Source organism: Nymphaea colorata, chromosome 11 (assembly GCF_008831285.2).
Source record: "Nymphaea colorata isolate Beijing-Zhang1983 chromosome 11, ASM883128v2, whole genome shotgun sequence".
NCBI classification, from domain to species: Eukaryota; Viridiplantae; Streptophyta; class Magnoliopsida; order Nymphaeales; family Nymphaeaceae; genus Nymphaea; species Nymphaea colorata.
The window spans coordinates 15,479,938-15,536,329 of record NC_045148.1 but is presented as its reverse complement, the minus strand read 5'-3'; the positions used below and the strand labels follow the sequence as shown (position 1 = coordinate 15,536,329).

Genomic DNA, 56,392 nt, shown 5'->3' with positions numbered 1-56,392 from the left:
GTGGTTACAGGGTGTGCATTCCATCCCCTAGACGGAATAGTGCAGGCGGCACCACAAGCCATGGCGCTCTTCGTGGTTCCGATGCACTTCGCTACGCACGAGTTGCTCTTCGTCTGCAAGGGTGTGCTGGCGGCGAACGCCCATGACTGCATCCATGGGAAGGTCTGGCCGGTCATGGGTGGCGGATACCACAAGATCCATCACACTAAGGGCCGCTACAACTATGGCGGCTATACCATCCTCATGGACTGGCTCTTTGGCACCCTTTACGATCCCGAACTGGAAGAGGAGAAGGTCTTCTGATCGTATCATCCCCACCAACATAAATATATATATATACATCCGTCTCATATATAATCTGCAACTAGAGTTGCTTGTTGGTTCTGTTATTGTAATGTGAGCTATGTGGTGTTTGTAAGGACGCAGGGACCTCGTCGGCGTTACTTGGAAGTGTTCACTACCCGTGTTGTGTTTCACATCTTTGGAACGTAAAAGATTGTAATATGAGTTATTTCATAACTCACAGTGGTCGATTAGTGTACTTGGTGTATTCTTGGTGTTTTCTAATAATTGAGCAGCTTATGAGTACTTGGTGTATTCTTGGTGTTTTCTAATAATTGAGCAGCTTATGAGCAAGCGGAATAAACTGAAATTTGTGCACAACCCTGCCACAGCGCAGGAACACGCGTTCCTATCAAACGGAGAACGAGCACTGCATGCTGATCAGCTCCGTGGGTCCATGGCTTCTCAAAAGTGCATTTTCATTTTCATTTTATTGATTATTTTATTTGATGCGAGTTGGAAAAACATAATTATAAGGACCGAGTAAAAATGGGAATGTGGCGGTACATGAGAGAAATTATGTTTGGTTTAATTGGAGAAAGGCTAGTGCAAGACCAAGAAGTAGATGGTCCAACTACTCAAATAGCAACTTAAGTTAATTATGTCCATAAGCATTCTGCAATGGGAAAGCTTGGAATAGCTTTTCCCAGAAAAAATGATGTTCTCTCTAGGCTACCTTTTCCTTTTTATTAACAATAGAGATGATTTTGAGTTAATTGGTGATACGAGTTGGGGTACTCTTCGACCTGAAATAATTTGCATGTTTAGAAAATGCCAGCATGTACACTTTCTATACACATGCACAGTATTAGTTTTCAATTTTTTTTCTTGTTTTTCTCTCACCCATTCTACCGCATTAAATAAATGACCTTAATTAATGGCTAGTGAATCTACATAGCTAGAGTCATGATTTACTCTCTCTCTCTCTCTTTCTCTCTCTCTCTCTCTCTCTCTCTATATATATATATATATATATATATATATATATATATATATATAAAAGAGAGAGCATGTCGTTCAAGTAGAGGTTTAGATGGTTTCGACAAGGGTTGATTAGTTTGGATGGTGGGCAGAGTCAGGGGGGCCTGGCCGCCCCTTCAAAAAAATAAATCATAAATTTTATATATAAAATTTTAAAAATTTCATTTATTCTATACATAAAAAATTTAAAAATTGATATTTCGGTCCCTATCAAAATTTTGAAACTATAATTCAGCCCTGCTCATAAAAGCTCCAACCCTAGATAGGATCCAGCAGTTACTCTAATCGAGCTAATCAGATTCTCCTTGATTATCTGAGTTGGACTCAAGATCGAGCTTGAACTTTTGAAAGTCACTAATTTGCATTATTTTACGTGGGTATGTAAGATCCCGCTTTGATGTACAATCAGGTAAGATTCTTATCAGATTTCAGACTTGGAATTGGATTGGGATACCTGAACAAAGCTACCAAATCTGAGTCTGATTATAGCTATTATTCTTTTTCCTTACCTTAATACATCCAACTAAACATATATATCAGGTTCGATCAGGTCGGTAGCTATTGAATCATACCGACCCATTTACATCCCTCGGTTCAGATCTGAATAGCTCCAACCAGGCATCTTTTCTGCTATAGTTCCCCCAAAACCTAACTGGTGTTTGCCTCAAATCTTTCTCCTCCTCCTCTCTCTCCCAAGGAGCGGCAATGCGAGCTCGCTTAATTACAGTAACAAGCCTCTACATCAAAGATTAAGTTAATTGATTCACAACTTCAACAATCCTGTCCTGCAAATCTCATGGTAAATGTTAACCTCAAAACCATGGTTGCAGATGCTCACTTAAATCGAGTTCATGTAACTCTAAACTGAACTCATTTACAAAACTTGAGTTCTCTGTTAAGTTCAGGCTTGACTATTGCCGAATGCTCTTACCAAGGTAAACGAGGAGAAGACTCGTCATTTCTTACTCGGCAATTCTGATGGTTTGAAAAGATGTCATCTGTTGAATTGGAATCCAGTTTGCACACCAACTAAAGAAGGTGCTAAACTAGTAAAGTTCAAATATTTGAAGACAAATTGCCTTTGGACCCTAAAATAGATAGATAGCTCAGCTCTTTTTTAGGGATGTCAATATATTTTGATTTGAATCAGATATCCGATCGAACTGATCTGAAATAATCGAATATGAAAAACATTTAATATCCAATTAAGAAATGAGATCAGATTTACATTTAAGAAAGGACATCTAATCGGATTTGTATATACATAAATATTCGATCGGTTTTAGATCACATTTATTTTCAGACAAATATCACATATATAATAACATTGCATTTTCAAAATTGGCAAAATTTGGTTCAAATTCAGATTCGGATATGAATATAAAAATCAAATTCAGACTGTAAAATCGAATTTTGGATTCAGATCCAAATATATGTATATACGAAAAGTAAATATGATTAACAGTATATCTAATTGGAATCTGACATCCCTACTCTCTTGGATGGCAGGCGATTAGCCAATTTCTTGTGTGGCGGCTTGGTAATGGTAAGTGTGAAAGGATGTGGGTGGACAATTTTCAGTTTGTCACGTCCTTAATAAATAAAGAGTTCTACCTTAGCGTTAATTTATCTTCTCCAGCCATATATCTTGTTCAATCTTCTTCCTCTCTTTACGATACTGTAGATAATCTTTATTGGGTAGAGCACCAGGTGCATTCATTATCCACAAAATGGATTTATATTGAGATCAGGAATGAAAGTCCCCTGATCCGAACTCTAGAAAATTGTGGAAGAAGAAATGAAAAATCCCCATGGCCAGTTGGTGTCTCCTTCTAGCGTTGAGGCGAAGGCTACCGACCGAGGACAGAATTCAAAGATTCGGCATATTCTTGGCAAATCGCTGTTGTTTATGGGGATGTCTGGAGGAGTCAAGTGTTCATCTCTTGATTGGGTGCAGGCTTTCAAAAGAAACACGCCAGTTCTTGGGGAAGAGATTTAACATTGAAGTTAAAGAGTGGAACTCTATTCAAGACCCATAAACCGGTGGGTTATATATGGAGGCAAAAATCCAAGACAAAATGAGTTACTGTTGAAAATCGACGTTGCCTATTTTATCTCCCACCCATTGATTTTTGACTTTGGAGGATGTTCTTCTTATGGATGCAAACACGGGACGTGTTCTATGATTTGATGTCGGGCTCAGGGTGGCCCAATGTTTGTGCCCACGACCCGGCCTTGTTCTTATATTTAGGGATGTACATGAACCAAGTCAAGCTCAAAATCGGCTAGCTTAAACTCAACTCGAGCTTGATTCGATTTGATAAGGTCAGCTCAAGGTGAACCCACATAGACGGTGTCGAGCTCGAGCTCATCACGTTTAAACTCGTTTGCTGTATTTTAGTACCGACTGAAATTCCACATGCAATTGCAGCACGATACTAAATGACAGGTTCTCAGTAAATGATAACCCAACATCTCGCAACACACATCGCATTGGCCAAGCGATGAGTCTAATCATGTCTGCGGGCGGTGGCGGTGATCGGGCGCGGTGGCGGTGATCGGGCGGTGGCCGTGATTGGATAAAGATTTGGAGACTGAGAGAGAGCACAAATGAAATATAGCGGACAAAAGTCCATCCATATCCATTAAGAAAGTGATTAGAGGCGACATTGGGTGGTGGGGTCCTACTCACTCCCCCTTGAATTAAGTTCCCCACCTTATGATCTACTGTTTTCCAAGTGAACAAACACTAATTCGGATAGGGACTTGTTGCAGTTAGTTCATCAAGGAGAGCTTCCAGAATCATCAAATGGATGCGGATGAGAGATACGATGTTCTTCAATGGAATGGGAGAGATGTTAAATCACGACATCTTGAAGTTTATCTTAAATATTTGTGGAATAATTTCTCCCACAGCCATATGCAAGATTTGGACTAGCAGCACATAAAGGCTCTTCATTTACCACTCTCAATGGTTAAAATATAACCTGGTTGGAGGTCCATGGCGGCTACATAACACACATGATGTTCCCATTTTGTTGATTAGGTGTGTCCGTCAACATATCTGAAAATTTGTGCTATTGGAAATATACGATCCTCTTTGTCAAGACCGTCCATCAATCAACATCCGTCACCCACCGTGACGCAGTTGATTATATATATATATATATATATATATATATATATATATATATATATATATATATATATATAACTTTTAATTGACATCTGATACATCAAAATAAACCCTTCATCTGGTGAAATCAACGGCTATATGTCTACATACATACATATTTTGATTTGAATCATATATCTGATCGAAAGAATCTGAAAAAATCGAATTTGAAAAAAAAAATAATATCCAGTTAAGAAATCAGATCAGATTTAGATTTAAAAAAGGACATCAATAAGATTTAGATTCGGATTTGGATATACATAAATATTCAATCGGATTTGGATCAAATGTATTTTCAAACAAATGTCATATATCTAATAACATTACATTTTCAGAATTGGCAAAATCTGGTTCAAAATCATTTTTCGTATTGTAAAATCGGATTACAGAATCAGGTCCAAATATACGAACAACAAATATGATTAACAGTATCTCTAATTCGAATATGATCAGCTGACATCCCTACTCCCTTGGGTTTGGGAAAGTTGTGTTTGGAAATGGAATGCAATTAGCCATTTCTTGTGTGGCGGCTTGGTAATGGTAAGTGTATAAGGATGTGGCTAGACAATTCTCAGTTTGTCACGTCCTTAATAAATAAACAGTTCAACCTTAGCCTTAATTTATCTTCGCCCGCCTTATCTCTTGTTCTATCTTCTTCCTCTCTTTCTGGTACTGAAGATAACCTCTATTGTGTAGAAAAGTAAAACCAGGTGCATTCTTTATCCACAAAAATGGATTTATTAATGAGGTTAGGAATAAAAGCCCCCTGATCCAAACTGTAGAAAAGTGTGGCAGAAGAAATGCACCATCGCCATGGCCAGTTGGTTGAGGAGAAGGCCACAGACCAAGGACACAACTCAAAGGTTCAGCATATTCTTGGGAAATCGCTGTTACTTATGCAGATGTCTGGAGGAGTGAAATGTTCATCTTTTCATTAGGTGCAGGCTTTCAAAACAAACACGCCAGTTCTTGGGGAAGAGATTTAACATTGAAGTCAAAGAGTGGAACTCTATTCAAGAATCAAGACCCATAAACTGGTGGTTTATATATCTTTTCTACTATAGTTCCTGCAATTTTCTAAACTTACTAATGTACGTGGCATCCATTGTTTCACATCTTTCTCCTACTCTCCCTCTCTCTCTCCCAAGGAGCAGCAAGCCAGCAATGCGCGAGCGAGCAAAAGGAGAGGCCCCTTCCTTAATAATTTGCCAACTATGCTTGCAACTCACACACCAAGTGCTAGTGGTGCCTTATCGTATTTAATAGAGCTGTGGAAAATGAGAGCCAAAGTCATCTACTTTTCCTGCCCCTCACAGTCCAAAGTCACATTTGTACTAGGGCTGATGCCCGTATTGCACTTCCGCTTGTACATCACTTGTCTTTCTATCGTCATAAGGGCGGTGATAGCAACCATGCCACTCGAACCAGTGATCAACAGTATAACCTATCATTCATTAATGCAAGCCAGCATTGTTGGTATGCCCCTTGGGGCCTAATCATGCCTCTAATCTTGATTGGCAGTATTCTTTAGATAGCATCAAATGTCTCTCAAATGAAAGGATTAGCATCTTTCTTTTCTTCAAGCCATAATCCATCTTAAAGAAAAAGTGGCGCCAAAGGGGGCAATGGAGTTGTTGAAATCACAAGTCCGTATAAGGAATCTTTCTTGGATTAGATCTTTAAATGTTTGACATGAATGTGGGATGTGTGCTTACACGACTTCTACATCTGCAGTGCCAAATTTCGACCATGGTAAGCAACTAAATTGCCATATCTTCCGCAAATGAGCTTTTTTTTTTTAGGAAAATGTTGAGAAATGATACTGTTATGTAGTTTTATTAACAAAAAAAGCCACACTAATTAACATCTTTAAAACTTTGTTGGCATTGACGAATTTCCCAAATAATAACATTATAGCAGGCGCTGTTTACCTGTTGCCTATAAGTTCGAATAAATATTATTGCGCCTATTCACCCTGCTAGAAAATGACAAATTACGTATCTTAGTTGTTGGGGGCCATGGACATGCTATTTGAGATTTGTACAAACAATCTTAATATGCAGCTTTGTGTTTAATAATTTGAAATACTTATAGAGCCCCATAAGGGGCATAACTTAGCTGGACGGGTGAAAGGTGCTGAACATGCATATCTTTATTTCAATTCTTTGTGGATGCAATGCCTCTGAAAATTAAATGGTAAATGATAAGGTGAAATGCCTAAATTGAACTTTAGTTTGTTGCCCACTAATCATGAATATATTTTACTATTCACTGTCAAAAAAAAAAAAGGCCTTCGTCATCTTATTTTCTATGAAGTCATATCCATCTTCAAGACGTGACTAAACCCTGTGTTCATTTTTTACATCACAGTCCTGTTCTTGTCTTGTCTTGATTGCCAAACATCAACTACGTTTAGCTAGCAAGTTTCCAAGAATAGATGGACATGACATGCTCGAGTCACATAGGCAGCTTCATGGTAGCGTGTGCCCAATGTATACTGGAGGTGCTAACGTAGCGTTTGAAGTTAGGGTTTTGTTTTAGGGGGACCTTCTCTCTCCCCTATTATTCATGGAAATGATTGAAATAATTTTTAGAAGATGGCAATTTGAGCCAATAAATGGTAGAGTGAAGATTCTTACATATATTTTTCAGTCGATTTCTTGCAACAATGCCTTCTTTGCCGACGACACGGTGTAATTTTTAGCAGCATGCAATTCCTTCTTCTTAATAAAAGATGGGGTGAAGGCGAGTAGGTGGTCAGTATCTATTTCAAACTTTTAAGAGGTGGGAACACTGATTTGTAAGCTAAAGCATATGGGAAGTCTAACCCCAACAATACTGAAAACAGGAGATGATGGAGGCAAGGGTGGGTGTTTCGGTCATCTTTTTTATTGGCAATGTTCTCGAGTCTTCCAATTATATATCTAAGCATCCCATTGTTTTGGGGTAACATGAATGTTAATCTTAGCCAAGATTTATGTAGGAAAGTGGTGAACCGGTTTGCTGATGGGAACTTTTGTGGGGAAACTATGTTTGGTGGAACTTGTGTTGCAGCATCTGGATGACTATTGGTTAGGAACAGTGGCAGTGCCAGAAATGTTTCACAAGCAAGGTTGAATTATAATTTCAAAATTTTGACACAAACGTAATATTGTTTTTCAAAATTTTTATATAGGATAATTTTTTTTTAATTTACATATACTTTTTTAACATTATTTTTTTTGAGGGGCGGCCAGGGCCCCTCAAACGAAAAATTAATTTTAAAACAATAGTTCGACATTACAACGAAAAAAATCTGCCGCTGAGGGTGACCAGTTGGAGTCTATTTATAATCACAAAGTTCTTGGATCCTTTGGGCCGACGGACAAATACAAGCGCCAACCAAATGGAATGACTGTATCTGGGTGACTGTATCTGGATCAAGAGGTGAAGTTTTTTTTCTTTTTTTTTTCTCTTCTTTGAAAATGTCCCAAGTACCCTCTTCGGTCGCACATTCCAGCAGCCAAAATATTATAAAGTTAAAACCAAGTTTTGGAATGACCAAATAACGAGGAGGCTATTATAAAAGTGTCGCCTTGTTTGAGAAGTGCTTGGATCATTTGATATTAAATATCAAAGTCATGTTACAAAAACAATTTTCTTCATTTACATTTTTGTGATTACAAGGAGGTCATTTTTCTAAATACAAAGGCACCGTAATTATTTGAGAATTTGAGCCATTAGCTTAACGAGTCAAGCTCGTGTTCATGAGTTGACTCGTTAAAATAATCAAGTTGAGTTCTAGCTCAACAAGTAACTATCCTCAATCCGGTTTGTCAAGCCTTAATCAAGTCGATATATTCAAATGAATATCAATTCTATTCAAACCTCAAACCTTAATCAAGTCGAGCTTGAGCTCCACAGATAACGATTAATATCAATTCAATTCAAACGAGTTTGTCGAGCTGTAATCCACAGATAACGATGGAAGAGGAGAAGGTCTTCTGATCGTATCATCCCCACCAATATATATACATATATATATATATATATCATCAGTCTCATATATAATCTGCAACTGCAAGTAGAGTTGCTTGTTGGATCTGTTATTGTAATGTGAGCTATGTGGTGTTTGTAAGAACGCATGGACCGCGTAGGCGTTACTTGGAAGTGTGCACTACCCGTATAGTGTTTCACATCTTTGAAACGTAGAAGATTGTAATACGAGTTATTTCATAACTCACAGTGGTCGACCATGGTCGATTAGTGTACTTGGTGTTTTCTAATAATTGAGTAGCGAATGAGCAAGTGGAGTAAAAACTGAAAACTGTGCACAACCCTGCCATATCGCAGAAACACGCGTCCCTACCAAACGGAGAACGAGCACTGCATTCTGATCTGCTCCGTGGTTCCATGCCTTTGCAAAAATGCATTTTCATTTTCAGTTTACTGATTACGAGTTGGAAAAACATAATGATAAGGACCGAGTAAAAATAGGAATGTGGCTGTACAGGACAGAAATATGTTCGGTTTTATTGGAGAAAGGCTAGTGTAAGTAAGACCAAGAAGTAGATGCCCCAACTACTCAAATAGCAACTTAAGTTAATTATGTCCACAAGCATTCTGCAATGGGTAAGCTTGGAATTGCTTTTCCCATAAAAAATGGTGTTCTCTCAACCCTACCTTTTCCTTTTTATTAACAATGGAGATGACTGAGTTGATTGGTGAGACGAGTTGGAGTACTCTTCGATCTGAAATAATTTGCATGTTTAGAAAATGCCCACATGTGCCTCACTAGTAATCTTGGAAATGCACTATTCACTAGGTACCGAAATCTACACTCTCTATACACATCCACAATATTAGTTTTTATTTTTTATTTTTGATGTTCTTCTCTGAACCATTCAACTGCATTAAATAAATGACCTTAATTAGATGACTGGTAAATCTAAATTGCTAGAGTCATCATTTTCTCTCTCTCTCTCTCTCTCTCTATATATATATATATATATATATATCATGTTGTTCAAGTAGAGGTTTAGATGTCTTCGACTCGGGTTAATTAGTTTGGATCAGGAGCAGAGACAGGGGGCCCTCGCCCCCCTTCAGAAAAAAAAAATCATAAATTTACATATAAAATTTTTATAATTTCATTTATTCTGAAGTTTGATATTTCGGCCCCTATCAAAATTTTGAAAGTATAACTGAACCCTGGTCATGAAAATTTTCTAGCTCTACCCCTAGCTAGGATCCACTAGTTACCCTGCTCATGAAAATTTTCTAGCTCCACCCCTAGTTAGGATCCACCAGTTACTCTAATCGATCTAATCAGATCCTCCTTGATTATCAGAGTTGGACTCAGGATCGAGCTTGAACTTTTGAAAGTCACGAATTTGCATGGGTATGTAAGATCCGGCTTTGATGTATAATCGGGTAAGATTGTTATCAGATTTCAGACTTGGAGTTGGATTGGGATACCAGAACAAAGCTGCCAAATCTGAGTCTGAATGTGGCTAGGATTCCTTTTCCTTTCGTCAAAAAATCCAACTACATATATATGAATATCTCCAACATCAGACTTGAATCTTACCGACCCATTTACATCCCTGGGTTCAGATCTGAATATCTCCAACCAGCCATCTTTTCTGCGATTGTTCCCGCAAAACCTAACTGGTGTTCGCCTCAAATCTTTCTCCTCCTCCCTCTCTCTCTCCCAAGATGGTGCAATGCGAGCTGGCGTAATTGCAGTAATGAGCCTCTACATCAAAGATTAAGTTAATTGATTCACAACTTCAACAATTCTGTCCTGCAAATCTCAAGGTAAATATTAACCTCAAAAACATGGTTTAACCAAGTAAGATGTTCACTTAATCGAGAAACCAAAAATATACTCTTCATAGAAATTATTGCATAAATGTGGGTTTCTTTTCGTCACTAATATCTGCAATTCATATTTTCAAGCTATTTTGTGGTAAAAATAACAGTTGATGTGATTTTTGTGAAAAAAACCCCAAAAAAATCAATATCAAATAATATTTTTTTTGTTTAATTCAGACTTCATGGCTTATAGAACCGAGTGGATTTTGATCAGCAGGTTTGTCATTTGGGTAACAGCTACTTTGTAAAGCTGGATTCTCATTGGTACTACTATTTGAACTACAAACAGTAACATGCAGAATATTTAAGTCAAAAAGTATATTCTAAAACCATTCAAATCACGAAAAAGCCCTACACTTTCTATCTTTGACGACACTTTTAAATATTAAAAGAGAAACTTATGTGTTTATTTTTCCATTGTTATTTTTCTGTGTTTTATTTTTCTGAGATTTTTCTTCGAATTTCCCAAGATTACAGCTCCGTCAATAAGTACCTCGCTACACAATATTTTTGGGAACTGTATTTGTCACAATTGGAATTGGGTCATGAGTCACACGTCTGCCACCAGATCCCTGCTAGTCAAACCAAGCACTGCAGAGATCTGCAAAATAGCTAGTCCGTCTACCTGGTCTGCTCAGCTCATGACTGATCAGTTGATCGAGCGAAAGTAGTTGAAATTTTATTACAAGGTGACAAGGCCTTGCCTTGGGATGAAGAAGCATCACAATATTCACCCGCAGACCAGTTCTGCCGATATTGGTCGGGCCGGTTTGATCAGTCGCCGTCAACTCAACCACAGAATTACTTCCAAAGGCAGCCCAGGCCAGGCTCGCCAGCTGACCCTTGCACCTTTTACTATGGTTAATTAATGATACCATAAGTTTGAAACTGACCCGCATCAATATTTTATTTGACCCCCTCAGTCTGATTCTGGGGTCTGCTGTTTTCGGGCTACGTGCATGGGCGCGCTTGTGTGTGTTTTTGTGCACAGGAACCCGCAAATATACATGCATCTGAATTTGTTTTATATGCTTTTGGCGTTATTTAGTTGGATATCAACTACGTCGGGTGGTATGAAGCAAATGTGAAGGCAGATACGATTATTTAGTGGGTTAAAGAAGAGAAGAAGTTTAGTGGATCTATGTGAGTTCATTCAAGTTCACGAGGTAGTGATCTTTTTGGGGGCGGAGTTAAGGTACGGGGCGGAGTTAAGGTACGGCCCACTTGAACTTTGATCCCCATCTCAAATTTTTTTAATTTATATATAAATTTTAGAAAGTTTTACTTGTTTTATATAAAAATTTTGAAAAATGATATTTTGGTTCTATTTAAAATTTAAAAACTTTAATTTGCTTCCCTTGGTAAAAAATTTCTAACTCCCCAGTTGATTCTCCTAAAGCTACTTTATATAATTGGACTAAGTACACCTAAATTCACTATAGATTTAAGGTTTTAAAGTAGGTTCATAAAGGAACCCCACTTATCTCTGTCCTGCTGGTGTGTTCTGAGACCATTCCAATACGACTGTCTGTCTATTTATGCGACGAACTGAAAACTCCACTCCTTTTGCACAGATGTATGGTTTTAACGATCGAAGGATGAATCCGTTGATTATTATTTCTGCTTTCGAATCCAAATCTTCTTTCACTTCAGTCCTTTAAACCGGTCCTCGTGGTTAATGATCTGGGCGAAACTAAGAGACCACTAGCAGAATTTATGAACCTGATAATAATGGACGCTACGTACATGAAAGAATTAGGCATGCATTACTGCATTCAGATCTGCAGATGGTCGAACCATAATCACCGTCTAACACGGTTGAAAAACGTCAAATTTCTCGAACCATATTCGGATCTCTACATGGGTTTAGTTACCATGGGAATTATATGAAATAAGTATATATATGTGTGTATATCAAAGCATCAGGAAGTAAACTGCCTTCAATTGGTGGAGCCCCGTGCAGCAGTACCACAATCTTCAACACGTTGATTTTCTCGATTATCTTGTGCGATCAAAACATCTGCAAAGAAAGATCCAGATATCTATCTGGAGACTTTTAGTTCTCAATTATATCAAAAACTGAGAACTTAATATAGAATATGCAAATATCTCTTTTCGATTCAAAAAACCCGAACAAAACTACTGAAATTTCACAATTTTTAATGAAGATTTTTAATCTGCATTGCTAATCCAAGTGAGCCGCTGTCAACAAACAATCCACCACCTAAAAAAGATCCGGAGTCTTACCTCCCATTCCCCCTTTCCCGTCCAATTCTCTTTACCTATGGGAGCCTGGGTTGCATGGGGTTGTGGACAGAGTTTGCCTTCAACTGGTCAGAACACTTCTACCTTTTGCCATTCAATGGAATAGCATCTACAAGAATCAAAACAAAAACATGTCATTTTCATGTCTCCCAGTCCAACCAGCTATACGATGGTTCTTGAGATGACCTCCACTATTACCTTCACTATCAATCGTCTTGCCTAAGTGGAGCCAGAAATTTAAACGCAATGCATACTAAAATGAAAAAAAAAGTTACATAATGATCATACATTGTTTTTTTTTCTTTACCACACAGACTTCACAATCGACAGGAGTTGACATTTGCATCTTACCGGATGATTCAAGTTTAACTAAAAAAACGAAAAACTAGCACTATTACACATATTCAACGTATTTTCGTAAGCAACAGGAATTGATCCTGGGCCATGTAGCTTCGCATTTAGTTCATGTTCACCTTCTAAGCATTGCATCGATTTCAGGCCACTTGCTTAAGATGAGGGAGTAGATTTACGCGGTTGGAATCAACAATTAAATAATTAATAGCATGTAAAAATTTTGTAGATCAGATTTCCCAGGCTTCTGACCAAATGAAAGAAAACATCAACAATTAAGATTCAACGTGTCTAAAAATCCTATCTACACATGGGTCTTTGACAATTTTTTTTTTCCCAAACACGGAGATTTGGGGAACATGGTCAGATCTGTGTGGTGAAATTGCTGAAAAAGGACAAATATTTTGTCGAAGAGGTTGAGGCTTATATATAGGAATTTTCTTATTGTTCAATTCCTAACAAATTTAACGAGGAAAAATGATATGGACAAACTAGCCTCGAAAAACCAACGGAGTTTAGATTGTTAGTAATGAAAATCTAATGAGGATCTGTCTTTCTTCTTCTTCTTCTTCTTCTTCTTTAATAATGAAAGTGGTTGCATCTAGCATATGAAAAGATTAACAGCAGGCATAATTTTATGAGCAGCCGCGACATTATAGGTTTGTCCTTCTTCACTATATTTGTAACATTCTTCAGCAAACTCATTTCTACTAGTTTTCATGACCAAATAAAAACTCACCGAGGAACCATGCATAACGCTAAATAAATCAGAGTTGTCCAATATACCAGTCACACTCGAGGCCATTTGGTAAGAAGAATATTTCACTCCTTGAAGACACGTTCCCGAAATATAACTTCTAAAACATCATGTTCTTATTCTAGAAAACATGATGTATTCAGTATGTCCAACATTTGATTTTTGGATTTTAAAAACAGCGTTCATAACAATTACATGCATGTTTCTTGACAAAAACACACGATTTCTGAAAGCTGTGTTATAGAAACATGTGTTCCAATAACAAAATCTTCTTCTAAAAGACACCCACTAAGATGTGAAATAGATGCGTGCACCAACATATTATGTTTGAAGAAAATTAAAATCATAAACTACAAGATATTCCTCGACATACCATAAGCCCTGATCCTCGAGACAAATGAGGATGATATTATGGGAAAATTCAGGGAACAAGATGATAAGAGTCTTGCTCATGGGTTTTCAACTTGACACCCATTTAGCAATACAGAGAAGCCAGAAATCATCAATTGCAATGCCATTTGAATATTGCTTCGAGGCATTCAACCACATATTGCATTTTTGCAGGTAAACGAAAATGAACAGATTTCTAGAAGGAGAATATCTTTGATAATGTAGGCAGGAATATCATACAAGGCTGCCATAATAAAGGTTCAAAATCAGAGGTTTCTGCGTCCGATTGAGCATCACTTTTGGCAGTTAGACATTGACAAATTCATAAGGCTACATGAACCTGCATCACTTTTGCCAGCACATATTTTGCTATCAGCATTACCGGATAGCTTGGTAGGAAGAAGTACATTGCTTCACTACAGAAAACTTTAGTTTGCTTTCCTTTTCGGAGAAAAATTCATCCGTGTTTGACCTGCAATGAAAAGAAGACCAAACCATTATCTGGAAAGAAGTCTACGATGGGTGGGAAAGAATTTTTTTCCCACCATTCTAAACTTAGGGGGTGTTTCATGAGGTCGAAATTGTAGAATTATAAAAAAAAATTCTCGTTTTTGATGAAATAAGGATTGGTGTTATCAAATAAAATTTTTTTATTCTGGCATTACAGATTCGTTCATTCTTGAATCAACTTTCGGAAAGGTGTTTCTACCCTGAGGAGTGGAATTATAATTTCAGAATTTTGGAACTTTTTCATCCCTCCTTTAGAGCATCATGAGCATCATTAGTTTTCAATTCTATCAATCATATGGTTTTAGTTCCTGTTTTATCAAATACATTATTTTCAATTTTGGAATGAAGATTTCAGACTATCAAACACTAAGAAAACTAAAGCTGAAATTTTCAGCTCAATTCCGATTTGAGGTGGAATTTTGCTTCTAAAACTTTAATTCTAGAATCAAAATTCAAGGTCATCAAACGCTAAGAAAAATACTATATTGACAAATTTGACTTAATTTGAAGCATTAGTAGTTGGGTAGGATAAATTTGTCAAAGAGCAACCGTTTATCTGTTGCCTACAAGTTATGAATAAGTTTTAATTCCCCTTCAACATTAACAGAAAATAACAGGAATAATATGTCAATTTGCCATACTTGTCAGAGCTTGTTGGTGTTATGTCAGTAGCAGCATATGTTGTTAACTAGGTTCTGCAATTGCACGTTGAAACCTTACAGATGTTCTGCTTGTAACAATTTATTGCTTCTTGAAAATATGTCTGCCCATATGAATATTCATGCAACGTCAGTCACATGAAAAAGTCCAATGTCATAACCTCAGCTAGGTTTCTTCTAATAAATACATAGTAGATTGTACGCTCGTTCTGCCAATAAAAAAGGTGAGCAACATTCCCAAAACAAATTTGTTTGCAGCAGCAGCTTTAATGAGCACTCAACATCCTTAAATTTTCAGGTGACGAAAGGGGTGCTTGAATTAGAATCATCCTTCGTGGATCTCTTATTGATGCAAACGCGGGACGTGTGCTCATGCGCCTTTTAAGGTGACCTGAAAATGGCCTGATTTGAAGTTAGGCTCAGGGTGGCCCAGGGTCTGTGACCCGGGTCTGTCCTTATCGTTTCAGATGTAAATGAACCTAAGTCAAGCTCGAAATCGGCCAGCTTAAACTCAACTCGAGCGAGCTTGACTCGGTTTGATAAGGTCAGCTCAAGGTGAACCCAGATAGACGGTGTCGAGCTCAAGCTTAACACGTTTAAACTCGTTTGATAAATCCAACTCATTTGCTGCATTTCAGTACCGACTGAAATTCCACATGCAATTGCAGCACGATACTATAAATGACAGGTTCTCAGTAAATGATAATCCAACCTCTCGCAACACACACATTGCATTGGCCAAGCGATGTGTCTAATCATGTCTGTTCGATGCAAAACATTGGGTGGTGGGGTCGTACCCTCTCCCCCTTGAATTAAGTTCCCCACCTTATGAACTACAGTTTTCCAAGTGAACAAATTCTTGCTAAACACTAATTCGGATAGGGACTTGCTGCGGTTCATCAAGGAAAGGTTCCAGAATCATCAAATGGATGCGGATGAGAGATGTGATGTTCTTCAATGGAAGGGGAGAGATGTTAAATCACGACACCTTGAAGTTTATCTTAAATAGTTTGTGGAATAATTTTTCCCACAGCCATATGGAAGATTTGGACTTGGAGGAATGAAGCAGTACATAAAGGCTCTTCTTCATTTACCATTCTCAATGGTTAAAATATAAACTGGTTGGAGGTTCATGGCTGCTACATAACACACATGATATTCGCATTTCAAATAAGCCGACCAACTTCATTATTGTACTAGTTTTTTGACATTTGTGACGTTAAAAGTTGTCCACTTGGCTATGGAATGCATTATTTTTTACTCTTGTGAAATCAAAAGTTCATATATATTTTTTTAATATCAACCTTCCTTACGATGGATGAAGGGGAAAACATCATCGAAGAAGACTTACAAAATGGCCACCACATTTTATTGCATTATTTCATAAAAAAGGTTAAAATCTCCCCACTTTTATCCTATGTCCGTTTTACGTATGTAAAATTACAAAGTTCACGTAACTGGAACTAAACTCATTTACAAACTTGAGTTCTCTATTAAGCTCAGGGTTGACCATTGCCGAATGCTCTTATTAAGGTAGATGAGGAGAATACTCGTCATTTTTTACTGGGCAATTGTGATGTGTTGAAAAGATGACATCTGTTGAATTGGAATACAGTTTGCACACCTTGTAAAGTTCAAATATTTGAAGACAAATAGTCTTTGGACCCCAAAATAGATAGATAGCTCAGCTCTTTTTTAAGGATGTCAATACATTTTGATCGAACGGATCTGAAAAAAATCGAATATGAAAAAAAAATTAACATCCAATTAAGAAATCAGATCAGATTTAGATTTAAGAAAGGACATCCAATCAGATTTGGATATACATCAATATTTGATTGGATTTGGATCAGATATATTTTCAGACAAATATAAAATATCTAATAACATTACATTTTCAAAATTGGCAAATTGTGGTTCAAATTCAGATGAGGATATGAATATAAAAATCAAATTCGGATTGCAAAGTCAGATTTTGGATTCAGATCCAAATACATGAACATCCAAAAAATGAATATGATTAAGGGTATATTGAATCGGAATATGATCAGCGGACATCCCTACTCTCTTATATTTGGAGAAGTTGTGTTTCTAGATGGCAGCCAATTAACCAATTTCCTGTGTGGCGGCTTGATAATGGTAAGTGTGAAAGGACGTGGGTGGACAATTTTCAGTTTGTCACGTCCTTAATAAATAAACAGTTCTACCTTTGCCTTTTTTTATCTTCTCCAGCTTGTTCTATCTTCCTCCTCTCTTTCTCATACTGAAGATAATTTCTGTTGGGTAGAAAAGTAAAACCAGGTGCATTCTTTATCCACAAAAGTGGATTTATTAATGAGATCAGGAATAAAAACCCCCTGATCCAAACTGTAGAAAAGTGTGGCAGAAGAAATGCACCATCGCCATGGCCAGTTGGTGTCTCTTTCTAGCGTTGAGGCGAAGGCTAAAGACCCAGGACATAATTCAAAGATTATGACATATTCTTGGCAAATCGCTGTTGTCCTTTTTTTACCGACGACATGGTGTACATTTTGTTGAATCTTAAGCAGCAGAATGGCGTCTGTGAAGTAGGTCCACCACCAGCAGCGTGTCAAATGCAGTAAGAGAGGAAGAAAGAAACAAGAGAGAAATTGATTTTGGGGGTTTGCTTCTGAGAGACCGACAGTTGATTTCTCAACATATTTGTTAGATGAATAAAGGCTTCCCCAAATCCCAGGTACTGTTATGGCATAAAGACTTATGGAAATAATTAAAACGAAAACTTTAATATTTGATTTATTTCCTGTTTTAATTTCATAACTGCAGAAAGGCCACTACCCAACACATTTTAACAGCACACAATTCCTTTTTCTTAATAAAGGATGGGATGAGGACAAGTAGGTGGTCAGTATCTATTTCAAATTTTTAAGATGTTAATTTCATGTAAAGAAAACATTATTTTTTGTGGAGGCAGCGAAGGACCGTTCGACAAAAATTAATTTTAGAACTATTAATTTTTTGTAGGGGCAGCGAGGGACCCTCCGACAAAAAATTAATTTTAAAACTATAGTTTCACCTTAAGAAAAATCTGCCGGTGAGGGTGACAAACCAGCTGCGCGGTTTAATTGTACTAAATGTAATCCATCTGTAGAGGGGACGGCCGCTTTATCGTACTAAATTTAATTGCACGGTGATCCGGATCAAGTGGTGAAGTTTTTTTCTTTTTCTTCTTTAAAAATGTCCCTTTCGGTCGAACATTCAAGCAGCCAAAATAATATAAAGTTAAAATCAAGTTTTCGAATGACCAAATAACGAGGAGGCTGTTATAAAAGTGTCGCCTTGTTTCAGAAATACTAGGATCATTTGATATTAAAGTCTTGTTACAAAACAATTTTCTTCATTTACATTTTTGTGATTACAAGGAGGTCATTTTCCTTAATACAATGGCATCTTAATTATTTGACAATTAAACACTTGCAGTGCCCCCGGACGTGTAACCTTTTCTGCCCCCATTATTTAGGGGTGAACAACTAGTCAAGCTAAGATTTGTTAAAGCTCGGCTCTTGAACGGGTTAAAACTGATTCATTTGCTTAACGAGTTGGGCTTGTCTTCGTGAGTCAACTCATTTAAATAATCAAGTTGAATTTTAGGTCAACAAGTAACTGCCGAGTCGAGCTCGAACCTTAATCGAGTTTGTCGAGCCTTAATCAAGTCGATATATTCAAACGAGTACCAATTCTACTTTAACGAGTTTGTCAAACTTTGATCGAGTTGAGATTGAGCTCAACACGTGACTATCAATATCAATTTTATGTCAACGAGTTTGTCAAGCCTTAATCGAGTCGAGCTCGAGATCAACACATGATTGCTTAGCTGAGCTAGAGCCGCTTCCGTCAAGCTATTATCGAGCTCGAAATTTCATTAGTTGAGCCGACCTTGAGCTGACTGAACTCGGGTAAACTCTCCCCTACCACTATTTATATAAAATGCAGCTTATGTATATCACCCTTATCACTATTTTTTCATATGCAATGATCAAAATGTCTTATTAAAATAAAAAAGAAATGTTTTTTATAAAGGTAAATAACGATTGAAGAAAAGCAAAAGTTTAAAATGTCCTCTTCTTTACGAAACATTTCAAAAATGCCCTCATCTCTTTTGTAGTATATAGTTGTTGCACACAATGGTGTGTAGGCAACTCAAAATCCCAGTACTTCTCATCCAAGAAGAAGGCGAGCTCTCCCCTGCCTTCTTCTTCTGGCTAGTAAATTGCCAACTCTTAACAGTTCTCGAGCACACAGAATGGGAGAGAAAGTGATGGAAGAGGCGTACCTGAGGCAGTTCGTGAGACTGACGGAGTCGTGGAACGATGTGGTTCTTGGTGACTACGCTTGGCGGGCAGCGTTGCCTCATTTTGCTCAGTCGTGGCTCCGAAACTTCATCACCGCCACCCTCTTGCTCCTCATTCCTAGCACCATCTGGTGCTTCTATATCTACCACCTAAAGCCACATGTCTACTTCCCTAATGGTCTCTCTCCCCTCCTATTTCTCTGCTTTTCGTTGTTTTGTTTTCTTCTTTTTTAGTTTTTCATATTTGTATTTTCGTAACTTCTTGTCACCAAATTTTATTTAATAATTTTTCATGTCAACATGCAATCTTGGGGTTTTTCTTTAGCAAATCGATTTGTCTTATGCGACAAAGACAAAGCAGCTCTTTTTATTTATTTATTTTAAAGGTGTTTAGAAGCACAAAATCAGGTCCATGCATCATGGAATCACTGACCCCTTCGTGTCCGAGAAGTTGTTTGTGCGTGACCTCCTTTCTTTGGTCTAAGGGAGATCTAGAAATCCAACAGTTGGTGTTTTCTTTGGAGGTTATGGCTTGTGGCATATTCGGATAATAAAGAATTATGCTTTCATTATAGAATAAACGTTCTACTTTTAAGCTTTAACTTTCAATCTCACAACAAACGTCACTTCCATCGTTAAGGGTTTTAGGGGCTTTGATTTTATCTTTAATTTTACTCATCATTTTTTTTGTTCAAATTTGTTGTACGTTTTACATGCATTGCTCTCCGATCCGTTTCACTGAAATGAAATTAGTTTTGATCTTGCACTTCCTTACTTCAAATTTTAAAGGGTGCTATTATGAAAACTAAGTGAACCTGTTGCCCTCCCTTTTTCTTCCTCCCATCCCTCTCTTTCTCTCTTTCACTCTTACTGGAGGGTTTTATCTTGATGGGATCGATGAGTAGTGTTGATTTAAAAATTATTTGTGTCCTTATGAGGCCAAGTGAGCCCATTCTTATCCCCCTCTTCTCCCTTCTCCTCTCCTCTCTCACTTGTTTCAAGAAACTTTTGAATTATGTAAAGTGCCAGAAAGAGCTTAGACTCTCTCCCTCCCTCTCTCCATAGTTTCCAGGCAAGTTTTCAATTGTGAAAACTTGCCAAAAACAGCTTAGACTCAAACTGCAACACGTTGGGACATCTGAAAACTAATATTTTCGACACCCTTCTAAACGAAGGACAGTGCCCTAGGTGGCTTTTAGTTGATATTATCATTACTTACATTCTGATCACTGCCTGCAACCAATATCATGCAGGTGGGATGCCAACAAAAAGGGTCATGTTTAAGCAAGTATGGGTGAGCATGAAGGCTCTGCCTCTCTTCACTCTGTTGCCAGCAGTTGGAGAGTACGTGATCGAGACGGGATGGACAAAGACCTTCGTGAGAATAGAAGAAGTTGGTTGGCCCATGCACATCCTCTACACGACTCTTTATCTGCTCATCGCCGAGTTTGGACTTTACTGGACACATAGAATAATGCATGACATACGGCCACTCTACAAGTCCTTTCATGCAACCCATCACGAATTTAACAAGGGCGATACAATTTCCCCCTTCGCAGGTACAGGTTGATGATTTTTGTTAGTGCTTTACACAAAAAATCTAGAAACTATTTTGAGCTTTTATATTGATTTTAAATTTAAATAACCTTTTAGATTTAGAGGAGTATAATTTAAGAACCATAACGTTACTGTCTTATGCATCTAACCAAAAAAATAAATTATACTTACTGCACACTTAAAAATGTGTTTCGTAAAACTGACTCATTTTTTTTTTGTAGCAAATGCATATGTTATTGTTCCCCAACATTACTATATTCTAAGAATATGCTCTTAAACAACATTCACAATTAAACCATATTTCATAGAAGAAGAAAACAGTTGCTTTTAGAACAAATGTTTCAAAAATCAAGATCCCCAAAAATAAGGGCGGAGCAAAAAATTTTTTATGAGGATGGCAGAATTAATGTTTCTAAATTTTGACTAAGACCGTTTTTCAAAATTTTTATATAAAACAAGTGAGGTTTTTTAAAATTTTAATGTAATTTTTTTTTTTAAATTGAGGTACGTCCATGGCCCATGCCGGCCTTACCCCGGCTCTCCCCATGCTGAGAAGGACTTGCTCTTAAAGATAGTGGCCAACATAAAAGTTGTAGCAGCTGACATGACGCCATATAAGACGATACACAATCAAACTACCACTAGTAACAACTATTTTTATCTTCATAAATATAATTTAGAAAAACCTTGATATTGGCTGATATACAAAGCGATAGATGAACACAAACGAGCGCACACAAGGTACAGAGCTTGCTTTCAATAAAAAGTTACATGAAATAACCCCTCAAACAGGTGTGCATTGCTTCGTGATGTTTATGATGTGAGAGTTGTGGTTACAGGGTATGCATTCGATCCCATAGACGGGATAGTGCAGGCATCACCACAAGCCCTGGCTCTCTTCGTGGTTCCGATGCATTTCCTTACGCACGAGTTGCTCTTCGTTTGCAAAGGTGTTCTAGCCGCCAACGCCCATGACTGCATCCATGGGAAGGTCTGGCCCGTCATGGGTGGCGGATACCACAAGATTCATCACACCAAGAGCCGCTACAACTATGGCGGCTACACCATCCTCATGGACTGGCTCTTTGGCACCCTATACGAACCCGAACAGGAAGAGGAGAAGGTCATCTGAGACCATATCATCGTCACCAATACGTATATATATCTATATCATCCGTCTCATATATAATCAATAAGTAGAGTTGCTTGTTGGGTCTGTTCTTGTAATGTATGCTATGTGGTGTTTGTAAGGACGCATGGACCGCGTCGGCGTTATTTGGAAGTGTGCACTACCCGCATAGTGTAGTGTTTCACATCTTTGAAACGTAGAAGATTGTAATATGAGTTATTTCCGAACTCGCAGTGGTCGACCATGGTCGATTAGTGTACTTGGTGTTTTCTAATAATTGAGTAGCGTATGAGCAAGTGGAATAAACAGAAAATTGTGCACAACCCTCCCTGTCAAACGAGAACGAGCACCGCATTCTGATCTGCTAAGATGCTCGCTTAAATCGAGTTCATGTAACTCCAACTGAACTCATTTACAAAACTTGAGTTCTCTATTAAGCTCAGGCTTGACTATTGCCGAATGCTCTTACCTGAGAAGACTCGTCAATTTTGTAGTGGGCAATTCTGATGGTTTCAAAAGATGTCATCGGTTGTAAGGCTGGGCCGCCGGGCCGGGTTTGGGCCAGGCCTGGGCCCGACAGCCAGGCCCCATAACCAAACCGGGCCGAGCCCGGGCGGGAAGGGCGGCCCAGCAGCGGCCATTGCCGAATGCTCTTATTAAGGTAGATGAGGAGAATACTTTTTTACTGGGCAATTGTGATGGTTTGGAAAGATGACATCTGTTGAATTGGAATACAGTTCGCACATCAACTATAGAAGGGGCTAAACTATAAAGTTCAAATATTTGAAGACAAATAGCCTTTGGACCCTAAAATAGATAGATAGCTCGGCTCTTTTTTAAGGATGTCAATATATTTTGATTTGAATCAGATATCCGATTGAACTGATCTGAAAATTTTGAATATGAAAAAAATTTAATATCCAATTAAGAAATCAGATCAGATTTAGATTTAAGAAAGGACATCTAATTGGATTTAGATTCGGATTTTGATATACATCAATATTTCATTGGATTTGGATCTGATTTATTTTCAGACAAATATAACATATCTAATAACATTACATTTTCAAAATTGGCAAAATGTGGTTAAAATCAGATTGGGATATGACTATAAAAATCAAATTCAGATTGTATAGTCAGATTTTGGATTCAGATACTTGAACATCCAAAAAATAAATATGATTAAGGGTATATTCAATCTGAATCTGATCCGCCGACATCCCTACTCTCTTAGATTTGAAGAGGTTGTGTTTCTAGATGGCAGGTCATTAACCAATTTCCTGTGTGGCGGCTTAGTAATGGTAAGTGTGAACGGATGTGGGTGGACAATTTTCAGTTTGTCACGTCCTTAATAAATAAAGAGTTCTACCTTAGCGTTAATATCTTCTCCAGCCATATATCTTGTTCAATCTTCTTCCTCTCTTTACGATACTGTAGATAATCTTTATTGGTTAGAGCACCAGGTGCATTCATTATCCACAAAATGGATTTATATTGAGATCAGGAATGAAAGTCCCCTGATCCGAACTCTAGAAAATTGTGGAAGAAGAAATGAAAAATCCCCATGGCCAGTTGGTGTCTCCTTCTAGCGTTGAGGCGAAGGCTACAGACCGAGGACAGAATTCAAAGATTCGGCATATTCTTGGCAAATCGCTGTTGTTTATGGGGATGTCAGGAGGAGTCAAATGTTCATCTTTTGAGTGGGTGCAGACTTTCAAAAGAAACACGCCCGTTCTTGGGGAAGAGATTTAACATTGAAGTTAAAGAGTGGAACACTATTCAAGACCCATAAACCGGTGGTTTATATATTATTTCTACCATAGTTCTTGCAATTTTCTAAACTAACTGGTGTACGTGGTATCTATTGTTTCACATTTAAAAAACCTACTCTCTCTCTCTCCCAAGGAGCAGCAAGCCAGTAACTCACACACCAAGTGGTAGTGGTGCCTTATCTTCTTGTATGGTAAGAGTATTTCATAGTGCCGTGGAAAATAAGAGCTCTACTTTCCCTGCCTCTCAGAGTCCAAAGTCACATTTGTGCTAGGGTTGATGCCCATATTGCACTTCAGCTTGTGCATCACTTCCTTCTGTTATAGTCGTGTCCTTCAAAAGAATGCTCAACAACAATAAAAGAGGGCAAACCAACACAAAACTACTAAAAATGGAATCACAGGACAGCGAGCATAAGCTTTCCAACACTAATGTTACAGCAATATATATCAAAATATATGCTAGAGATGCAGAAAAAGGAGACACCAATTTACGTGGAAAAACTCCCAATAATTGGGTAAAAAACCACGGGCAAGATATATATATATATATATATATATATATATATATATATATATATATATATATATATATACTTCAAAGAGGCAATACAACTACGTTGTTCATCTTGCAGAGAATAGCATAAATCATTCTCAAGAATGAATGCACAAGAAAATAACAAGAAAAGAGATCACCGTATTTTCTTTCCCTTGTTTTCTTCACTTTCTCTCTCTACGCTTGAATCCACACGGCTGCTCAAACCCACAACCGTGCTCTTCTTCCTCTTTTCTTCTTGCCTTCCTTCTCCTCTTCTCTTCCTTCCTTCTCCTTCTTCTCTTGCCGTGAGCAGCCACCCAAGAAGAAGCCCTCTTCTTTTTCCCCAAAAAAAGAGAGAGACGTGAGAGAGGACGCGTGAGGGAGGGGCACCATCGGGTGCCCTTCCTTTCTCCCGCCCGTCACTTAAGTGACGAGCCGGGTTGGGTCTTGAGGTTGGACCCGACCAAACAAACCCCTCCTCCAGCCGCAAGAGAGGGAACATACCTGCAAAAAAAACAAAATTAATACACTGTCTTAAAGATAGTCATCCCAACTAGGTCTCTATACATGTTATGTTTCTCTTTAGGTAGAGACTTCGTCATCATATCTACAGGATTCTTCTTTGTCTGTATCTTCTTTAACTGAATCAATTTATGCTCAAGCACATCACGAATCCAATGATATCTGACATCAATGTGTTTAGTACTTGAGTGGAACGCTGAATTCTTCGCCAAGTGTATAGCGCTTTGGCTATCACAATGCAATACATAGGTCTTCTGACTAAGGCCTATATCATGAAGAAAACTATTCATCCACAACAACTCTTTACAAGCTTCTGTAATCTATTCTGACTCTGTAGTAGAAAGAACAACACACTTCTGCAACCTGGACTGTCATGATACAACTCCCCCCTGCAAAAGTAAAAACATAACAAAAAATAAACTTCCTAGAGTTCAAATCACCTGCCATGTCTGCATCAACAAATCCTTGTATCTCTGGATTAGATTCACCAAAACATAAACAGTAAGTGAAAGTACTTTTCAGATACCTTAGGATCCACTTCACTGCTGCCCAATGCTCATTGCCTAGATTTGACAAGAACCTGCTAATTACACCTACTCCATAAGCCAAGTCTGGGCACGTGCAAACCATAGCATACATGAGACTTCATACTGCGGAGGCATATGGAACATTCTCCATTTTTTCTTTCTCATCTGCGGAAGAAGAACATTGCTCATTTTCCAATTTAAAATGTGCTGCTAAAGGTGTACTTACAGTTTTGGCATCTTTCATGTTGACCTTGCTAAGCACCTTCTCAATGTATTTCTCTTGTAATAACGATAACTTTTTGGCCTTTCTATCACAAACAATCCTCATGCCTAACAATTGTTGTGCTGGCCCCAAGTCTTTCATATCAAAGAACTTGGCCATATCGATCTTCAATTGGCTAATCAATTGACAATCTTGTCCAACAATAAGCATGTCACCTACATATAACAACAAGATAATGAAGCTACCTGATGAGAACTCTCTGATGTAGACACAATGATCTACGCTGACCTGCGATACTTTTGATTTATCATAAATGCATCAAATTTCTTGTACCACTGTTTATGTGCTTGTTTAAGTCCATACAAGCTATTCTTCAACTTACAAACCATGTGTTTCTTCCTGGCAACCACAAAACCTTCTAGTTGTGTCATGTAGATTTCTTCCTCTAGATCTCCATGAATAAAAGCAGTTTTTACATCTAACTGCTCCAACCCCAAGTCTAGACAAGCCACCAAACCAAGTATTACCCTGATAGATGACATTTTAACAACGTGAGAAAAAATTTCATCAAAATCAATACCTCTTTCCTGCTTGAAACCTTTCACCACTAACCGAGCTTTGTATCTCAACTTGCCTTGACCTTCATTTTTAAGCTTGTAGACTTACTTGTTCTGCAACACTTTCTTACCTTTTGGTAGCTCTACCAAATCAAAAGTGTGATTCTTGTATAAAGAATTTATCTCATCCTTCATAGCTTTAATCCATTCATCTTTATGCACATCATCTAGCACCTCTGCATAGCATTTTGCCTCTCCACTATTTGTAAACAAAATATATTCATCAGTATAATATCTAGTAGATGGTATACGTGTTCTTTTACCTTTTCCCAATTGCTCCTTAATTGGTTCTGAATGCGAAGGAAGCCCCCCCTCCAACTCATGCTCATGATCAGTTTGAGTTTCCATAGGGCTGCCATCTGTATACTGCTCATCTACCTCTCTTTCCTCTTCCTCTACATCTTCATCAGTCTCACTATGCTCAGATTAAAGTTCTTCAGGTTCTGCATAGGTTGGCTCATGAATACCACTAGCATTCACACCTGACTTCGTGTCTCCCATGACATCTTCAATAGTCTGATCCTCTCTGAAGACAACATCACAACTCCTGTAGATTTTGTCATTCTTTGGATCCCATAACCTGTAACTAAATTCATCATTTGCATAACCAAGAAATATTAGAAGATTAGCTTTATTATCTAATTTGGTCTTATGTTCTTCAGGTACATGCATAAACGCTTTGCAACCAAAAACTCTAAGGTGATCGTACTTAACATCTTCATCTGACCAAACTATCTGTGGAATGTCTTCATCTAGAGGCACTGAAGGAGACCTGTTTATTAAATAAACTGCAATACGCATTGCCTCTGCCCAAAAATACTTAGACAACTTAGAGCTACATAACAAACTTCTAACTCTCCTAATTATTGTTCTATTCATCCTTTCTGCAACTCCATTATGCTGTGAAGTATAGGGAATTGTCTTTTCATGTCTAATACCATGTTTTAGACAATACTCTCGTAAAGAAGATGCTATGTACTCACTACCGTTATCTATATGCAGTCTCTTCATCTTCTTACCAGTCTCGCGCTCAACTTACCAACCAAACAATGATCACACAGAGATATCTGTGCACCATCTGCCTTTGGTAACAAATTCTTGTTGGTGAGCAAGTCGATTCCTTTTTTACTCATGTGACCTAACTTATTATGCCACAAATCTGACAAAGTACCACCAGTAATTGCATTGACATCCACACTACTGATTCGAGACTTCATCCCATACAAAGAGCCAAATCTGTCACTTCTAGCCAACACTAGTGCCCCCTTGATAAGTTTCCAACATGTCTGACTAAACAAAGTACAATATCCATCTTCACTTAGTCTTCCTGCAGAAATCAAATTCATTCTCAGGTCTGGAACATGTCTCACATCTCTCAAAGTCAACTTGCATCCTGTGCTCGTCTGAATGCAAACAACTTCTATCCCAACAATCTTCGAAGTGTCACTATTGCCCATGTGAACTACTCCAAAATCACCTGCTCTGTAGGATAAGAATAACTCTCTACATGGTGTGACATGATATGATGCCCCTGTATCTAAAATCCATGTAGAATCACCATTTTGAACTGTAAGACAATCATTTTCTTCAGATAAAAATAACATTACCTCATCATCTAAAGCAACTGCAGTGTACTCTTTGGCTTCACATTCTCTTGACTCTTCTTTTTCTTCTTTCCATTTTCTGCAATCAATCTTCTTGTGCCCTAGAATACCACAATGAAAGCATTTACCTGTCATCTTGGGTCTTGATTTGGAGCTATAAATTTGACCTGTCATGTCATTTGTTACGGTTCTTCTGTCTGCCTCTGTCTCCCATCACTAACACTTGTGAACTAGCAGTACCAAGAGACTTTCTCTTCGTTTCTTCATTTAAAATGCTGCTCGTTACACGCTTCATCGTAAGCACACCATCTGGAGCGGAGTTGCTCAAAGAAACAACTAAAGTCTCCCAACTGTCGGGAAGAGAACTAAGCAACAAGAGTGCCTGTAACTCATCATCTAATATCATTTTCATGGCTGACAACTGATTGATTATGCTCTGCACTTCATTTAAATGCTCTGACTCTGGTTTTCCCTCTCTAAGTTTCAGATTTACCAATTGCCTAATCAAGAAAGCCTTGTTCCCAGCTGTTTTCCTCTCGTAAATATCATGCAACTTCTGCCATAACGACTTCGCTCGTCTCTGCGGATACCAAATGAAAAACACAGTCATCTAACCATTGTCTGATGGTGTCAATGGTTTTCCTATCCAATAACTTTCATTTTTCATCTATCATATTCGCTGGCTTCTGGTTCTCAATGGGTGCATATAAGTCTTTACAATACAGCAAATCTTCCATTTTTGTTTTCCATATAGTCCAATTGTTCCCATTTAAAGAGACCATTCTAGTGGGGTCGACTCCATCCTTTAATAAGAATGCACACAACCAACCTGGCGCTAACCTGTCTCTGATACCACTTTGTTATAGTCGTGTCCCCCAAAAAAATGCTCAACAACAATAAAAGAGGGCAAACCACCACAAAACTGCTAAAAACAGAATCACATGGCAGTGAGCATAAGATTGAATTTACAACACCAATGTTGCAGCAATATATATCAAAATATATGCTAGAGATGCAGAAAGAGAAGACACCAATTTACGTGGAAAAACCCTCAATAATGGAGTAAAAAACCACATGCAAGATATATATATATATATATATATATATATATATATATATATATACTTCAAAGAGGCAATACAACTACGTTGTTCATCTTGCAAAGAATAGCATAAATCATTCTCAAGAATAAATGCACAAGAAAACAACAAGAAAAGAGATCACCGTATTTTTTTCTTTTCTTTCCCTTGTTTTCTTCACTTTCTCTCTCTACGCTTGAACCCACACGGCTGCTCAAACCCACAACCGTGCTCTTCTTCCTCTTTCCTTCTTGCCTTCCTTCTCCCATTCTCTTCCTTCCTTCTCCTTCTTCTCTTGCCGTGAGCAGCCACCCAAGAAGAAGCCCTCTTCTTTTTCCCCAAAAAAAAGAGAGAGACGTGAGAGAGGATGCGTGAGGGAGGGGCACCAACGGGTGCCCTTCCTTTCTCCCGCCTGTCACTTATTCCTTTCTCCCGCCTGTCACTTAAGTGACGGGCCGGGTCGGGTCTTGAGGCTGGACCCGACCCAACACCTTCTACGGGGATAAGAGCGGGGATAGCACCCATGCTACTCAAACCAGTGATCACCAGTTACCTGTCATTAACTTATGCAAGCCAGTCATGCCCTTTATCTTGATTGGCAGTATTCTTTAGATGGCATCAAATGTCACTCAAATGAAAGGATCAGCTTTGCTTTCTTCAAGCCACATCCATCTTAAAGATAAAATGGGGCCAAAGGGGGCATTGGAGTTGTTAAAAGCACAAGTCCTTGTAAGGGATCTTTCTTGGATTGTATCTTTAAATGTTTGACAAGAATGTGGGATGTGTGCTTACATGACTTCTACATCTGCAGTGCCAAATTTCGACCATGGTAAGCAAGTAAATTGCCGTATGTTCCGCAAATGAGCTTTTTTATAGGAAAATGTTGAGAAATGATACTGTTCTGTAGTTTTATTAACAAAAAAAAAAGTCATACTAATTAACCGCTTTAACTTTGTGGGCATTGACGAGTTTGTCAACTAATAACATTATTACAGGCACTGTTTACCTGTTGCCTACAAGTTCGAATGAATATTATTGCGCCCTTTCACCCTGCTAGAAAATGACAATACGTATCTTAGTTGTTGGGACCTTGGACGTGTTATATGAGATTGGTTTGCACCCAATACCATTCCTATTCATGCCTTATCTTGATTTGCGATATTTTCTGGAGTAAATTCAGAATTCAAAATTCCACATTAATATTCTGCCATTTTATTCGCACAAACAAACTTAACAGGAAACTTTGTGTTTTATAACTTCAAATACTTGTTGAGGGCCTTAAGGGCATAACGTAGCTGGGTGGGTTAAAGGTTCGGAAAAGAAGCATGTCTTTAATTCAATTCTTTGTGGATGCTATGCCTTTCTGAGTTAAATGATAAGGTGCGCCGCCTAAATTGAACTTTAATTTGTTGTTGTTGACAAGTCATGGATAGATTTGTTGTTGTCTTGTCTTGATCCCCAAACTTCAAGTATGTTTAGCTAACAATTTTCCATGGATAGATGGATGTGTCACGCTCGAGTCACATAGACAGCTTCATGATAGCTTGTGGCCAATGTGTACTTTGGGCGACTAACGTGGCGTTTGAAATGAGGGTTTTGTTCTAGGGGGGCCTTCTGTCTGCCCAATTATTCATGAAAGTGATTGAAATTTTTAGAAGACTACAACTTAAGCAATAAATGGTAGAGTGAAGACTCTTGCATATATTTTTCAGTCGATTTCTTTGCAACGATGCCATCTTTGCCGACAACATGGTGTAATTTTTAGCAGCATGCAATTCCTTCTTCTTATTTTAGTAAAGGATGGGGTGAGGAGAATAGGCGGACAGTATCATTTTCAAATTTTGAAGGTGTCAATTTCATGTACTATTACTATAAAGGAGAGAACACTGATGTGTAAGCTCAAGGGAAACAGGCTTGGAAACTTGAGAGAATGGAGGCACATCTTCTTGATTGGCAATGTTCTCGAGTGTTTCAATTATGTATCTATGCATCCCATTGTTTTGGGGCAACATGAATGTTAATATTTGCCAAGATTTATGTAGGAAAGTGGTTAACCAATTTGCTGAGTGGAACTTTTTTGGGGAAAGTATGTTTGGTGGAACGTGTGTTGCAGCATCTAGATGGCTATTGTAGGAGCAGGGGTAGAGCTGTAATTTTTTCATAAAGAGGGTTGAATTATAGTTTCAAAATTTGAACAAAACATCGTTTTTCAAAATTTTTATATACGACAAATAAACTTTTTTAATATTTACATATAATTTTTTAACATTATTTTTATGAGAGGGGCGGCTTGCAACGAAAAATTAATTTAAAAACTATAGTTCGACCCCTGCAACACTAAAAAAATCTGCCGCTGAAGGTGACAGAAGAAATGCACGAAAAAAATCTGCCGCTGAAGGTGACAGAAGAAATGCACGAAAAAAATCTGCCGCTGAAGGTGACAGAAGAAATGCATCCCCATGGCCAGTTAGAGTCTTATTCTTATTACAGTGTTCTAGGATCCCTATGGGACCATGGACAAATACTAGCTGGCGAGGCGAGGGTCCATCTGCAGATGGTGAAGATATTTTTTTCTAGGATCCCTATGGTACCATGGACAAATACTAGCTGGCGAGGATCCATCTGCAGATGGTGAAGATATTTTTTCTTTTAATTTTGGAATCCAAAGGACTTGATCCAAGGTGTCGGCTGCCATATGTTTATTTTTGGAATGACCAAATAACGAGGAGGCTATTATAAAAGCGTCGCCTTGTTTGAGAAGTACTTGGATCATTTGATATTAAAGTCATGTAACAAAACTATTTTCTTCTTTTACATTCTTGTGATTACAAGCAGGTTATTTTTCTTAATACAAGATCACCTTCATTATTTGAGATTTTCAACACCGGCGGTGCCCACGGACGTGTGACCTTTTCCGCCACTAGTTATAAAGGAAGCAGGTTATGTATTATAGCGCCTTGAACACGATTTTTTCATGCACAGAGATATGCAATGAACAAAATATCTCATTAACATAGAAAAAGAATTTTTTTTTTATAAAGGTAAATAACGATTTGCGAAAAAACAACGTTTAAAATGTTCTCTACTTTACAAAAAAAAGAAAAAAAAATGCCTTTATTTCCTTTGTGGTGCATGTTTGTTGCAGACAATGGTGGTGTGTGGGTAACCCTTATCCCAACACTTCTCATCCAAGAAGAAGGCGAGCTCTCCCCTGCCTTCTTCTTCTGGCTACTTAAATTGCCAACTCTTAGCAGTTCAGTTCTCAAGCAGAGAGAAAGAGAGAGAGAGTGCGAGAGATGGAAGAGGCGTACCTGAGGCAGTTCGTGAGAATGACGGAGTCGTGGAACGATGTGGTTCTTGGTGACTACGCTTGGCGGGCAGCGTTGCCTCATTTTGCTCAGTCGTGGCTCCGAAACTTCATCACCGCCACCCTCTTGCTCCTCATTCCTAGCACCATTTGGTGCTTCTATATCTACCACCTAAAGCCACATGTCTACTTCCCTAATGGTCTCTCTCCCCTCCTATTTCTCTGCTTTTCGTTGTTTTGTTTTCTTCTTTTTTAGTTTTTCATATTTGTATTTTCGTAACTTCTTGTCACCAAATTTTACTTAATGATTTTCCATTTAGTCTTTTGAATAAGGTCCAAACCCATGTCAACCTGCAGGGTTTTCCCTTAGCAAATCGATGTGTTTTATGGGACAAAGCAAAAAAAAAAAGAAGAAGCTATTTTCACTTATTTTAAAGGTGTTTAGAAGCACAAAATGGGGTCTGTGCATCATGGAATCACTTACCCCTTCGTGTTCGAGAAGTTGTTTGTGCGTGACCTTCTCTTTCTTTCTTTAGAGAACAAACGTTCGCACTTGCAAATTTTACCTTTCAATATCATAACAAACGTCACTTCCATCGTTAAGGCTTTTGGAGGCCTTGATTTTATCTTTAATTTTGCTCATCAATTTTTGTTCAAATTTGTTGTAAGTTTACCTAAATTGCTCGTGGATGTCATAGCCACCAGTTTGTTTACTTGAGGTGCTACCCTCCTCCGCTTCATGGGGTGATTTCTGCCCCAACCAACCCTAGACTCATTCAAACTGCGAACCAGTGAGGTGGGTCCTTTTCCTTTGAAAAAACTGTGGAATCAACGGCTGCTCATCATGTTTGACAAGTCCTGGATTTCTCGAAACGCAATCAGGGCAGGCCAGTCCAAGACACTGGGCTCGATCCATCGACGGTCTGGCCATGCTCTTTAAATGGCCGGACCCCACCATGCAACTTCTTCTTGATTGATGTTTAATATTTATATGCTTTTTATTCCGGCATATCCCTACTGAACGTGTATGCATAATACATAGCTTATATATGGGGCTCCTCAACTTCTCAAGATTGAGTTTCCTTTTTTCTATAATGATACAAATGCAGATTATTTAGGATTCACGGCCACAGATGTTAAGCCTGTAATTCTCAAGCACCACATTCAAATTCGGGAATTCAAAAAAGGTCTACAGCGAATTCTTTTTAGTTAGCTTGAAAGTTACCCATCCTCCTCCCGCCTCAAGGGTCTAGGGTTGCGTTGGGGCAGGAATCACCCCATGAAGCAGAGGAGGGTAGCACCTCAAGTAAACAGACCTGGCCTGTCTTTAGTGATGGGTAGCGCAATCAGTTGGGTTGGGTAGTATGTTATGGCTAAGTTTTCAGTTTAAATTTTGAAAGGTGCTATTATGAAAGCTAAGTGAACTGGGTTGTGGTCCCTCTCTCTTCCTACCATCTCTCTCTTTCTTCCTCTTATTCTCTCAAATTTTTAGAAGGTTCAATCTTGATGGTATTGATGAATAGTATTGACCTTGACATTATTTGTGTGGTTATGAAGTTAAGTGAGCCGATTCTTGTCCCCCTCTTCTCCCCTCTCCTCTCCCTCACTAGTTTCAACAAACTTTTGAATTATGTAATGTGCCAGAAAGAGCTTAGACTCTCTCTTTCTCTAGTTTGGAGGTAAGCTTTCAATTGTGAAAAGTCGCCAGAATGAGCTTAGACTCAAACTGTAACATGTTGGGACATCTGACAACTAATATTTTCGGCACCCTTCTAATTGAAGGACACTGCTCTTGGTGGGTTTTCTATCCGAATCCTCTAACAAAAAAAACATGAACGTCTCGTGTTTCCATATTCAACATATACTCTGACTTAACGAAAGTTTCGACTGTGTTGTACTTCATATTTTCATTATCTTTTCGTGCAACCAATATTATGCAGGTCGGATGCCAACAAAAAGGGTCATGTTAAAGCAAGTCTGGGTGAGTATGAAGGCTCTGCCCCTCTTCACTCTGTTGCCAGCAGTTGCAGAGTACGTGATCGAGAAGGGATGCACAAAGACCTTCGTGAGAGTAGAAGAAGTTGGTTGGCCCATGCACATCCTCTACACGACTCTTTATCTGTTCATCGCTGAGTTTGGACTTTACTGGACTCATAGATTAATGCATGACGTAAGGCCCCTCTACAAGTGCTTTCATGCAACCCATCATGAATTTAACAAGGAAGATACAATTTCCCCCTTCGCAGGTACAGGTTGATGATTTTTGTTAGTGCTTTACACAAAAAATCTAGAAACTATTTTGAGCTTTTAAATTAATTTTAAGTTTAAATAAAAAAAGCTTTTTCAATTTAAAGGCGGTTTAATTTAGGAACAGTAACACTATGTTGTTGTCTCATGCATCTAACCCAAAAATAAACTAAATTCACTGCAAACTTAAAAAAATGTTTTGTCAATCTGCCCCACTTTTTGTGGCAAATGTTTATGCTATTGATTATGAACAGCCTCCTAAAGAAGGCTATCTTCTAATAATATATGTTTCTAAAACAACATCCACAATTAAACCATATTTTATAGAACAAGAAAATGGTGTTCTTAGAACAAATGTTTCAAAAATCAAGATCCCTAAAAGCGTGGGCGGAGCCGAAAAATTTTCATGAGCGGGGCCGAATTAAAGTTTTAAATTTTGACTAGGACCAAAATATTAATTTTTAAAATTTTTATATAAAACAAATGAAATTTTATAAAATTTACATATAAACTTTCTTTTTAAAAAATTTGGGGTGGGGTTAGGGCTCCCATGAGTCCACCCTTGCTCTGCCCCTGTCCAAAAGAGCTCGCTGTTAAAGATAGTGGGGAACATAAAAGTTGTAGCGGTTGACATGACCTCATATAGGATGATACACAATCAAACTACCACCGTAACAAGTGTTTTGAACTTTATAAATAAAATATAAACAACCTTGATATTGTTTGATATGTAAAGGGATACATAAACACAAACGTGTACACAAGGTACAAGAGTTTGCTTTTAATGAATGAAAAGTTACATGAAGAAATAACCCCTCAACAAATGTCCATGTTTGTGATGTGAGAACGTGGTTACAGGGTATGCATTCGATCCCATAGACGGGATAGTGCAGGCAGCACCACAAGCCCTGGCGCTCTTCGTCGTTCCGATGCATTTCGTTACGCACGAGTTGCTCTTCGTTTGCAAGGGTGTGCTGGCCGCCAACGCCCATGACTGCATCCATGGGAAGGTCTGGCCGGTCATGGGTGGCGGATACCACAAGATCCATCACACCAAGAGCCGCTACAACTATGGCGGCTATACCATCCTCATGGACTGGCTCTTTGGCACCCTATACGAACCCGAACAGGAAGAGGAGAAGGTCATCTGAGACCATATCATCGTCACCAATACATATATATATCTATATCATCCGTCTCATATATAATCAGTAAGTAGAGTTGCTTGTTGGGTCTGTTCTTGTAATGTATGCTATGTGGTGTTTGTAAGGACGCATGGACCGCGTCGCCGTTATTTGGAAGTGTGCACTACCCGTATAGTGTTTCACATCTTTGAAACGTAGAAGATTGTAATACGAGTTATTTCATACCTCACAGTGGTCGACCATGGTCGATTAGTGTACTTGGTGTTTTCTAATAATTGAGTAGCGAATGGGCAAGTGGAGTGAACTGAAAACTGTGCACAACCCTGCCACATCGCAGAAACACGCGTCCCTACCAAACGGAGAAGGAGCACTGCATTCTGATCTGCACCGTGGTTCCATGCCTTTTCAAAAATGCATTTTCATTTTCAGTTTATTGATTACTTTATTTGATGCGAGTTGGAAAATCACAATTATAAGGACCGAGTAAAAATGGGAATGTGGTTTAATTGGAGAAAGGCTAGTGTAGGACCAAGAAGTAGATGCCCCAACTACTCAAATAGCAACTTAAGTTAATTATGTCCACAAGCATTCTGCAATGGGAAAGCTTGGAATTGCTTTTCCCATAAAAAATGGTGTTCTCTCAACCCTACCTTGAGATGACTCTGAGTTGATTGGTGAGACGAGTTGGAGTACTCTTCGATCTGAAATAATTTGCATGTTTAGAAAATGCCCACATGTGCTTCACTAGTAATCTTGGAAATGCACTATTCACTAGGTACCGAAATCTACACTCTCTATACACATGCACAATATTAGTTTTTATTTTTTATTTTTGATGTTCTTCTCTGAACCATTCAACTGCATTAAATAAATGACCTTAATTAGATGACTGGTAAATCTAGATTGCTAGAGTCATCATTCTCTCTCTCTCTCTCTCTCTCTATATATATATATATATATATATATATATATATATATATATATATATATATATATATATATATATATCATGTTGTTCAAGTAGAGGTTTAGATGTCTTCGACTCGGGTTAATTAGTTTGGATCATGAGCAGAGACAGGGGGGCCTCTTCCCCCTTCAGAAAAAAAATCATAAATTTACATATAAAATTTTTAAAATTTCATTTATTCTGAAGATTGATATTTAGGCCCCTATCAAAATTTTGAAAGTATAACTGAACCCTGGTCATGAAAATTTTCTAGCTCTACCCCTAGCTAGGATCCACCAGTTACCCTGCTCATGAAAATTTTCTAGCTCCACCCCTAGTTAGGATCCACCAGTTACTCTAATCGATCTAATCAGATCCTCCTTGATTATCAGAGTTGGACTCAGGATCGAGCTTGAACTTTTGAAAGTCACGAATTTGCATGGGTATGTAAGATCCGGCTTTGATGTATAGTCGGGTATGATTGTTATCAGATTTCAGACATGGAATTGGATTGGGATACCTGAACAAAGGCACCAAATCTGAGTCTGATTATAGCTAGGATTCCTTTTCCTTTCCTTAATAAATCCAACTAAATATATATGAATAGCTCCAACATCAGACTTGAATCTTACCGACCCATTTGCATCCCTAGGTTCTGATCTGAATAGCTCCAACCAGCCATCTTTTCGGCGATTGTTCCCGCAAAACCTAACTGGTGTTTGCCTCAAATCTTTCTCCTCCTCTCTCTCTCTCCCAAGAAGCTGCAATGCGAGCTCGCTCAATTACAGTAATGATCCGCTACATCAAAGATTAAGTTAATTGATTCACAACTTCAACAATCCTGCCCTCCAAATCTCATGGTAAACATTAACCTCAAAAACATGGTTGCACCAACTGAGATGCTCACTTAATCGGGAAACCAATAATATACTCTTCATCGAAATTAGTGCATAAATGTGGGTTTTCTTTATGTCACTAATATTTACAATTCATATTTTCATGCTATTTTGTGGAAAAATAACAGTTGATGTGAATTTTGTGAAAAAAAAATCCTTGTCAAATAACATTTTTGTTCGTTTAAACCAGACTCCATAGAACCGAGTGGATTTTGATTAGCAGGTTTGTCATTTGGGTAGTAGCTCCTGTGTAAAGCTGGATTCTCATTGGTACTACTATTTTGAACTATGCATGATACTTAAATTAAAAAGTATATTTTAAGACCATTCAAACGACGAAAAAGCCCTACTCTTTATATCACTGTGGACACTTTTAAATATTAAAAGAAAAACTTACGATTTTATTTTTTCCATTATTTTTTTAAGTGTTTTATTTTTCTGAGATTTTGCTTCGAATTTCCCAAGATTACAGCTCCCTCAATAAATACCCCGCCACACAATATTTGGGAACTAACTGTATTTGTCACAGTTAGAATTGGGTCATGAGTCACACGTCTGCCAAGAGATCTCCGCTGGTCAAAACCAAGCACAGCGGAGATCTGCAAAACTGCTAGTCCGTTTACCTGGTCTGCTGAACTCCTGACTATCGAGCGAAAGTAGTTGAAATTTTATTACAAGGTGACAAGGCCCTGGGATGAAGAAGAAGCATCGCAATATTCACCCGCAGACCAGTTCTGCCGATATTGATCGGGCAGGTTTGATCAGTCGCCGTCAACTCAACCACATAATTACTTTCAAAGGCTGCCCAGGCCAGGCTAGCAAGTTGACCCTTGCCCACTTTTACTATGGTTAATCAATGATTCCATACTGGCTCGCATTTATGTTTCATTTGACCCCCTCAGTATGATTCTGGGGTCTGCTGTTTTCGGGCTACGTGCATGGGCGCGCTTGTGTGTGTTTTTGTGCAAGCAAGCACTCGCAATATACATGCATCTGAATTTGTTTTACATGCGTTTGGCGTTATTTAGTTGGATATCAACTATTGTCACAAAAAACGCTGTTTTTTTTAAAAAAAAATACGTATTTAATGCCAAAAACAATTCTACCGTATAATACCCGTACTATTCTCGTTTTTTTTAAAACGTCAAAAAACAAAAAAATACATATAATACCTGTATAATACCTGTATTATATGTTATTTTTCTGTTTTTTACCGTTTTTTATTAATTATTATTTTTTATAATTTTTAAGATGTATTAAATGTTTAATTTTTAAAAAAAAATTACCGAACTTTTTCCGTTTTATTCTCAATATATAAAACTTTGTCGTATTATACCCGTTTTTTTTCTCGCCGTTTAATAATCGTCCTCGTTGTTTGTGACAATGATATCAACTACAATGGGTGGTATGAAGCAAATGTGAAGGCAGATACGATTATTTAGTTTGTAGCTTCAGCTTTAATGGGTGAAAGAAGGGAAGATGTGGAGTGGATGTATGTGGGTTTCAAGGGAGGCTGAGTTAGAAAGATTTTTTTTTCTAATGGATTGTTAAATATTCAGTTAATAACTAAGTTCATGAGGCAACTTGAGTCTCTCGAGCTGCTTTATATAATTAAACTCAAATTCACAATAGGTTTAAGGTTTTAGAGCAGCTTCATGGTGCAACCCCACTTATCTCTCTCCGTGCTGCTGTCGTATTGTCTGTCTGTTTATACGACGAACCGACGACTCCCCTCCTTTTGCACACATGTATGGTTTCAATGATCGAAGGATCAATCCGTTGATTATTATTTCTGCTTTCGAATCCAAATCTTCCTTCACTTGAGTCCTTCAAACTCGTCCTCCTGGTTGATGATCTGGGCGAAACTAAGAAACCACTAGAAGCATTTGTGAACCTGATAATAATGGATTCTACGTGCATGAAAGAATTAGAAACGCATTACTGCATTCAGATCTACACGGATCTGAATCTGCAGATGGTCGAACCATAATCACCGTCTAACACGGTTGGAAAACGTGAAATTTCTCTAACCATATTCCGATCTCTACATCGGTTTAGTTACCATGGGAATAATATGAAATAAGTATACATATATATATATGTGTGTATCAACGCTCCATTTAATCAATCACATCAGCCCAATGCATTGATGTGTTGTGAAAAACTGATGGATTTCCCTATCCAAACTAAAACTAAGGAACCCAAAATCTTAAGTAACATCTTTTAGGGTATAGTCTGATTGAAAAGGTAGTGGGGAAATAACGTCTTTTAAGACATAAGTCAATTTGCTGGCTTTCAATATCAATTGTATTGTAGAATCTAGAAATGGCGGCATCAATGAAAAAATTTGTGCATATATATATATATATATGGAGAGAGAGGGGGGGGGGGGGAGAGGGGCCGATAAAATGAAAATCTATACCAAAATTTGAGGATAAGAAGTCCCCAGTTACAATAACAAACGCAAAACATAAGAAAAAAACGAAATATGTTAGTTAAGATTTTGGGGATAAAAAGTCCCCAGTTACAATACAACGCAAGGTAAAACAAAATAAGAGGGGTGAAAAGAGAATGGGAAGACGGAGCGGCACAATCACCCAGCCGCAGATGAACGTAGCCGAATGACAAAATGTATGTTTCCCCACACAAAACGAACCACAAACTCCAACGAAGAGAAGGTGCACCTGAAAATCCTGTTGTTGCGCTCTTTCCAAATGAGCTACCAAGCTGAAATGAACCACAACCTCCACATAAAGAGAGATAAAGAAATGAGAGAAGCAAAGGCAAAACTAGATTTTCTTTTGAGGAGGCTGAATTACAGTTTCAAAGTTTCGATACCAGTTTAGATGTCATTTTTCAAAATTTCTATATAAAATTTTTAAAAAATTTATTTGTACGTATAAAAAAAATTGAGAGTGCCCCCTTAACTCCCTGATGACAAGCATGTATGGGCGACATGTTCTGACGCTCCATCCTCCATACCATAAAAAAATATATATATATTCAAGAAGACAGGAGGTCGCCAAAGCCATGGGACTAATTAATTCTGCAACTACCAAACTGGGAATAGTTTGAGCATTTAATAAAGTATGGTGACACCGGAATTGATGGATCGTCCAGTTTGACACTGTTTAGGTCATTCGTATCCCCATTCCAATCGCAATAATTGTAAAAAAACGACGAACGTCCACTTATCAGTATATTCCTTGAACGAGAAGGGGCCGGCCACAAACCCTGTCCAGAGTGTCCATCCTCTACTTTCGTCTGCCTTGCTTAAAGTTCCAAGAAGGAGCTGCTGGGAGGCTGATTCTCAAATTTATTAACAAAAAACACATATGTGCAAGGACAAAAAATGGGATGCACAGGCATAACAAACCTAAACCACGAAAAAGGAGGAAAACCAGAAACAATAGAATCAACTCTCTGAAGTACAAAACTGATTGGGAAACTGCTGCAGAGCTATAGCTATTAAAGCCTAGCCTGATTCAAGACAGCCATTCTCCTGCTAGTTTTTGTAACTGCTTCCATGGAAGGAATCTGATTAGATGAAAGAACTTGCTGTAATTTTTTTCCACTTGTTGGGGGATCGGCCTGCGGCCTTCGATTATCCTTCTCAGTCAAGAGTATGGACGCTTGATTCTCTGGCAAGAGTGTTGAAGCCCGCAGCGTAAAGATATATTCGGTAACCATGTTTCTTCTTCGAAAAGTTGTTTCCGTTAAACTTCCTACAAGAGAAACTACTTGCTTACGAATAAATAGCAATACATATATGCACAAATATATATAAATGAAACAGAGGGACAGGTTATTTTAAGAAATGCATGCGAACGCATAATTCGTTGATCCGGAACAGATATGGCCGCATTAATAAGAAATTCTTCGCCTTCAAGAGCCGTCGCCGGAGTGCATCTCAAAGTGGGGATCAGGGCCCGTTTTTCGGAAAGATGAGCTCCGTTAACCTTTCCAACTCAATCCCAGGCCAGTGGTTTGGTGCCGTGTCTGAACAAAAACACCATGTTCTTATGTTAAGCTTTGGTACGTGCACACACCCCTTTGCATGCACACAGTGAGAAAGAAAGACTTTTAAAATATAAAAAGTGAATTATGACAATATTAAAAATGATTAAAAATGTACATTTCTTTATAAAACTTTTTTTAAGATGCCCCACCACCTTTCTTTCTTTTTTAGTGCAAGCTTCTCGTGTTGACTCTCAAAATTAATTATTAAAGTGGCCTTAAGCATAGAAAATTAAAGTTATAACTGGAGAAAAAACATACTTGTACAAATAAAAAATAAAAAGGAGAAAAACTTAGTTTTTTATTAATCAAGACAAAGACGCCGCTGAAAACATGAGCGCGGCAGAGGCGTTCTCACCAGATACAAACATTTAACATAGATCCGAATCCGATGTACTTTTCATCACATCCCTTTGTATTTAGATTTGAATTCATACTCACATATGTATAAAGAAAAGTCTAATACTATATCCAATTTGAATATAAAAAGAATACGTCCAATTTGAATCGACAGTGGTTCACCAATTGCTCAAGTTTAGATGTCCTTTTGTAAAATAGCATCTAAACATGAGAACTCCTCCGCTTCCGTCTTAGGTATAAAAACTTCATAGAAAACTCATGCCCAACCGCGTCAAAACAAAGAAAGAAAGAAAGAAAAAGAAAAAACAGAAAGAGCTGATTTTGCCGACTCTTTCCACTATAAAATAAACAGAACAAAGATTTTATGGTGACGGTGCACTATCTTCTTCCATCGATGAGAAAGATAAGTATCAAGTACATATATTCTTGAGAAATAACTTGACAGATATATTAAAAAAAAAAATTATTTGATCGGACATTCTTTAAACCATGGACTTTAATGGAAGAGTCCCGTTTGATCGAAAGTCAATGTAAGTCGTACCGAGCAATTTCAATGTTAATTTATAAGCTCATAAATTCAGTCACCTACATCACATGCGTGCAGTTATAGTTTTAGAAAAAAACGAATTAAAACATCCATCAAACGTCTGAGTTGGTCGATCTCGCAGCCACTTGCATCTTCCCCCGCCGCCCCCAAGACATGTGCCCGGTAGCTCCTTCTTGCACAGCGTATTGAGTTATTTTACATAAGCTTGTAAGCACGTATATATAAGTATACGACTCGTGTCTTTCTTATTACTAAATAGTCAACAGGGAGAGTCCAATGAACTTTCTCCATATTAATACTCAAGAGAGAACCTTCAACGAGAGAAACGCAGAAAAAGACTGAGAAGTTTCGTTAATGATAAAAAAACAAAAGAGACTTCTTAAAGTAGGTCATTGTTGAAATCAAACCGCATTGCAATATATTAAGAACCAATTTTTCAAATTGGACGAATATTGACCATAAGATATTTATTTTGAAAACAGAGCACAAATCTAACTGGTTATTCATTTAAAACCGAAATCGAATTCCACTTGTTGCCATTTCATCAATCACCAATAATTCAATAATAGATGGTAAATTTTCTTCTCATCCAACTTATTAAAGCAGTTCGGTGGGACACATGATCAATGTCACATTCCTATTCATGTCTGTTCTTTCTTGTTATTGCCACTTTTTCTCAATTTGTTCTCTAGAATAACATTTGTAATCTTTTCCCACTCCTGCAGGACTCAGTCAAAGTATGCACCGCCTTTACGTTGCTCTATATATTCAGAACTGCTAAACAAGTCGAGCTGCACATCCTCCCTCTCTCTGTCCGTTTGTAATTGTCAGTCCATTTCCTTTCTTTCTTCCTGCTGGTTCTGGTGAATTTTACTTCGAGTTCTGAACGCCGAAGCTGGGAGAAAAGAACAATAGGCTCCAAGAAGAGAGAGAGAGAGAGAGAGAGAGAGAAGGGGATATAAATGGAGGAGGAGGTGTACCTGCCGTCACAAACTGAGTTGTATAATAGGGTGCTTCTGGGAGCGGTGCTTCCTTCGGCTCTGGGAGAAAACCTTCCCCACTACTTTCAGACGTTTCTCCGTAACTACATCTTCGGAATTGCTCACTGCTTCCTATCCGCTGGTCTCTGGTCCTTTTACATCTACTACTTCAAGGGTCACGTATACTTTCCCAATGGTACTCTCTGTTTCTTTCTCTTTTTCTCTATTCAAGTGATGAACAGCACAATCGGTGTGGGCTCTGATTCACCATAATAATGAACAGTTGAGAGAGAAAAATATATATATATATATTTTTAGTGAACTGAGCGACTACGGATAAAAAGAATCATCAATATATATATATATATATATATGGATTTTGCTTTGACTCTCAAGTAATTTGCTCGTTCAGGTAAGATACCAAGGAAAGCAGCGATACTGAAGCAGATGTGGTTGACCATCAAAGCATTCCCTTTCTATGCTGGACTGGCGACAGCGTCGGAGTACATGAGTGAGAGAGGGTGGACAAGGTGCTTTGCACGGATAGAGGAAGTTGGCTGGCCCATGAACATTTGCTATATGGTCATCTACCTGTTGTGCACTGAGTTTTTGAGCTACTGGGTGCACCGACTCCTGCATGACATAAAGCCACTGTTCAAGTACTTCCACGCGAGCCACCACATGTTCAACAAGCAGACCAACATTTCTCCATTTGCGGGTATGGTAAAAAAATTCTAGCAAAATAATCTTATAATAACTATAGATAGAAAAATGGAAGCCATGCATGATTCGGATTGTTGGAAAACGTAATGCGGGCCCTAACTCAGCTACAAACTCAAATTTATGCGGAGAAAATCTAGCAGAGTCTCGACGTCCAAACTGATACTTAATAAGAACTTGGCAAAGTATACTTGAACAAGTAAACTATTTATTCATCAAATTGGATATTACAAAAGAGGGCTTCAGAAAACTCACATCGACTCACGCAGTGAGCTAACATACCCAACGCCCTTGCAGCATACACTTGAAACTTTAACTCGAGTTCACAAAGTGAACACACGAGCTAACACTCACCAGCTCATAAAATGAGCACACACCCAACTCACAAAGTGAGAACCTAAGATCACTCAACACACCCAACTCACAAAGTGAGAACCCAAGATCACTCAACTTGATTTTTCTCCTTACACTCTCACTATGACCCAACGTCCCTATTTATAGGGAGATGAAGTTGGTGGTGGATGCTTCCACCGACTTCCACATTTACTTTTCTTTATTTTATTTAATTATTATTTTTCTTCTTTAATCATTACATAACCACCGACTTAAAATTGAGACTCTCACCGACTTTACAAATGAAGAGGCTACAAGCCTCTTGAGTCATCTCGACTCTTCCAAGAGAGTCGGTGATGACTCTCTACAATCTCCCCCTCATTACCGACTCTCTACTTATGATTCTCAACATTCTTCGAAGTTTTACGAATGTTTGTACTGGTAAGCCCTTGGTAAAGATGTCAGCGACTTGATCTTCTGAAGCAATTGGTTGCAACTGAATCTCTCCTTTGAGTACCTTCTCTCTAATAAAGTGATGCTCCACCTCTATATGTTTCGTTCGAGCATGGAAGACAGGATTCTCTGCAAGTCTGACTGCACTTTGATTATCGCAGTAGAGTCTTACTGCATAATCCACGTCTTGTTTAATGTCTTTCAGCAGTCGCATCAACCACACACATTCTTGTGCTGCTTGAGATGCTGCTCTATATTCAGCTTCTGTTGTAGACAGTGAAACTGTCGGTTGTCTCTTACTGCACCATGAAATTGCACCACTTCCAAGACTGAATGTATATCCAGTGGTCGATCTTCGAGTTGATAAGTCTCCAGCATAATCCGCATCACAATGACCAACAACTTGACAAGTTGGTCCCTTCTCATAAAGTATACCAAAGTCAAGAGTTCCTTTGATATACCTTAATATTCTTTTTAGTGCTTCTAAATGTGGTTTCCTTGGAGTTTGCATAAACCTGCTCACAACACCTACTGCATAGGCAATGTCTGGTCTTGTTAATGTTAAGTAAATTAGGCTTCCAACCAGTTGCCGATACATTCATGGGTGCTTCTTCTGGCTCTTCAAATTGTGATGGTCTTTCTTCTTCTGCACTTCTTTGTTGGACTGGACTGACTCCAGTTCTTCATGGATCTGCACGTTCTTCTCGTCTTGGACTATGTTCAGGCATCTGAACTGGCTTCTCTAGTTGTCTTACTTCTATGTCTTCAGACTGAGGCTCTCCTTGATTGATCTCAAACTGTATTTTGTTTTGAACGTCTCTTTCAAGAACTGGAGAGTCTGTAAGCGTCTTCTTCTCTTCTGACCACCACGATGATGCTTCATCGAAGATGACGTCGCGAGAAACATAAACTTGTCCTGTGCTAGGATTAGCACATCTCCATCCTTTCCGATATGGGTCATATCCGACAAAGACACACCTCTGTGCCTTTTTATCGAACTTAGTCCTGTGCTGCTCAGATATAAAAACATAACAAACACAACCAAATACTCGAAAATAACTCACAGATGACTTCTTTTTATAAAGCATTTCATATGGAGACTTGAAATTAAATCTTGGCATTGGTAGTCGATTAATTACGTGTACAGCAGTGCTGACACACTCGGCCCAAAATCTTGGTGGCATGTTCTTTGCATGCATCATGCTTCGACACGTTTCTGCTATGTGGCGGTTCTTCCGTTCTGCCACTCCATTTTGTTGAGGCGTATAGGCGCATGTAAATTGCCTACGAATACCATGTTGCTTCATGTACGCCATGAACATGTCTGATGTATATTCGCCACCATTATCGGTTCGTAGACACTGAATTCTATGCCCAAGTTCATTTTTCACCATCTGGTGAAACTCCTTAAATTTTTCAAGTGCTTCAGACTTTTCTTTCATAAAATAGACCCAAGTATACCTTGAAAAGTCATCAATAAAAGTGATAAAATACCACTTACCTCCAACTGATGGGTCTGGTACTTTACCGAATACGTGTGAATGCACAAGCTCGAATGGCGCTTTAGCTCTATATTTTGATTCTTTGTATGGCCTCCTGTGCGCCTTTCCATATTGACATCCTGGGCATACTTTATCTGTTCGTACCTCAAGCTTGGGCAGACCAATCAACTGCCCTTATTAGACATCTCCCGAAGTTTGTTGTATCCAACATGAGTGAGTCTCTCATGCCAGATATCTGCAGTGTCATGCTTCTTTGCTTTGTCAATATATGCTGTTTCTGCTGACAATACATATATTGACTCAACTTTTCTTCCTTCAAACACGGGAGTTCCTTGAACATCTTCGTCTTTATAAATTTTCACATCATTTGGGCCGAACAAAACATAGTGCCCTAAAGCTGTTAGTTGTGGCACAGACAACAAATTTTTTGTCATTCCTGGAACATGGTAAACGTTCCGTAAAATCCGGTCTTTACCGAAGTTGGCTACAACCTCTGCTTCTCCAATATGTGCCACCGGGAGCTTTGTGTTGTTAGCAGTAACAACAACTCGATTTCCATCATATTCTTTCATACTTACAAACTTGCTCTCATCACCAGTCATATGATTTGAGCATCCAGAATCAATTATCCAATCAGTTTGATAATTGATCTTCTCTTCTTTTTCTTTTACGGGTTTTGTATGAGCGGAATTGCATCTTTCTTGTGTAATATCCTCTTTAACCTCCATTGAGTACAGAAATGATTTTTTCTGTACAACTTCATTAGCTCCTCCATTTTGCTTACTTGTCATGACTGCATTTCCTTCATTTATTCTGACTCTGCAGTCACGAGCAATATGACCCAATTTCCCACATCTAAAACATTTCACTTTTGGTCTCCACTGCTGTGTAGTTTCTCTTGTTTTCTTTTCTATATTTTTCTCTTTCTTTTCAGCAATATTCCTACTTGGAGACCGAATGGCTGGCTTAGCTGGCCATCGTGATCTCTGACCCTTACTAAATAAAGCTTCCTCATTATTTCCCTTGAGAGAAAGCCCGACCATTTGCTTCGCTAATGTTTCTTGATTGATCAAGAGATTTTCTAACTCCAACAAAGTTGGTTGAACTGGCCAGCCTTGAACACCAATTATAAAACTACCAAATTCTGGACGAAGTCCGCGAATAAGTATTCTCCGCATATGGGCCTCACTAATTTTAGACTCAGGGTCCATTTGAGATATCTCTCTACAAATATTTTTAACCTTCATAAAATATTCTGCTATCGACATGCTTCCCTGAGTTAATGTAGCTAGATCATTTTCTAACAATTGTAGGCGGGCATCATTAGCTCGAGAAAATAGGGTTGCAAAAGCATCCCATGCTTCTTTAGGAGTCGTAGCATCTCGTATATGCTCTAATAAGTCTTTCTCGATTGATACCTTAATTGCAAATAAAGCTTTTCCTGCTTTGATCATCCATTTCTTCTTCGCTTCCTCGTCGACAGGAACATTAGTGTCTGATCCCAATACTATCTCCCATAATTCCTGTCCTAGAAAATACGACTCCATACAGAATTTCCAATAGCCATAATTGCTATTGTTAAGTTTCTCTATATTGTTTAATGCAACTGCTAATGCCGCCATAATTTCAGGATATAACTATTCCAATAAATCGGCCCTCGGACAGAACCTCGCTCTGATACCACTTGTTGGAAAACGTAATGCGGGCCCTAACTCAGCTACAAACTCAAATTTATGCAGAGAAAATCTAGCAGAGTCTCGACGTCCAAACTGATACTTAATAAGAACTTGGCAAAGTATACTTGAACAAGTAAACTATTTATTCATCAAATTGGATATTACAAAAGAGGGCTTAAGAAAACTCACCTCGACTCACGCAGTGAGCTAACATACCCAACGACCTTGCAGCATACACTTGAAACTTTAACTCGAGTTCACAAAGTGAACACACGAGCTAACACTCACCAGCTCATAAAATGAGCACACACCCAACTCACAAAGTGAGAACCTAAGATCACTCAACACACCCAACTCACAAAGTGAGAACCCAAGATCACTCAACTTGATTTTTCTCCTTACACTCTCACTATGACCCAACGTCCCTATTTATAGGGAGATGAAGTCGGTGGTGGATGCTTCCACCGACTTCCACATTTACTTTTCTTTATTTTATTTAATTATTATTTTTCTTCTTTAATCATTACATAACCACCGACTTAAAATTGAGACTCTCACCGACTTTACAAATGAAGAGGCTACAAGCCTCTTGAGTCATCTCGACTCTTCCAAGAGAGTCGGTGATGACTCTCTACACGGATCTCGATATTGGAACCATGAATTACCTGGTACTCTGTCCCTAAATTGCCATGTGCATATCATTACATCCTCAAAACATGGAGTTCCGGTGTTGCTCAGCTTGATGTCACTCTTTTATATGTCCGGGAGAGTGGAATGATTACGATGCTGCATTAAAAGAAACTGAGGATCTCTGTAACGTGGATCTTAAATCCACGTTACATGTTGAAAACTATGAATTGTCCCAACCAGCTATATTATTCCCATTCAATTGCACTTTTTTTATCCAACTATTTGTTAGTTAACTAATTAAGCTTTCTCAAGTTCAAGTTCATTCCTTTGCCTGCATTAACTTTAAGTACTCCTTGTCCATAAAGATAGAAGAAGTGATTGTTTGCTCAATTTTTTTCACCGTAGGTTTCGCTTTTCATCCAGTAGATGCTGTGCTGGAGACATCGCCACAGGTGGTTGCGATCTTGCTGGTGCCAATGCACTACACCACCTACCAGGTGCTTTTCTTCCTGGACGCGCTCTGGTCGATCAACATACATGACTGCATCCATGGGAGGGTGTGGCCCATCTTGGGTGCGGGCTACCACATGCTCCATTACACCACCAACCGCCACAACTATGGCCGCTACACCCTACTTCTGGACTGGTTCTTTGGTACCCTTCGCGACCCTGACGCTGAGGAGGAGGAGAAGAAGAAGAAGAAGCTGCAGCAGAAGGCCTTCTGATCTCTCTCTCTCTCTCTTTCTGGGCTTATGTGTGTTTTAGTGTAGCATCGTCACCTGTTTCAACTTTTCCAAATTCGGAAAAATAAAATCTTTAATTATGTCGTCAATTAAGTTTATGTTTCGTATGGAAGTATTGTCCCTCTGCAGCCCGAGCAGACTTCAGATGTCTTCCCAAGAAAGAGCAAGATCACCAAAATTTTCCTTCTCATTTATGAGCAACTTAAAGCAGAAGTGACTGGTAGTGATCAGAGTTATCTGATATTCACATGGCTAACAAGCAAAATTCACTTCAGTCTCTCCTCCTCTGCCCAATCACGTGCGGAAGTAGGGATCTTGCTGGGTATTTCCTCCTCCTAACCAATGAACACATGGCAAGAAAGCTATTGGTGAAGGAGGAGAGCGCCACAAGCCATGGTCATAGGTAGGGATGACATATATCTGAATATCTGATTGGGTTCTCATATCCAGCTGAACCATTCTAAAAACAACGAAAATTGTATATGAAAAAAAATAGCCTGATTAAGAAACTGGATCCAATTCAGGTTTAAGAAAAAAGAACCAATTAGATTTGGATTCAGATATAAATAAATATCAGATCGGATTAAGATTTAGTTTTAAATAAATATCTTATATACGATGCTTTTACATTTTGAGATTCGGCCGGATTTGATTGAAAAATCAGGTTTTGGATTCGAATATGATTTTTTTTTTTATTCATGTCCAAATTCAAATATGTGAGTACCTGAAATAGCGGAATACAATGAAGGGTATATGACTACATTTATGACTAGAAGGGGACTGGCTGTATAAAAAAAACCAAGTCCAAAATGGAATGGAATCAGTTTCGTTCTCTACAATCTTAGACACACAATGAGCTAGCACAACAGCTGCTCGTCAATTTCTTTTATGAATAGCTTCATTTTACCATCGTCAACCTTGGAGGACTGTCATCGGGAATGATTAAAAGCTGTTTGGCAATGAGACCATTTTGTTACTGTTTCATGGGGGGTCCCAATGTGACATGAATTTGTCCTAATTCTTTGAGATAAATTGATGAAGCAACAACAAAAAATGTTATTGTTGCCAAACAGCCTTGTACTTACGAGGATATGAATCAGCATCCAGTGTATTCGCCTTGACATTTTGCATTGTTAAACCTGTAAAAGCTATGGTCATCCACTGAAAGGATGAAGTCATATGACTACTGTTGGGATGAAGACATGTGGCTAATATCCCATTTTCAGAGGAAATTGAACATTAATTCCAATTAGATGATCGACGGCCCGTAGAACATGTGGTAGAAATGTCACGCCTAACATATTCTTCAAGAAAGGGAAAACATGATTTACATCAAAAAAATGTGTAATATGGAGATTTGTGAGAACTTTCTCATGTGGAGACATCATTTCAGAAGATTTCATAGTATCTTCACCAACTTCCAATGGACCTACTAGTTTATTCATGCCATTGTCGGCTTCATGAGGAATCCTGCATATCAGCTCCCTCTTTATCGTTGGCACCAGCATCCTCTTCGGTTTTTATGTCATACACACTGCTTGTCCACTCTTTGTCATGTGAACTTTTTCATTAGTTAGTGACTACCTGAGATTAAACTAAATTCGAACTTGATCTAAGGTTGCAGATGTGTTGGTTGTTGAGTGCTAACTCATATATCGGGCTTTTGCTCATGATTATATGTCACATATTAATTAATAAATTTTAATGAGAAGTGAGAAAGAAATGAATTGACTTAAGAAATAGCAACGTCAATGCTTAGGCTGCATGTAACAAGAAGACATAATGTTGGATCTCTCTCTTTCTCTTGTCGATGCTAGTATCTTTGTATTAGATTTCGGGTTTTGCTTTTCTGTACAATAGAAGCGTTAAGTGGTTTTTTGACTTATAACCTTCCAACACTTTGCTGGAGGGCTTTTTACCTTGTTCAATTACCTTCCCTTTCCTCCCCTCAGTAGCAGAGAGAGGATTTTTTCATTAGCGAGACTGAAACTATGGTTTCAAAAGTTTGACAGTGGTCGAATTGTATTTTGCAAAATTTTTATAATTAAAATGGAGACTTTTTTCCTTGAAAACTTGAGGTGGGGAGGGGGCAAGGCCCCTGCCAGAGATTTTTTTCAATGTTTTTCTTTCAACAATGTTATTGATATTGTTCTTTATCTGTCTACAATGTCTAATACCTACAGTATATATATATATATATTGGCGGTAGGAATGAAATAAGGAAGGAACGTCAGAGTGTCAGTCGAACCCGGTAGTCGGCAGGAGAAGGGGAGGCTTCCTTTGTTGGCAATTTCTAATAGTAAAGTGTCAGAACATTGTCTTCACAATCTATTAGATGGGAGAAGACAGTGGCCATTGCTGTGGAAGGGACTCAGGAGGGCAGCTTCTCCAGTAGAATCCCCAGAAGGAAGGTTGGGCATACGTCTGATCATGTCAGGCAAGCTAAGTAACAGGAGATTTCTGTTCAAACGTAAATGTTGGGGATGTTAAACCACACCCTGTGGTTATTATGAACAGCTTTTTATTCATTATCCACGTACTGCCACAATAGTAAGTCCCTAATTTCAACATATCGAAACTTGATTACCAAGCACCACCAGCTCATCTAAACCGAATTCAGTGCATTTATATGGTTAGGCAGCGGCCATTAATGAAAGAAGTTGATGGCACATGCTACAATAAAAGTTTACCGGCCATCATTTATGGGGTTTCATAGGTAAGTTTATTAACCCCTCAAAGCAGGACAGTTTTAAGCAAGCATGGTTGACTCGGCCGCTTATTAGCTGGTTATATGCACAAGCCTGTGTATAATGCAAACATGTTATGAGGGTGACAGATGTCATGCTTGCGCGGTCCATCCCTGTGCATCCAACCACGTCTCTCCCACATTTTTGTGAAAGTTATGCAAGAAATAATGATTTGGATTGAGATATGAACTGATTTTGAAAGGAAACATCCCAAGCATGGAACGACTTTTTATGATGGGACTCATGGTAGTTTTTCGAATTTCTCTTAAAGGCAGGTTTGGTTCTGGAGCATTTAATTTGGTTAAAGGCAGGTTTTGTTCTGGAGCATTTAATTTGGTGATCAGAACTAAAAAAAAATCTTCATTATTATTTGATGTCATAGTTGGCAAACCCATGTCTCAAATATGGATCGGCAGAAGGCCAGGTTGCTGATCCTCCTGCTAGTTTTTTTTTTGCCAAAATAGATTGCTAAGTCTAACGGTTCTCGAGCAAAAGAGGTGTACCTGAGGCACTTCGTGAGTATGAAGGAATCGTGGAACGATGTAATACGAATCAGCAAGCAATCAAACTTGCCCTAATAATGGTGATCATGGCAGCTGGCTGCCGCCGGAAATGGTGCCGGAGAGCCTGGAATTGCGTTTGGCGGCCAGTACAACTTGTATGGTCCTGACGAATTACGACGGTGAGGTGAGAACATTTAGAGCTACGGGTCAGACACTGCTCCAAACTGTCCAACTTCAACTATACTTTCACGGTGAAAATTGTCTACATTTTTTTTTTCTTGCATTTTCCCAGCTTTCCGTGAACAAAATATTTCATATCTATATAGAGGCCGTCGATCGGCTGGCTGATGTGAACCTCTGTAGAGCATCAAATGCCCCATTAATGTCTTTGGAATAACAGCTACCCCAGATGAGACAAATGTTTTTCACTAGATTAAAAGTCGCCCAAAATGTTGGGATCTGATAATTAAAGACATACTTACAAGCAGGGGTGAGCCGAGGAAAAATTTTTTTTTTTACATTGAAAAAATCAAATTTTTTTAGTTTGGCCCGACCGGTCGCTCCTCGACGCTCCTTTTGGCTCGACCATGACCCGGCTCGCAAATCGTCTTGGCCCGACCCTAGAAAAAATCCTGTTCCACCCCTGCTTACAAGCCCGGCCTACCTAAATACCTTCAAAACAGACAAAATGCAACATTTCCTCAGTGATTTGCATCCAGCTGACCTCAGATCATATTATAACCAATTTACAGACTTCTTGAAACCAATATATATACTTTATATCTAGAGAAAATTAGAGATTGTTTTAGTAAAATATCGTGTAAAAGATGTGAACAAGATCAATAATATTGCAACTTTTTCCAACAATTAATCCTGATGGGCAGGCCTATTTAAGAAGAAAAAGTGTAGGTGAGCACAGACATGTATGGCTTAGTTAGCAGATATGAGCCACTGAGCACTTCTTATTTTTACATTGGTATTTCTGAGAAATTGTTTTCATGCATATATAAAAATTTAAAATTTTATAGCCAATGATGCCGTTTAACCAGAATTTTTTTTGTCTGCTTCAGGTAAGTAGCATCATCAATAGCTCAGCAGCATATATAATGGCCTGACGCACGCCACATCCCCAATTGCTCCCTGGTCACCAGTTATTGTGGTACTAAAACAGATGTCCTCCTCGATGCACTCCTGATCTTAATTTGCATATTTATGGCCGCATGCACCAGCTTCTTATTATTTTATTTTGTGATGCAACTTGGTTTTTGATTACTAAAGAAGCGAAGGCCAACTATTGAAGGAATGAAAACGGCTCCGCATGTTGATCTCTGAGGATGAGCCCGAAAATTCATGAAATCATGTGACGGGGGCCAACCTCATGAAGGTGACAGCGCAAGAATTGAATGAGCTCTTGCTGGTTTCGAGGATGAAACCGCAAAATTTGTGTAAATACTTAAGGATGATCCAAAGTTTCTTTACGTGTGATCTACAGATTAAACAAACATAAGATTTCACCAGCAAGCAAAACCTAAGGAGGACTTAAGATCAGAAATATCAAATATGTATGCAAACCTCATATTGAGGTTGATCTGAGATCCTCACATATGTCATGTTAAAATAATACTACCCTTAGCTTCGGATCTGAAATCTGAGGTCACCACAGATCTATGGTGGGTTTAAAACCGTGGACTCCACTCGTGCTACAGGTCTGCAGTTTTCACTGGAAGTGCGGCTCTGAACTGCACTAGTGAAATCTGTGGTTTGGAGGAAACCGGTGGCGGAGTTATATGGGGTTGATGTGAGCTACTGCCTACACCCACGCATTAAGAATTTCATTGAAACACTTAAAACTACAATTTATAACTGAAAAATTAGATGGAGTGTTAGGAACAACACACAATAAACTCTCCTCTCACACTTTCAAGAGGGGGTTAGAAGCAACAAGGAAAAAGACAACGATTTACGTGGTTCGGAGCAATAATCTCCTACGTCCACGGTCGCACAAATCTCTTGTATTCTCTCTCTCACAAGAACACACAGACAGATACACAACAAGCGGCGGCCATCCTCAAAACATAAGGATTATGGCAAACCCGCATTTGTACAAAATGACAGTATGGATCAAGTTCTATACACCAACAGATCTCCTTTTCTCTATATATCCCGTCATTCATGCAGCTCCAAATTTCCCACCATTAACTGAATATCCAGACGCGACATAAAAGGAATGGTTTCTGTGGATGCAGTAAAGGCAGTTGTGGAGAATGTTTCCTTCGGTCAGGATTTTTTTGACAGAGGGGCAGTTGTGGTCACGTCTGGATATTCACTTAATGATGGGAAATTTGGAGCTTCATGAATGACAGGATATATAGAGAAAAGGAGATCCACTCACAGACCTGCATGCATATCTCTCAACATCTTCAATAATGTATGCATTATCTACAGGGAAGAGGGAGTGGACGTTCATGTTCCAACCATCGATCATGTTCCAACCATCGTTGGTGATGATCTTTTGAAGAACCAATTAGAAAGTATGTAAATCCCGAAACTATGACTGTTTTAAATTTGTGATCTTAATTGCATAGAAAAATGACTTTAACATATACGGTTGATTCTGTCTTCTTGACTCTCTCAGCAAACAGAGAAATAGCATCACATCGTGATCTCGAGATCAAATTTTCTTTTAACTGACCATTACAAAGCCACACCTTGACGCCTAGTAAGATTAAGCTTTAAACCATTGTTTAGATCGACCATCGATATTTTTAAATGCAGGTGACGAATCGAATTTGAAAGAGGCAAGAAGAAGTGGTCCTTTGATTGCCTCTCATCTTAATTTCGTAAGTTTGATGTGAAATGTTACCGTTGTCGTGTGGTAATCATGAAGGTACCTTTCACCTTTATTATCAGATGATCATATATATATATATATATATATGTGTGTGTGTGTGTGAGAGAGAGAGAGAGAGAGAGAGAGCACGAACGCGCTGAGAGGGGCCGGAGAGTTGTCAAATGGTCGATGTTGCCGCGCACGCTGTCGGAGTCGGACTGCACCGGCGCTATTCCTACACCTGACAGCCCAGTTGAACCCTTTCCCCATCGCCCAGCTTGCCGGCGAAGCCAAATCAGCGGCTCTTTAATTTGCAAACGCCTGTAATGAAGGCAGCAGACCAATTTGCTGGACCAATTAATTGGCATTAATGGCATTTATTTGGAGAGAACAGTCGGTCGGTCAGGCCTGGCCAGACAGTAGCGGTGTGAACAGTTCGGACCCAGTTTGGGTCCGTCCAGTAGCAAAGTTTATCTTTGTTGGATCGGTACTAAGTTTTGGACTCGCTTATGACCTGGAAGTGTATACGCCGTCCAAGTCCGATTAAGATTCCAATCCAGCTTTCTTTTCCGGCGGATCTGACTAAACGATTCGGATCAGCTGATCAGATACTACCGACCTATTGACGC

The 56,392-nt window shown here is 38.6% G+C and overlaps 3 protein-coding genes across 3 annotated transcripts; all 3 read left to right on the top strand.

The window, feature by feature from the left end:
- Positions 1-19,580: 19,580 nt before the first annotated feature.
- On the top strand, positions 19,581-22,343 carry LOC116263587 (delta(7)-sterol-C5(6)-desaturase-like). The gene is made up of 3 exons (XM_031643324.2): positions 19,581-19,794; positions 20,870-21,175; positions 22,013-22,343. Exons 1-3 carry the CDS (start codon positions 19,584-19,586, stop codon positions 22,303-22,305), a joined length of 810 nt encoding a protein of 269 aa, XP_031499184.2. The 5' UTR covers positions 19,581-19,583; the 3' UTR covers positions 22,306-22,343.
- Positions 22,344-32,345: 10,002 nt separating this feature from the next.
- Positions 32,346-36,184, top strand: LOC116263999 (delta(7)-sterol-C5(6)-desaturase-like). The gene is made up of 3 exons (XM_031643871.2): positions 32,346-32,688; positions 34,429-34,734; positions 35,594-36,184. The coding sequence occupies exons 1-3, from the start codon at positions 32,478-32,480 to the stop codon at positions 35,884-35,886; spliced, it is 810 nt and encodes a 269-aa protein (XP_031499731.1). The 5' UTR covers positions 32,346-32,477; the 3' UTR covers positions 35,887-36,184.
- A 7,424-nt stretch (positions 36,185-43,608) lies between these two features.
- Positions 43,609-49,665, top strand: LOC116263586 (delta(7)-sterol-C5(6)-desaturase-like). Its single transcript, XM_031643323.1, has 3 exons — positions 43,609-43,822; positions 44,039-44,344; positions 49,346-49,665. Exons 1-3 carry the CDS (start codon positions 43,609-43,611, stop codon positions 49,663-49,665), a joined length of 840 nt encoding a protein of 279 aa, XP_031499183.1.
- Positions 49,666-56,392: the final 6,727 nt, after the last annotated feature.

Coding starts and splice junctions, on each gene's coding strand:
- LOC116263587 (XM_031643324.2), top strand. CDS start 19,584: ATGGAAGAGGCGTACCTGAGGCAGTTCGTGAGACTGACGGAGTCGTGG. Junction 19,795..20,869: donor ACATGTCTACTTCCCTAATG/GTCTCTCTCCCC, acceptor AATATCATGCAG/GTGGGATGCCAACAAAAAGG. Junction 21,176..22,012: donor TACAATTTCCCCCTTCGCAG/GTACAGGTTGAT, acceptor TTGTGGTTACAG/GGTATGCATTCGATCCCATA.
- LOC116263999 (XM_031643871.2), top strand. CDS start 32,478: ATGGAAGAGGCGTACCTGAGGCAGTTCGTGAGAATGACGGAGTCGTGG. Junction 32,689..34,428: donor ACATGTCTACTTCCCTAATG/GTCTCTCTCCCC, acceptor AATATTATGCAG/GTCGGATGCCAACAAAAAGG. Junction 34,735..35,593: donor TACAATTTCCCCCTTCGCAG/GTACAGGTTGAT, acceptor ACGTGGTTACAG/GGTATGCATTCGATCCCATA.
- LOC116263586 (XM_031643323.1), top strand. CDS start 43,609: ATGGAGGAGGAGGTGTACCTGCCGTCACAAACTGAGTTGTATAATAGG. Junction 43,823..44,038: donor TCACGTATACTTTCCCAATG/GTACTCTCTGTT, acceptor TTGCTCGTTCAG/GTAAGATACCAAGGAAAGCA. Junction 44,345..49,345: donor CAACATTTCTCCATTTGCGG/GTATGGTAAAAA, acceptor TTTTCACCGTAG/GTTTCGCTTTTCATCCAGTA.